The following is a 72,089-nucleotide window of genomic DNA, read 5'->3' on the forward strand; positions in this document are numbered from 1 at the left end:
TCAACAGCAGTGTAGGAGGCAAACTTGCTCCTGTCGGAGCAAACATGAGCAGTAGCGCCGGTGTCGATGTACCAGCCTCCCTTGTTATCAACAAGGTTAACCTCTTCAGTGACCACTGCAATGAGGTCGTTCTCATCCCAGTCCTTGAACTCCTTCTCAACGACGTGGGCTGCCGGCTTCTTCTTCTTGCTGCGGCAGTCTTTGGCAAAGTGGCCCGGTTTGCCACATTTGTAGCAGTCGCCTTCAAACTTCCTTGAAGGCTGCTTTCCCTTCCCTTTGTCATTTGGACGGTTTGGGCGAGGGCGTTTGTTGGAGGGACCGCCCCGCTCCAACAGGTTGGCTTTGGCTTCATTTGGGGTGAAGCCTTTAGCCTTCTGATCACTTTTGCGCACGTCGGCCTCAATGCGCAACTTCACGATCAAGTCTTCAAGGGTCATCTGCTTTCGCTTGTGCTTGAGATAACTCTTGAAGTCCTTCCAACTTGGAGGGAGCTTGTCAATGATCGTGCACCTTAGGAATTTATCGGGCAAGGTCATCCCTTCAGCCACTAATGAGTGGATGATCATTTGGAGCTCTTGGACTTGCTCCATGACGGGTCGAGAGTCGACCATTTTGTAGTCCATAAACTTGGATGCTACAACTTGTTCCGTCCCAGCAGCATTATCTATGCTATACTTCTTTTCTAGGTTTTCCCACATTTGTTTAGATGTGGTTACATTGGAGTATACATTGTACAAACTATCATCTAAAGCACTTAGAATGAAATTTTTACAAAGATAATCTCCTTTCCTCCAAGCTTCATAATCTGCCATGACTTCGAGCCTAGTCTCTTGGTCGCTTGGTGCGGGCGGCTCGTTCTCCGTGAGGAAGTTGGCGACGCCCAATGTTGTCAAGTAGAACAACATCTTCTGGTACCACCGCTTGAAGTCAGATCCTCCACACTTTGGTGGTTTCTCGGCAGGTGGCATCATTCTTGGTGCCAAAGGTGCCGCAGTTGGTCCTTGGAAGGAACCAATTCCGTTGCCCCCGAAGGAGCCAACAACTTGGTTGGGCATAGAGCCCCCACCATTCATGTTGGGCATAGAGCCCGCCATGGTCGTACCAGCCCCGAAGGGACTAGCACCCGCATGAGACCCGAAGGCCCCAGCATTCGTGTTGATCCCGAAAGATCCAACACTAGTATTGAGCCCGAAGGCACCAACACTCGATCCATTAAAGGATCCGAAGGAACCACTAAAAGTGGAACCAACCGAACCACCAAAGGTGGAACCAGTGGACGCCCCGAAGGGGTTGTCCCAAACCCAAGGGACGGTGGATGAAGCGGCTGGGAAGCCAGAAGTTGGCATCATCGAGGGAATCGATGAAGTGTTGACCGGTCCAGTGGTCGCCATGGTGGAGGGAATGGCGGCGGCGGTGGTGGCAGCGGCGGTGTTGGAGTCGGTAGACATCTCCAGCAAAGGTGTTTTAATATTTCGAAAGTTTTAGTTCAGTTTAGAAGTCCAAATTCCTTCAAAGGCAAGTTATCTCGTCTTGCGATTGTTGGTTTCTGGGATTACAAAGATAACTACCGGGCGTAATACAACCCAAAAGAAAGGAAAGGAAGAACTGAACTTAAAAATACAACGTATAATCGAAACTACTAAACCAGTGTGATTAGCCGAGTCGAGGAGGCCTCTTCCCGCAAGACGAGATACGCCCCGGTAGTGCTCTTCGGTTTGGCGTGTCGTCCCCAAAGGTAAAACGGCTACGTCTCTATTGATGCAGCACCGCAATCAACAGAGCTCCGGCGAACTGGATGGAGGAGAGGGCAGAGCTTCGACAGAAAAAACTATGCAGGGAGAGGGAGAGAGCTTATGATGCAGAATGCTTTTTGAATTGTGTAGTGATGCATGGAATGGCTGGCCTATTTATAGGCTCAGTCCACTGTCATCATGGCAATTCGTAACCGACGTCGGTTACAGACGTGTGGCAGGAGTGTGCCATCCGTGTGTGGAGCGTGTGGATTTCTCACGTGGCAACCGTGACTGTGCCTCGCTTGACGACGTGTCAAGCCACTTGGATTGCTGACTCGGCGGTGGTCCAAAAAGAATAGTTTGGGCCAAGCACCAAGCCCAAAGACCACCCAAAGACCAATTGCCAAGATCCAAGATCCAAGATCCAAGTCCAAGTCCAAGTCCAAGTCCAAGATCGAGATCGGGCTCGGGCTCGGGCTCGGGCTCGGGCTCGGGCTCGGGCTCGGGCTCGGGCGGGCGGGCGGCGGCGGCGCGCGCGTGTGCGCGCGTGTGGGCTCTTTCACCCATCTTGGTCCACTATAATTATTAAGTAACATAAAGTCACTTAATTTATACACATTAAAGATGTGTTAATCCTCCAATGTGGGATAATTAACACTAGTTAATTATTCCCTAAGCTCCATCTCCAAGCTTTAATTAAAAGCTAATTATGCCCAACTTTAATCCACTATTTCTCACTCACCGGAAATCGGATTTGAGAAAGTGAATATACTACTTTTACCTACGTAAAATGTAGATCGACGCTATGTCATTTAATTTCACAAAATTAAATGTCTCGTCACATTTATTATTTGGTCAAAATCCATTGACCGGGCATATTTAATCCATGATTTTTTACATTTAATTTTGGGGAAATGAACATATTATGATGAACAAATATCATGCATAAGTTTTTATTGTTTTTTTAACCTTGTGTAACCTGCAATACCTCCAATATGTGTGTACGTTTGTTGATGTTACACTAGAAACATGTTCGACTTTCGGTAAAATCTTTACTCCATTTGAAATCCAATTCATCATTAATGAACGAACAACATAAATATGGTCATACCAATCAAACAATTGCAGTGGAGATTTGGACATAATTTTGTAGTAGAACAAAAATCATTATGAATTTGTCCCGCAAGAGACATGACCCACATTAACAATTTTCAATGCAAATAATTTACTGAAATTTCACTAAATTCTCATTTCGTGCACTAATTAAAAAATGGGGGATATAAATTACGGTCGTGTGGCACTAATTGTATGCATAGAGGTATATATGTATAGAATTTGAAAAGTAAGAATTAAAAAAAAACTATGAAGATAGGAAATTCCCTTCAGAATTTGCCCTCACATCCAATAGGAAATTCCCTTCAGAATTTGAACAGAAGAACATAGAGGTATATATGTTCCGAGTTATCAAACTAATACTATCTCAGCAGACCTCTGAACTTCCACCAAACTAACAGTGTGCTACAGCATGAGTCTCATGACCAAACTCACCATAACTATAATTTATCTTTAAACGTCTTAATCTTATTTACAGAAGATATGGGATCTTCAAACCATGCAGATAGAGTTCTCCAAACCGAACCGAACCGAACCGGACGAACGGGCCCGGAACCGTCACCGGCGGTCCCGAACCGGAATCGGAACCGTCGGCGGCGGTTCGAACCGGGACCGGAACCGCCCGAACGCCCGACACCTCCCGACACCTTTTCAGGCCTACTTCCTAGCCTTTTCAGAAACCGCTCCCACGGCCGCCGGTTTGGTCAGAAACCGTTGACGGAAATCGCCGGTTTCGGCCGAAAAACCGCCGGTTCCGGCGGTAAACCGGCGGTTCCAACGGCTTTTTTTAAAAATTTGAATTTTGAATTTGACGAAAAACCGCCGGTTCCAACCGAAAACCGGCGGTTCCGGCGGTAAACCGGCGGTTCGGCCGTTTTTTTCAAATATTAATTTTTTTTAATCACAATTTTCCCCTATAAATACCCCATCCTCTTCATTTCTACTCACCCCATTCTTGTGTTAATAAGAATTTCTCTCTCAATCTCAATTTCTCTATTCTCCATCCTCATTCTCTCAAGTTGTTTACGTTATTTGCGCTCATACTTTACTCTCACGTTGTTCACGTTATCATCTTCACACAATCACACTACTCTATATTCTTCACTTTCAATTTCCATAAATATTTATATCATGTCTTCATCTCGTCGTGGTGGTGATCGGAGCAAGGGAATTGCCCAAGAGCAAAGTCAAAGTGATACTCGTCGTCGACGTGCCCCTTCTAGAGCACAAGTTGCGGAGGAGGTGGGAAGGCTAGCCGCTCTTCGAGCTCAAGTAAGTTATAATATGTTTTAATTTTTTGTTAATTCATTTTTATTAAATTCATAATTTCATTTTTCAACATCTATGTGTCTATGTGTTTTATTTTTGTGTTAGTATTTTTACTTAGTTGTATAATTTTGGTAGGAGGAAGAAGATCGAAATGCGGCCTTGTTACTTGCCCTCGCCGACGACGACCAACAAGGGGGGCATTCACATTCGGCTTCGCGTTTCGAGTACGATGTGAATCTATCGTCGGACGAAGGCGATGATGGATCGCATCAATTCCCCCCTTCTAGCACCGGCCAAGTTGGCGACAATGATGAGGAGGAGGCCGATCCTCCTCCTTCCGCAGGACGACAAAAGAAAAAGATGCCTCCCAAGTTGAAATCCGAGATTTTCACCAAACATTTTAAAAAGATGCCTCCCAAGTTGAAATCCGAGATTTTCACCAAACATTTTAAAAAGGTCCCGGTGGTAATTTCAAATCCTAATGATCCGACACTACCGTGGAGACAAGTGAGTTCAAAGCATATTGCAACTATTGCGATAAAGTCTATCCATTTGTTATCGGTGGGGGATATGGTACTCTCCATCGCCATTTGAAGTCAAAACACCCCGTGGAATATGGGCATACTAAGTCCCAAAGCCAAATAAACTTCCCCGCCGGCTCATCGTCTCAAACAGGTACGCCGCTATTTAAATATGATCCGAAAAATGTTACCGATGCTATGGTAAGATGGGCGGCAATGAAACATTTGCCGTTCAATTTTTTTATTGACAAAAAATATGAAGTTACTATGCAAACCGCTTTTAATGTTGCTACAAAGAGAATTCCCCCCTCTACTGCTCAAAGATCTAACAACCGTCAGTTTTTTGACAAAAAACGAGAGGTTGGAAAATTCCTCTCCACCTTGGGGCACAAAGTTAATATTTGCTCCGATGTGTGGACGGATTCTTTCCAACGAAATTCTTACATGGGAATTTCATGTCATTTTATAGACAATAACGTCTTTAAATAAACGTTTAATTGGTTTTAGACAATTTCCTTCCCCACACACCGCACAAGCAATTGCATCTTTAATTATTTAAGTTTTGAATGAGTATGAGTTATGCAACAAGATATTTTCGGTTGGTTTTGATAACGCAACCACTAACACCGCAAGTATAGCCGATTTAATTGCGGCTTGCTCCCCGGTGATAAGTGGTAAGTATTTTCACCAACGATGTATTTGTCATATTTTAAACTTATGTGTACAAGATGCTTTGTCTTTATGGCAAAGACATATTCAACCTATTACTACAGCTGTATCCTTGATCCACTGGAAGCGTCAAATTGGCAAGGCGTGGAAGAAGTATTGCCACTCGAAGAAAATAAGGTACACAACTTTTACTTTAGACGTGTCTACTAGATGGAACTCCACATATGATATGTTGCAATCTACATTGGAGCATATAGAATATTTAGTTGATTTTTATAGAACTTACCCTGTTGATGATTTATATCTAACATCTTCTTGTTGGGATCAAATCATGAGCTTGTTTAAGTTATTCAAAGGTTTTCGAAATGCCACTATTGAGTTATCGGGTGTGTATTATTGCACATCTGTTCGTGTTTTAGAACATTGCATGATCATATCACTTGGTTTTAAAACTGCAATGAAAAATTCCACAAACAATCTTGAGTTAATGTGTGTTTTATATTATATGGTTGAAAAATGGCTCAAGTATTTCAACGAGATCCCCACGGTTTTTTTGCTTGCCAAAGTTTTGGAACCAAAGTGGAAACTAGTTGGTACTTTCAAAATTTTAGAATTTTATTACAACAATTTGGCTTCTATTGATCTTGAACCACTCCGAGCTTTGCAAACTGACGAGAACGACGACAACTACATAAACCTAGCCCAAACATTCCAAATAAACATCCCCCACCTCCCAAGCCTCCAAAGAAGTTTTGAGTTCGACTTGCTGGCTCTCTTTCATGATTACGAAGCCAAGTACAACCGTACCCACCAAGTGAGACCTAGACCCCCCCGTCAAACACATAACTTTGGCTTCTTCCAAGTTGATGACCCCGACGCCCAATCCCAATTGGCGGACCTATACGGCTTCAGTAGCGGAGGAAGGACGGCAAATTCGACAAGTGAGTTAGACTTATATTTTGACTAACACTTTTCATTCAATGAGGAAGAAGGAGGTCCCGTTCCCCAACAAATCGACATCCTAGATTGGTGGGGATCACACGAGAAAGATTTTCCCATCCTTGCATCAATGGCAAAGGAGATCTTTTCGGTTCCGGCTTCCACTGTCACCGTCGAGTCCGCGTTTAGTGTTGGAGGCAACGTCTTGGACGACAGAAGAAGTAGACTCACCGGGCAAAACATGGAAGCCACCATGTTACTTGATGATTGGTGCTCCGCCGAAATTAGAGACCAAGAACCGGATTGGAACAATCAAGTAGTACAACCCGACCAAGACTACTTCCCCGACGAAGAAGAGTAGGCGCGCCGCCAATTCCTCCGATCAAGCCAAATAGGTAAGCAATGTAAGAGAACTACGTGGACTTTGATTCCAAAATGCAATTGAGCATTGAGGATACGTAGGCATCTCAACTTAAATTTTAAATTTAAGTTGAGCTCGAGTCCTTTTCCTTTATTTTTTTTTCTCCCCTTTGTTTCGAATATGTAATTTGTAAATTGTAATCAAGACTTTAGGTCTTTTGTAATTTATAATTTTTAAGTTGTAATTTGTAAATTTTAAGTTGTAATTTGTAATTTTAAAGTTGTAATTTGCAATTTTGAAATTGTAATGTGTATCAATAAAATTGCATTTGTACATCGTTTTATTCTAATTTTATTTATGCAAATATATTTACATTTTTTACTTAAATTTCAAATTTACAATTAAAAAAAAAATCAAACCGCCGAACCGGACGAACCGGCCCGGAACCGGATTTGCACGGCGGTTCCGGCGGTTCACGGTTCACGAACCGGAACCGCCGAACCTTGGCCGGGCCGGTTCAGGTTCATCCAAATCTTGAACCGGAACCGGCGGTTCCGAACCGTGAACCGCCGGTTCCCGAACCGTGGTGACGTCTACATGCAGAATGGCATATAAACAAGAAAAAAAAAGAGAGCTAACAATTCTAATCTCTAGCCACCACAAGTGTGATAGCTTAGAACATTCCCAGTAGCATCTACAGTCAATGAAATTCACTTTTAAAATAATACTATGGAAACCAACACTCTGATCACCAAACAAAGGCAGAAACGGCAGCAAAAAGAACGAAACTGGAATCTAACAAGAAAAGCAATTAAAAGTGCATAACTGCAACTGTCAAAATATCTTCTTCATCTAAGGAAAAATCATCTCAATCAATATGGAGTATATGATGTCTTTAACAATAAAAGCTTCAGAAGTAAAAAAATCGCAACCAGCAGTAGATGCGCCTTGATCAGAACCTATGTATCTGCATCAGGGCCCCAATCCACAAATATAAAAGCTTCAGAAGTAGAAAGGGTACAATTTTTTGCATGTCCTCCCAGTTCAGTGCTTACCATTGATTTTGAGGCGCCACTGGTCCTCATTCATAGAGATAACTTATTCTGTGACAACCTATAGGCTATAGGAAAAGAAATACAGTATGAAATGAGAATACAAGGCACCGGTTCAACACTCAACACTACATGATGCAATAACTATGGAACAAGGACATAAGAAAAGGAATATCAGTTATTCAACTTCTCCTCCTCCAAAACAATCAAACCAATAATCTTTCTAGGGTGACGGTGAGACAAGGTGCACCATCACCAAAGCTAGCAACAGTAGAGATTAGTTTCATATCAAACCCAGCATAAGTGAAAGTGAGACAACTTTCTTTATTTGCCTTGAGAAAATAAGCATGTATTTCAACCCTAATGACTACTTTTTGGGCCAATGAATTGCTTCAAAGTACCTGAATGCCTAATGTATATTCAAACTTAATTCATTTGATTGTAGTAATTAAAATTTATAACTTTAAGGTCCAACTACTTCTAAACTATTAGGGCAACTACCATCAGTTTTTAAAACAGAAAACTCAAGCAAAAAGAGGACTAACTTAGAAGCTCAAGCCAAATCCTACACAAATTATTACCATATTTCAGATTCCAGACAAATTACTGATCCTAAAATGATAAGTTTGTGAAAAATAAGAGACAATACAACAGTGCTTCAAAATTCAACACAAAATTATGCAGCAACTTAGAAATACATTATCAACGTGGTCTATCACAGTCACCAACAATTAATTGAATAAAGCACAGAAAAAAGAACTAACCAGAGAATAATCTCAGAAATTATGCAGAAGGATCAATAGTTGAGGAGGCTGATGATTTACGACCAAGGGCGGGCGCAGAGCTTGGTGATTTGCGTCTTTTTGCTTCCGCGCGTTGTACATTTCCTCAGTCTCCACCACAACCAACCTTTTCACCTGTATTCAAAATTATGTACAGTATATAAATAAATTATGCAGGCATCATCATCATTGCAAAAAAAGAGAGAGAAATAACTGAACCAACTAGCGTATGCCAAACAGAGAGGGAGAGTACCTGTTGGATCATTCCACGGACTGTGGGGGTATTCCAGCGCATAAGGGTGCGGTTGCATTTGGTGAGACGCAAGGCCTCTAAGGTGCGGCGATGGAGCTTCCTCGTGCCTGGAATTCCCCTCACCAGTGTTATGTACACATTACGACTCCACGCAACTGGAACATTTGCTTTAAATGCATTGTATGCGCTCATTTTTCTTCTATCTTATTGACCGATATGATGAATGAGAAGCAGCAGACCTGCAGACAAATGGGGGGAGACAACTTAGACGAGGGTTGCAGTAATGCTATGGATAATACAGGACTTTACACGAAAACAGGCTGAGCCGAATACAAGCAGGCTAGAGCTAAGCTCGTGAAAGTTACACTCGAGCGCCAATTCAATCATTAAATGAGCTTGCGCTCGAGCTCGAGTTGAAAATCATTCATTTAGCAGCTAAATTCCACGAATGGACGTTATAGGCTCCGCTATCCGCCATTTGTACCCGGGAAAAAAACATTTCCATTGATGGGAAAGACGCGTTAGCTTGTCGCGTGTTTTAACAAAACACGCATGACGCTCTCGCGTGTATAACAAAACACGCATGAAGCTCTCGCGTGTCTATTAAACACGCATGACGCTCTCGCGTCTTTGAATTAAACACGCGTGTTGCTCTCGCGTGTTTGCCTTCGATATTTTCCAGTCCAGCCGGCAGAAACTTCACTTCCACCTCGCTCAATCTCACTCTCAGCGACGCCCAACGTCTCTAACCGGCGGAAATCGAAGTGGATCCGATATTTTGAAGCTCTAATTCCTATTTTAAGTGGTGTTAGGTAATTTTTGACCATTAATTTCAATTATCATTGCTATATGTTAGTTAGGTATAGATTTAGGGTTCATGGGTTGACATTGTGTGACAAGAAAAACCATGAATTTAGGCCATTGATGTAGTTATATGCATGCATTTTAAACTAAATATATAATCGAAGCAATGAACTTGGTATTGAATTTTTGTATTTAATTTTGTGCAATATTTATTTAAGTATGTTGAATTTAGAGTATATGATGTTTTGTCATACTTATTTTGCAAGTTTGATGGTGTTTGTGAGTTTATATTGAGCGGGAAAAATTATTCAGCTCCCAGGTTTGGGTGTTGCTTATGATCCCCTCGTGCAAAATCATTTATTATATTGAATGAAAAGATATCTTATTATCAGCTACTTTCAATGATATGTGAAAAAATTGGAATTGATTTGGATGCACATACGCTTGATTTAACATGGAGGCATCATGTGGTTTTTAGTGGAGTGGTGAATTATATAGCTACACCAGTGGATGATAATTTGTGGGAGTATATGTTTGCTGAAAATCAACGTCAAATTGAACTTTTTATTGAATATACACCTGTTACTACTGCGTTGCAATTTGAACCACCTATCACTCATCATGATATTGGAACGTCTAGGAGAGATGATTATCATAGTTTTGATGTCGGGACATCTAGGAGGGATGATGAATATCATAGTATTGAATTCAACACATTTGGGAGGGAGGTTGATGAACAACTAGATGTACCAAATGTGACATGTGATGGTTCATATGGTTCTGATAATTGTGATGGTTCTGATTGTTCTGATAATTGTGATGGTTCAGATGGTCCAAATAATTGTGATGGTTCAGATGGTCCAAATAATTGTGATGGTTCAGATGGTTCTGATTGTGATGGTTCGGATGGTTCTCAACCAAGTGATCTTGATTATAGTGCAAAATCATGTGAAGATTCGACAGACGACGAGACACTTGATATGATGGTTGAGAATTATGTACAACCATCTGTTCGTGGGGAGCAACCTGTTCCCGAATATGTGCCTGAAGGGTTACCATTTTTTCGATCATTACCATGTGAAGGCAGCCGAGGTTACTTTTCAGAAGACCATGGAGTGGGTGGAGAAGATATGTGGTATTGGGATGAGGATAATCCGAGACATATAGATGGGGGAGCGCTGGGAGTGAGGAAGAGGGCAGTAGCCTCGTAATTTCATTCATTGAAACACGCATGAGCAAATCGCGTGTACAAATTGAAACACGCATGAGCAAATCGCGTGTATAAATGAAACAGGCATGAGGAAATCGCGTGTTTAATTGAAACACGCTTGAGCTTAACGCGTGTTTAATATGGATACACGCGAGAGCGTCAAGTGTCTTTCCTCTCTCTGGATCTTTTTTTTTTGCGGGAACAAACGGCGGATACTACCTCTTGGGAGGTAGTTTCTTGGAATTTAGCCTTCATTTAGCTCGAGCCCGGGCTCAATTCGCGTTTGGAAGGTAAAGAATCCTTAGCTTCGACGCAAAGAACTACAACAAATACAATGCAGAGAATTTTCCTTCACGTCCGGAAAGACTCTCATCAATACTGCAGAGAAGCTAATCAACAACTGAATAAAGCAATAAAGTAAATTGAGGCAAAAAAAAACGAGTTCTCCCTTGTTCAGTAATTTGAGCCCTGATATCAATTTCTAATTCAAGCCCCTAATTTATTTGATGCGAACAAGTGAAGAAGAAAGAACTAACGTGGAGACAATAAAGGGATGCGACGGCGGTGATGAAGGCTGGGTGGGCAGGGCTTCAGGCGACGGAGGTGGCGACCGGCGCGTCGGCGATTGCTGCTGTGCGCTTAGCCACTTATGGCTTAATAATTTTATTTTTTTCATTTATTTATATTTAAAATAATTTGATTAATACCCCGTTTTTGCAAATGCGCAAACCCGTTTTTACTCAATTTTCACAAATTATGACTTTATAACTCATGTTATACTTGGTAGTTGCTAATTTCGTATACTATACAAGGTACAAACCCGTATCATATTCCTCTCACAGTTAAATTAGTTACATAACCCCTAAAACTATTGGTTATATAATTAGATAGTGTCTTATTTTTTAATTACGATTATAGATTTATATATAACCATGCAACTTATACATGTAAAATTTACCGGGGTTCAGTATAATGTGCCAATTTTTATATTTACAATCCTTAAAATTTTCAACGCCAAGGTAGGAGTTCGAGTTTCAAATTTTAACATGAAATTGTTTATCATGATTACCCAATAAAACCTTATGTTAGTAAACGGAGTAAATAAGAAAACAATATCAAGAAGATTTGTACACTGGTTCTTGTGAGCTGTAATATATCTCAAGTATGGAGTATTATTTGTTGATCGAAAAGTATCTAATATTTAAACATATATGCCATCATAATATATGGAGTAGGTTGCCAGCCGCTCAAAATCACAGAAAACTAGATAAATCAAAATGAAAAAGAGAGCTCCATTTTCGGATGTCAATTATTATGATGACACAAGGGCCCTAAAAACGGCTTCACTGAGTGTGGCATTGTACAGCAAAAGATGGCCAGCATCAGGAACCTCATGATATTTAATCCATGGAAGTTGTTCTGATAAATACCGATTCAGCTTGTATGGAATGTACTTATCTTCATATCCTTGCCAAAGATGAACTGACCCATCCTTATTAGGGAAAGGATCACTGATATCCATTGGACCGAATTCCCAGTTTCCGAAACCCACCATTAAGTCACGGTGTAAACATTCATGAACACCTTGCTGCCGCACTTCTCCTGAAAATAGATACAAATCCTGATTAACTTCTCACACTAGTTGGATATCTTCATATGTGCAAGTGTTGTTCATAAAAGGTTATGATTACGATCCACTATGAAACAAAGTATGAGAACATCAACATAGTACACGTATGGCAATGTTGTGTGCGCTTAGCTTCAGAGTGGAAATTTTACCTGACCCTCCTTAGGAGTTTCAGAAAGCTGCTTGATAATTTCTAGGTCGGATCGGCTGAAAACATCAAGAATCCCTTGCATGATGCTTAAATTTGTGAACCATTTTTGGGTCATCCACCAGTTGAATAGCCAAGGGGCGTAATGTGCTACTCGAAATGTCCACTGGTCTGGAACAGACAGCGCCCCAAGGCTTCTTTTAATAGTTTAGCCGGAACACCCTTCCACCAGTAATGAACAAAGGGAACTACAAGTGCAACTCCTGATAACCTTCAATAGTAGTAAGATGTATAATGTGCATTTCTGATGCTAAAATCCAACATCACTATTATCCATTATTTATTTAACACAAAAAGTTATGCAATTTAGCTACACTAGATCAATGTTTGAACATGCAATGAGCTAGATAGGTTGTGGATAATCATGATTCATATTGCTGTATTATTTTACCTGTGGGCAGGCCCGGCCCTGGGGGGGGTCGAGCAGTGCCCCCGCCCCGGGCCCCCAAAACGTTGGGGCCTCCAAAATCCAAATACATACATGAGTATATACATGCTACTGGGCCAGGTCCAAGCAAGAAACAAGAGCCCACAGCAGAGAGCCGCAAAGGCAGGCAGCGCTAAAGCCTAAATGCTAGAAGAAACTTTTAAGGTAATAATATAAATTGTATGCTATAAATATTGTCTTGGATGTATTGAAGTGTTTTATTACTACTGTTGTTATTGTTACTATTAGTTTATAGTATTATTATGGGGCCCCTCTTTTAGTTCCGCCCCGGGCCAATAAAAACTCAGGACCGGGCCTGCCTGTGGGGGATTGACAAACACAGATTTTGCATGTTTTTAAAGACTATATTTGACTTGTTTTAAATGTCAATCATGCAAATTATGTTCTTAGATTGCATATGTTATACATTTGGTATTTTTGACGTGTTTGTTGATAAATGATAGAAAAAGATAGAAAAATGGAAAAAAAGGCCAAAGTGCAGCAGCCTCTGTTCGAGCCCATTCTGCCAGCGATTTTGAAGTCCAATCAGTGCTTACTATATGCCATTCTCTTCGTCTTCGAAAGAGCTTCGCGTGGATAGCTTGCATGTCTTAATTGGAGTTCTGTGGAGAAAGTTATGACAATTCTACGAACGTTGCGCAGTGCAGTCAAAATCTGGCGGGAATTTAGGCGGAAATTCACGGAAGAAAAAAAATTATTATATTGTGAAGCCAAATCTCTCCTATTTCTTGTAGGGCACGAAATTTATCAAAAATAAACCTTTTTCCAGCCTATAAATACCTCTGAACCTAATTCATAATCTTCATCTCAGAGCCTCCGGTCCTCCCCCTCTACACATTCTTCCATTCCATCTTCCACACATAATTCATCCATCTTCCATTGGAGCGGAGCTCTGCAGATCCAGGCAAGAAAAGACTGAAGATTGAAGATTCAACCTTGGGTTTTATCAATTTCTTTCATGTCTTATACTTTTATTTTTGATTTTACTACTTGTCTATGAGTAGTTAAACACCATTTGTAGTTTTTTGGGTGAAAACTATTATGAATATGTTTTGATTTATTGAATTGAACCTTTTTCTAGCTCTTGTGATTGTTTTGCTTGTTCTTGTGCTTTTATTGTTCTTTTGTCTGGCCAACTTTAGAACTATGTCCGTCTAACTAGATTAATCGAGAGATAGCTAGTTTTGCATGGTAAAAGGAACGAGTACAACACATAGGTTTATCTGTACTCGAGAGAGGGGACCCTTTGTGAGAACTTGAGTCTTAGGAACTTAAGGAGTTAGAATCTAATCAATTGGAAGGAGACTTTGATAGTTAGAGTCTAATCTACTGGATAAGTGCACTCGAGAGAGGGCTTATCTGAAAATCGCGACTTTCCTAATAATCCTGGAGACACATAAAGGTAAAGGTTCTGTGAGATTAATCATCACTAGGTCGTAGTAGTTGGATCCTAAAACTCTACTTTCTTTAGCCTGCTTTGTATTATTTTGTTTTTATATTTGTTTATATTTATTTTTATAGTTGGATCCCAAAGCTCCGTGTCTCTAGATAGTATATGACGCTTAGTATATGATAGCCAGTTGCAATCTTATTCCCTGTGTTCGATATCCCGGTACTGACCTTTAGCTATACTAGTTCTACCCTGTAAACTTGCAGGCATTTTTAGTGCTAATAAATAGTGCATCAAGTTTTTGGCGCCGTTGCCGGGGAATATTATTGCTTTAACCTGATATTGTAGAACGGTTGATAATACTAATTTGGAATGTAATATGTTGTATTGTTTTGTTTTAATTTTTTGATTTGTTTTACGAGGGCTGCAATCTAAGGAGAGCACTGAAGACGGCACAGAGCACAACAATGGATTATTCTATGCTCTAATAAGCTCCGTCGAGCTCGGATGAGGTACAAATATACATATGTTCTTTTTATTAGATTGTGAATCTGCTAGTTAGGCCTTTTTTCTTTCTTTCAGTACGATTTTTTTTATATACTTTTTTTTCTTTTAGTTATTAGTTTGTCTACGTAAATGTTTTTTTATGTATACTTTTCATTTTTTTTTCTTTTTAAACAGAATAAAAAAAAGAAATACTTGAACCTTCTCTCCTCCCTTTATATTTTATTTTTTTCCACCTAATTCACACACTCACACTTCACGTTCACATCACTTAATCAAATTCTTTGGATGCTACCAATTTTCTTGTGCTCAATCGTTAACCAATACAAGGTACGTTCTCTTTTAATTTCTGAGCTTTGAACTTGAATTCTTTCATGAATGACTTTGTTATTGATATGTATTGATAGTTTGGATTGGAGTTTGATGGGGAATGATGAAAATTTTTTGCAATTAATTGGGGGATAGAGAATATTACGGGGGATGAAAAATGATCATGTTAAGGTAGATAATTTGATTTGCATATTTTATGCCTTGATATGATTAAAGTTTAGGGGATTGCCATATGTTATGCATTGTACTCTACTGTAATTTTCTTCATTCTATGCTCACATTGCGAAATTGTAGGTACATAATGCATCCCAAAGAAAAATTCCGAGAATGGGGGATATTTTATGAGCCTCAAAGAATGTCAAGCTAAAGACGTTAACCAAGCGCTTGTTGGGAGGCAACCCAACATTGGTATCTTTTTTTTTATTTTGATTTGTTTTCTTAGTTTACTCACGTCCCTACCGACTTTACAAACTTATTCTTAACTTAGTTTTGAATAAGTTTGGGGGATGAAGTGGTGAACCGTGAGTTTAGTTATTTTTGTTTATTTTTATTTGTTTTTTTAATAATCCCTAGGTGAATCTTGTCATGAGCATAACATAGAAAATTTAGAAATACTCATGTTTAGGAACATCAGACCGAGTTGCCTATGATAAAAATTTCGTTTATGTGTTGATTGAGTTGACTTGATGCATTGATTTGAAGGTTTAGTGAAAATGTGCATAAATAATGAATTGCTTGTTTGCCTTGAATCTTGCTTATACCTTGTGAGACTTGAGCCATAAATTTCTTTCTTGTGTGATTTATCTGCATTCATGTATTTGTTTCTAGAACTTGCTCCTAGTCTGCTTAAGTCTGCAAAGTGTTTAAATGATAAAAGAGGACGTTAGGCCATCCTTCTTAGCTACTTTATATATCAAAATTATTGACCTTACTCAAAATATTTTTCCCTAGCAAGCCATTTTGAGCCTTTAAAGCCTTTTTCTTTGGAAGCTAAATAAATGGGGAATATTCATACACTCTTGGAGAAAGTTAGTTCATATTTTGTGAAAAGAGTTGGAGAGATAAGGTAGAAAGAAAAGTAGTGTGCTTACTTGTGAAAAGTGCATAGACATTTGTGGTTTGAATGACATATTTAGTTGTGCATAAAAGAAAAAAAAGGATGTACCAAAGAAAAAAATGAAAAGAAAAAAAAATCAATCAAAGGAATTTGGGAAGTGAGAAGAAATTTTGACAAAGTCTAGAATTTACTGAGATTCGAATTGTTGGTGCAGTGCTATGTTTGATGTAGTAGAAATTGATCACTTTTGCTATGTTTGGGATTAGTCACTTTTTAGCCATATTTCCTCACCTTACCAAAGAGCCTACATTATAACCGAAAATAAAGACCTTTCGGATTTTTGATTTTAATCACATAAAGTAGAGGAGGGATTAGACATCGAGCAAGCCTATGGTAAAATTTGCATGTTGCATGATCTGAGAGCATATATTCTTTACCTTATACACTTTGAGAGTGGGTGATAAACACACTTCTAAACACTTGTGAGTGCATGTACTTCAAGGTGATCAACGAGCTAGTAATGAAAATGCACTAATAAGCTTTGTTTGATTTGATTTGTATTCTTGTCAAACTCTTCATTTCTTGTTACAATTTTTGAGGCAACTATGAAGTCTAGTTCTTAGCATCCGTGTTTCTTTATTAGTTTTTCTCTTGTTTTGTTTGAGGACAAACAAATAATTAAGTTTGGGGAGTTGACAAACACAGATTTTGCATGTTTTTAAAGACTATATTTGACTTGTTTTAAATGTCAATCATGCAAATTATGTTCTTAAATTGCATATGTTATACATTTGGTATTTTTGACGTGTTTGTTGATAAATGATAGAAAAAGATAGAAAAATGGAAAAAAAGGCCAAAGTGCAGCAGCCTCTGTTCGAGCCCATTCTGCCAGCGATTTTGAAGTCCAATCAGTGCTTACTACATGCCATTCTCTTCGTCTTCGAAAGAGCTTCGCGTGGATAGTTTGCATGTCTCAATCGGAGTTCTGTGGAGAAAGTTATGACAATTCTACGAACGTTGCGCAGTGCAGTCAAAATCTGGCGGGAATTTAGGCGGAAATTCACGGAAGAAAAGAAATTATTATATTGTGAAGCCAAATCTCTCCTATTTCTTGTAGGGCACGAAATTTATCAAAAATAAACCTTTTTCCAGCCTATAAATACCTCTGAACCTAATTCATAATCTTCATCTCAGAGCCTCCGGTCCTCCCCCTCTACACATTCTTCCATTCCATCTTCCACACATAATTCATCCATCTTCCATTGGAGCGGAGCTCTGCAGATCCAGGCAAGAAAAGACTGAAGATTGAAGATTCAACCTTGGGTTTTATCAATTTCTTTCATGTCTTATACTTTTATTTTTGATTTTACTACTTGTCTATGAGTAGTTAAACACCATTTGTAGTTTTTTGGGTGAAAACTATTATGAATATGTTTTGATTTATTGAATTGAACCTTTTTCTAGCTCTTGTGATTGTTTTGCTTGTTCTTGTGCTTTTATTGTTCTTTTGTCTGGCCAACTTTAGAACTATGTCCGTCTAACTAGATTAATCGAGAGATAGCTAGTTTTGCATGGTAAAAGGAACGAGTACAACACATAGGTTTATCTGTACTCGAGAGAGGGGACCCTTTGTGAGAACTTGAGTCTTAGGAACTTAAGGAGTTAGAATCTAATCAATTGGAAGGAGACTTTGATAGTTAGAGTCTAATCTACTGGATAAGTGCACTCGAGAGAGGGCTTATCTGAAAATCGCGACTTTCCTAATAATCCTGGAGACACATAAAGGTAAAGGTTCTGTGAGATTAATCATCACTAGGCCGTAGTAGTTGGGTAAAGGTTCTGTGAGATTAATCATCACTAGGCCGTAGTAGTTGGATCCTAAAACTCTACTTTCTTTAGCCTGCTTTGTATTATTTTGTTTTTATATTTGTTTATATTTATTTTTATAGTTGGATCCCAAAGCTCCGTGTCTCTAGATAGTATATGACGCTTAGTATATGATAGCCAGTTGCAATCTTATTCCCTGTGTTCGATATCCCGGTACTGACCTTTAGCTATACTAGTTCTACCCTGTAAACTTGCAGGCATTTTTAGTGCTAATAAATAGTGCATCAGGGATGTACTTAAGGCAGCTGTAAGTCGGATAAGCTCCCATCGACACGCCAACAACATAAAACTTGGGTCGAAGACCTAACTTGTCAGCCAACTCTTGGATATCGAATGCTTCACTCTTCACTGACCTTGCATGGTTAGAAGTACTTTCACCATAACCAGCACGGTCGAATGACAGGATGTAAATACCTAACTCCTTCAATAATTCCTAGAAATCGGGAAATTGAAGGATGTTGGGGATTAAGAAATTGTATCAAAAAAAGAATACATGCGTGATACATAAATAATGGCACTTCAAAATTCCTTGTGTCATGCTCTTAATTTGAACAATCAAAGTGGTTATTCATCTTAAGCCTCGAGTGTTTTATCTCCAAGTTCTTAGTGAACTATGAAACATGAACGCTTGTAAAGATCAATAATCAGTTCATTGATCTTCAGCTAATCTTATGTAACATCATCTTCCCCTGCTAAAGCATAGGAATTAGGAATACTATGTGAATACACAGCATATGTCAGCATAATTTTAGAAACTGTAAAAGTTCAAGAATATTCTTGTTTGCCTCAAGTCGAAGACATGTAACAAAAGCAATATCAGAGCCTCTAATACTGTACTGTCATTTCATGATTATGATATATCCAAAAGTAGCTAAAGTTTCTACATAACACTTCCAGTAAAACCTGAATAACTCAAGAATTTGCTTACATCAGAAAGATTTATGTTGAAATCTTTAGAATCATCAAAGCCGTGGGAAATTATTATCCTGTGCTTGGCTTCTTCCTTGGCAACACCCCTCTCCTTGTATGCCAAATGCCTCCCATCGTCAAGTTTCACCCTTGGAGAAGTCACCGGAGGACCACCGGGGGTGCCACATATTTTAGGAGGTTGAGGCTGTATTGCAAAATAAGCATATCCTACACAACCCACCACTACTCCAACTGCTATCTGGGCAATCATATCTGTCAAAACATATCTAGAACCATGTTATTCAGACATAATCCACTCGATTACATATCAAAAGGTGACTCACTAGCTCCAACAAGAAAAGAGTAACTATGCCAATGCCTTTGAGATCATAATCTGTTGCTGCTCAAGTGTATGTATCTTTGAGCAACCAAATCATTTATCAACTGGTCAACTTATTAATGGCTGTGAAACAAGAACACTGATTTACCAGCTAAGTGATAACTCAATGATGTCTTGATCTTAGTAATTAATGACTAGATAACTTATATCGTGAGTTATTAAACCACTCTTTCCATGTTCATCTGATGTTAAATCCTAATTTAGGAAATCAAGGAAGCAAACATAATAATCTGTAAAATTATTAGAATACCATCACAGCAAGACGAGGCTCTACATGGATTCGAAAACTCAGAAAACCAATATCAATAACTTCGATGAAAAATCAACTCGAATTGAAACGAAACAGGAAATGAAAGCATCAATTATGAAATTCTATGGGTACGAATATGAGTTACCAGTTAAAATTTAATGAACAGAGCAGAAAATTAGGGCGATACCAACTTGAGGTAAATCTGGAGTAGTTTCTTCCAATACTGTTAGACTTTCTGGTGTGAGCCCTAGCCGACGCAGCAGATATTTTCGTGGTAGTCATGCCTTCAATTATGCAGCTTATATTAGTAATGATGTGCGCTTGGTTTTCAGCAAAACAGTCAAGAGAGAGAGCATATTGTCACTTGTCCACTCTGTTTTACTTCAAGATTAAAAACAAAACTTCTTCATGAAACAGATTTAAAACGTTTGGTCACATACATTCAATAAAAGATGCGTTTGGATTCAGTGGAAACATGGACTTCAATGAAAAGTTTGTTGATAGAATTTCTGCAAACCGAGCTTCCTTCAATGAATTTGTTGTTGAGTCTTTTTGTTTTTTTTTTTAAATCCAATACCTTTTTTTAGTAAACTCTAATTAAGGGGTACTATTGTTGTTGAAATTTCTCCTACGTCGGTGATTTACATTTATCAACTAACATTTGAGCTCAATAAGGAATTAGTAACAAAATAATTGTCATCATAAATATATATGGGTTGCATGTTAAGAAAAGAATTGAATAACGCACCCATAGAATTCTCATCGTGTTACGATATCTTATACCAAATATTTAAATTTGATATGATTTTAAGTCCAGTGACAATCATTGTTAGGCCCAACTAGGGATGTCAATGTAACCCGGAACCTGCGGGCCGGCCCGAATAACCCGATAAAAATACAGGGTTAGGATTGTAATTTCGCAGCCCGAATTTAAAATCGGGCCATTCGGGTTGTCGGGTTAGGCGGGCTGACCCGTTCGGGTTGCGGGTCGGCCCGTCGGGTTGAAGGCTTCTGCACATCAAACAGTTTTTGTAACTGTCATAACTTTCTCTACAAAGCTTCGATTGAGGCGTGCAATATATCCATGCGAAGCTCTTTCGAAGACGAAGAGAATGATATACATTAGAGGTTTATCAGACTTCAAAATCGCGAGAAACATTGACTCAAACAAGGCTGCTGCACATCCACATATTTCTAATCCATTTTCTAATCTATTTTCTATCATTTCTCAACAAACATGTAAACATACAAAAATATAGAAATATAATCAAAATCATCCAAGACAACCCTCTAAAACCACGTAAAATCCAAATATGTCAACTGACTATATAAGATCACGAAAAAAATCACTATGTGGTTCATGGATTCATAAATACTTGTATATAAAAGCTTTCTTTTAGTATATTTCCAATATAATAGTGCAAAGTGTTTTGACGCCGCTTCGTCATTGAATTATGCGTACTTTGATGATTCTTAAAACAAAGATAAATTATTATTTTACTTATTTGCAGCTGGAATAAATTAAATTTGACCAATCATAATTCAAGAAAACTTAGAGTTACTCCAATTAGCTAGCATCTTGATAATTCACTCTTTAACAATTCAAAATATTTTTGTTACATCTACGATGCACCTCTCACGTTATGAAAAATTTTATTCAATTTTCTACGAATTGATTTATGTTTGAATTTTGAAACAAAGTGTTGATTTATGTTTTAAATACATAAACATAAACATAATATTGATAGATATTTTGTAAATAATTATGTAATGAATAAGTTATTTAAATTTAAATAACTTAATCTTTTTTAAAAATATTAAAGAAAATTAAAAATACGTATTTCATTGTTGAATTATTAATTAAAAATATGTATATAATTCAAGAAAATTAAAAATACGTATTATTTTTTTGAAAATATTAAAAGAATTAAAAATACGCATTGACCAGAATAATCCGATGGGTTAGCCCGAAACCCGAAGGGTTAGGGTCGAACTTTTATAACCCGAAAAAATCATAACCCGAACGGATTGGCCCGAACCCGAACAGGTTGACCCGATTGACATCCCTAGGCCCAACTTATATCTAATTGCCCTATATATTTAGAGAACCCAGATCTGTCTGGTGGGTCAATGATTCTAGATTAGTATCAATTGTTTATTCCATCTTAACATATTGTTTTTCCTTTAATCAATCTCGTCATTAGCAAAAAAAAAAAAAACTACGATGCCCTGGTGTAGCTGAGCGCAACTATTAATTAATGAATAGTTTTTTTTTTAATAAAAAACGCCCTTTGTGGGCGGGAGGTTTAGGCAGACCTCCAACCCGTAAATAATATCAAGATAAAATGTTCTAACAACATGATCTTAGCCCAAAAGTGACTAGGATCTAAACAAGAACATGAAGAAGCCAAGTAGAGGCCCCACAAGTCGAGATCCTCCGTACTATCAAGTGGAAAAAAACTGACTATATATATATACGAGGGAGAAACGTGCGTGCCCTCTGTGCTCCAATAGCCGCATCATCGAGCTTTGAGGCAGAGCTGTTGGCTCTGATTCGGGGGTTCGAGATGGCTATGGAGCTTTCGACACACATCTGGATTGAGATGACTCAGTCGCACTGCTACCATGTGTTAAGGGATCATCTATTTTCTCATCATTGTTGTTTTCCGTTGATTTATTCATTTCCAAGTAATTCGTGGATCGACCTTTCCGATTGGTGTCTTCACATCTTGATCCGAATTACTTTTTGTGATATCATATTCGTTGAACATTTGAATTGCAAAACCTCTGAATCCTTGCCTGAATAATTACCTCTGAACCGTATCCTTATGTCTTGTCAGCTAATATTTCTCGTAGATTTGCACCAGAAAGTCATTCCTTGATGGATTTCTTCATACCTACGTTTGAACCATATTGTCTAAGGTCCTCACATTTGACTCTGTATTATTTCATCTGCTAGAGCTTCTATCAAATCAACGATAAATTAGTCTGTTCTTCCTGGATTTATCATTTTGAAAGTCTTCGTCCCATGTTTATCAACACTTATATGTCTTTGCTTGAAAGTCTTCATTGTATCTCTGACGGTTTTGAATTTCGTTAACTAATTTTTATCTGTGCTATCAAAATAACTTCACAATTATCTATTAATGTGTGATTCTGTAACTTCGTGCTAGATTAGTTCAGAATTTAAAACTCACATGATATTGTTTGTTAGAAATATTATATTTCGATTTGACTGGGTATAAGACTGCAATCTTCCTTTTATGTTGCAATCTTTGGCTGTCAAACTGGACATTTGAACAACTCTGGTAACTTCCCATAACAGTGGAATGCAATTTTTTTTCTACATTAGGCTTCATTCAGTTTCACATAACATCTTTTTTTTGTGTATCTGTGGATATAGCTAATTACACCTCCTACTTCAGTGGAGTATCGTCCAATGTGCTCATAAATTCATAATCTCTCCCTTGTTGGGTGCTTCCTGATTCAAGGGAGATCAGATTCTTGACTATTCAGAACACTAAAATAACAAATATGGAGATGGGGTGATAGATAGGCAGTCTTTGGCCTGATTGTGACTGTTAATATATGAGTATATTTTAAGCAGAAAAATGACTAATTAATCTGATAAGCTATGACTTCAAAATGATATTGTATAAAATTTAGAAAAAAAAAGAGATTATGATGATTGAGACAGAAGTGTCTCGAGAGGCGACTATGCGTATAAATTTTGAACAACACAACTCTAGATGTTTAAATATTTGTTGTTTGTGTTTACCTCAGTTCAATAACATGCAAATAATTAATGGGACATGATAGATTTTGCTACTGCTAGCATAACATTCTTTCAGGAAACTGGTATAGCATAGTTTCTTGTTGTATTAATTGTCTTATTACCATATTGGCCTTTCTTAATTTTCCACATTTTGCCTTTTATCTGCTTTTGCTTTATCTTTTAACCCACTTCCATTTCTTTTAATCAATGATATAGAATGATTAAGACTTCATATCTAATATGGTTGTATAACTGGATTACTGAAAAAAGGAGAATTATTCTGGGAACTAAATATGAGCAGCTTCGTACATTTTCTTAAAACTGGTATTACTGACGTTTTCATGTCCCGCTGCAGTCTATTTTGTTCCATAGTCATCTTGGCCTTGTTTAAAATCTTTAGATCTACATAGCAACTGAGTTGTTTGGACAGTTGTGCAATGATATCTAGTTTTTAGATTTCATGGTGTGATTCTTATGCCAGAATCGCAACACTTATTCATGACACATAGAATGCTGCATTGAAGGTGGGTAATTCAGTAATCCAATATGGTTATTATTATATTAGAACCTCCGGTAACTAATTACTTTAGACACTACAACCTCAGATTCGGTTATAATGTAGGACATAGAAAATGCGAATACTGAAGATTATCTTGGACTTGATTAGTTACACAGAAGTGCCTAACCCGACATATTGATTTAGATGAAATTTCGAGGACGAAATTTTTTTTTTGGAGGGAAGAGTTGTAATGACCCAAAATTCTGTAACTCGAAAATTAGTTAAAATTTGTTAGAAATATATATATTAATTTTTTTATACAACATTTAAGTTGTGAGGTGTAGGATTTTAGAAATTTAACTAATTTGAAAAGAAAGGAAATAAAGAAAAGAAAAAGCTTTTGGAAATGGAATTAAGATTTTTATACCTATGCTTCCTTTCTAGAACTTACGGGACTTGCTAGAGATACAGAATCCCATATATTGATTTCTCTCTCAATGATATATCCCCCCAAAAAAAAAATAAAATGGAAGAAGAACGCATCAACCTTTTCCCTCAATTTCTCAGACGAATTCACGCCGGAGCGTCTCCCTCCATCTACGACGAGTTCTCTTCCCCGTCGGGCTCTCTCTCCCTCGTCGAGCTCTCTCTCTCTTCGAGTTCTCTCTCTCCCCCGTCGAGCTCCCCGTCAGGTTCTCCACGCTGCGGAGCCGTCGGTTCGGGAAGACAAAAGGCATCGCCTTTCCTTTCGCGGCTGGCCGTTCCCGACGCTGCACGGGAAGGCTCCGGTTGCCGCCGCGCTTCGCTGTCGGACCTTGCGAGTGACGCCGCTGACCGCCAGCCTTGCGGCGTCGGTCGACCCCTTCTCCTGCAGCTAAGTCACCCTTTTCCCCTTTTAATTATTCCGTAAATCTGAGTTCTCGATTGGTTATTTGATTCGAAGTTTGGGTGCAGTTTAGTCACTGGAAAGGGCTTGTTATTTGTTTTACTATATTAGTTCTTGCTCCTATGGTTCTCATACTTGGGGTCTACTGATCTGGAAAGCACTCACTCATTAGCTATGCACTAGTACCATTTCTCGATGCTTGCTCTTTATACTTGCTAGTGTGTGAATGTAGGGAAAGCTTAGGATTATTCTTTTTAGTTTGTGAAATTTGTTATGCTACTTGGATTGATTTTAGAATTTATCTCATAAGTATGATTTACATTACACCAAATGAAGGGAAATGAGTATTCTTGGCATGATGAAGTTTGTGACAGCCTATAGCTAAGTGTGAAACTTGATGATGTTGGTATACTTTTGGTTAAAGATGTTCACGATAAGTGAGATATACATGTTCAGGAATATTAACTGTAAGCTTAAGTCAAAGCTGGTGAAATATGGTGAATCTTTATAGTATCTTATTTAAATTGGTCTTAGAACTCAAGTTCTAATGCTTTAGCAATAATTGGTCTCAAGATGTAGGTTTGAGATATTGAGCATGTATAATATTCTTGATAAGCTAAGTATATGTGGTTAAAAGTAACTAAGAGGAGAATATGATTCATGTTTGAAGTATTCAAGTAGAATAATTGTTGTGGTGAAAGAAACAGAGGATATAGCTTTTGTGACATGTTCTGACAGAGTTTATTTAACTTCAGTTAACCAAGTAAACGACCTCTTTTTATTACCAAATTTTAGCTGAACATAGTTTTGCTTGTCTTCTGCCCTGTCACCGAAATTCAGCTTCATCCGAGTTCAAATAGATTTATAGTGATTTTTCCAATACAATCTGCCCTGTTCAAGCTGGTTAGGGGAAAAACGATTATAAACTCTAAATGGCTAGGAATTTCCAGCTCATAATTCATCCCTACAAATTACACATGTATGAACTTATTTTTGCCTCTGATTTTGTTGAGTTTCGACTTCTGAGTCGGTCTGAATGATTTTTTTCATAGTCGGTGCATTTTCTGTAAAATATTGGGATATGATAAAATTTGAAATGCTTATGCTTCAACCTTATTTTGGACAAGTGTATGAAGTTATGATTCCTAATGTGAAATCTTGAAGGAGAAATAGTTGTTTTTGACTAATCTAATGTCTTATAGAATATATGCATAAATAAAAGACAAGAATTATGAAATTAAGTTAGAAAATAATGGTTAACAGTATGAATTTGATACTTTATATTCGAAAGTGAAATATATATTGAAGGGTAATCCTATCCCAGGAAATAACAAGGGCAAGAAGGAGGAGCATGAATAAAGTGATTCGTGTGTCAAGGGCGTTTTGGATTTCGAGGTAGTATATTCTACATTAGGTCTTAATTCCTGAATTAAGTTTACGTGATTGCATATAGAATATTGTGTGTTAATCGGTAATATATTATGTGATCTATAAATTTTGCTTATGACGTGAAATATGTGAATATTGGATATGTGATGATATTGATAGAATTGGAATTTATCTGTTTATTTGATATGATATGGTGTAAACATAAGTTGTTGATCTGATATATTAAAGATTATTGGAAATAGATATGATTATGTTTGTAAAGTTGGAGGTAAATATGGAAATGTGCAAAGGTAAATGTGGTGTCTGATATATGTTGATGAGATGTAAACAAATATGATTACTTGTGATAATGTGTGACCTATCTTTGATGATGTCTAATGTGTTGTGTTCTGTTGAGAATTGTCTGAAATAAAGTATATGTATGTGTGACTATACTTACGCCCCGTGCTTGAGTGTATTCCGTGGGTACAATTGGCATGCCATAGGACAGCAGCGCTGCATCATCTGTGATCTCTCGTCTTCTGGATAACCGAAGCGAGGATCGTCTGTTATCTGATCTGTCTGATCTGCACCCTATGGGTGGTCTGTTCCCGGGATTATCTATCTGCATCCGAAATGGATGGTCTGATTATCTGTCTGCATCCTAATTGGGTGGTCTGTGCGGAGTCCTCTCGAGGACAAAATCCGCGTCTGTATCTGATTCTGATTCTGATTCTGATTCTGATTCTGATTCTGATTCTGATTCTGATTCTGATTCTGATCTGGTCCGCGTACCCTAGTTTGTCACTAAGCACTTAAAGGGGCTATATGTGTTTGAATATGTGAAAATATTGGTGACTAGATAATATTGTTATATATTCTGTGTTTCACTCGATAATTGGTGTTATGTAAATTATTTGGTATTATCATATATGATTTCTGAGTTGAGGTGGTTATAAACCTTTCTGGTAAACTCCATTTGATCAGGAGATCGAAGACATAAACGTAAGATTTTAATGTTCATTTCTGATATTAAACCTATGTGCATGGATATGACGGTGCTGGTTCTAGAGTGTTTTCATGATTAATAATAGTGTAAATGAATAGGTTGCATAACGTTTACTTAACTCCGGAAATTTGGCTCTAATATTGAGTATACTACTTGGCTTGTTAAGCTCACTCCTTTCGTTCCCCCTGCAGATTAGGTGACCATATAAGCTCCTTTGCTTCACAGCTGCTCAAGTCGAGTCACTAGTCAACTCCTTTGCTTTTAAATAATTATTCTGACATAATAGTTGTGGCATGTATAAGAAGTGTAATGTAATTAGATCGTTTTAATTTTTCATATACTTTTGTGGAACAAGTACTTTTTTTTACAAATAGTTATCCAGGTTGTGTCATATATATATAGATGTTATATTGCAGATTCTCCGTTTGCCATGTAAATGAATTTATTAATCTATGGAAGAATCAAGAAAAGTATAAATGATTTATGCGACTTCGAGTTTTGTACCAAAATGTGACATCATTTATTCGATTATTAAATTAATCGGGTAAGGGGTGTTACAGAAAGCCTCCAACCTCCTCAACAATGCTAGCAGACTCCATGTGCTCAGTCGCCAAAAAGAATTAATGAATAGTTAATTAGTAATCAATTGGTGTTTTACAACTACGCTTTCGTTGAGTTTTATTCGGATTTATCATTTTCAAATTTTATATTAATTAAAGAATTATGACTAGGGTTATAATTATAATTTGATTAGAATATACGTACCCCTGCACCCGAACGCGCCATGGTGTGATAAAACATAAAATATTAAATACCCCTGCACCCGAACGCGCCATGGTGTGATAAAACATAAAATATTAAAAACCCATGCACCCGAACGCGCCATGGTGTGATAAAACATAAAATATTAAATCGAAATGAATATCTATTTTTGAGCTTAACATTTGAATAGAGACAAATTTCAATGCATAAGGATCCATCAGTGTGGGCGAAACGCTAAAATGGTTGGTATATGAAGTCAGTATTAATTTTATAAATAATTATTTTATGTAATTGGTTATTAATTATTAATTTATAGGAGTATAAAATGAATATTTAATTTTTATACTTTCATAAGTATAATTTACGAGTTTTTTTAATTGTTTATAAATGACAATTAAATTGTCACTTAACTGTTTTTATTTTGTTTAAATTTATTTAATTATTTGACCAGTGAGAAAAATGATTAAAGCTTTTCTTTTTTGTTTCATTCTATGCCAAAAGAAATGGTAAAATCTTGTCAAAGATTCTGCGCCACTCTTCAACCCCTACTTTGGTTTCACTTTCAATTGGTCAATTGCTTGATTTTGAAATTATATGGAATGATAAATTAGATTGGTAATCTTTTATTAGATCCCAAAAAAATTCATAGTGGGAAAGAAAAAAATGGGTAATTCATCTGACTCCAAGGCCCAAACATATGAAGCGGAACAAAATGTAAAAAGAGAACCCGAAAATTGGTTGGTTGGGGAATAGAAAATAGGGGGAGATTTATAATAAAATATTAGTAAAATAATAAATTAAATCCAAAATAATAGTATAGATTATAAATTTTGATAATCGTTCAAAACAAATTAAATAATTTAGTATCTATGAAATTAATCCTTCGGTCCATTGTGACTGGTTATTGAAATTTAATATTGCAATTTTTTTTACCATAAATCCAGATTAAATTAATCCCAGCATTTAATTATTGATTCCTGTTGTAAGTTTAACCCGAATAAATACGTCATAACATGCGTAACAATGACTTAATCAGAATTGTTAAAATTGAAGGGAAAACCACTAACGTAATTCTAACACTACGACTTTAAATATTCTACTTCTAGTATCTAAAATTACGGCAAGACGACGGCTTCTGTTGTGGACAACATCACTTTACGCTCTCATAAAAGAGCTTATTATGATTACAATATTTTTCACTTAGACTCTAGTAATTGTTACCTGATTAAGATTTAAGACTGCCCACATATTTAGTCTTTCTATTAGTTTTATTATATTTTTATTTTTCATTTTTAAATAATTTGAGTTTAAAATTGGGAATCGAATATTTGTATTGACAAGGATTACTTGAGCGTTAGATATCACTTTCTATTTTCTAAACTAATTAAAGTAGGCGTTAAAAAAAGATACTATCATAGTAATAAACTTGTGTTCGAAATTTAGGATGGGTCCTTCTCAGTATATAGTCATGCTGCAAACAAAAATCTTCTTGGAATTATTTAATTTTCACATCAATTAGAATAAACCACATGTTTAGATTTGGAAACCAAATCACAACCCATACACTGCTACCTATTTGTCAACATAAAAACTGCGACCATGTAAATAGAAAAACAAACTTTGGTCTAAAAAGTTATTAATCACTTATTCTGGTAAATCTCCACGATAGCGATACATATACCTACCCAGAGAATATCGGTATAATTTCGCATCAACAATTTTATTTTGAATAGTTTTATTTTTCTTATCAATTAGTACTGTATATACCTAGCTACCAAAATATGTAATAATGTTATTTTGATTTTGAATAATTTTATTTTTTATTCCGATTACAAATTTTCAGTTTTTAATTATGTGCTTTAAAGATTTAATTATGTAATTTATTTTACTTTCATGAAATTAGTATTTTAATAAAATTAATGTCATTTATATGAAATGAGAACAAAAAATTATAAAATAAGATATAGCATAAAGGGTTAATAGTCATTTAAATCATGAGTTTGGTCAAATTGTGATATGTCCCATGAACTTTGAAATTGGAATACTATTAAATCACGAAGTTTCAAATTTTCTCAACTGTCCCATCTGTGCCCAAAATGCCATCTTTAACGATATTCAAAACGATATGTTTCACTAAAATAAGCATTATTCCTTTATTTTATCATCTCTCTTCTTATTTTATTGCAATATTGTCTTTTTAACATCATAAAAAATGATTATTTGTGCATGGATGAGACAATTGAGAAAAATCAAAACTTCATGATTTAATATTCTAATTTCAAAGTTCACCGGACAAACTAGAATTTGATCAAAATTCGTGATTTAAATGACTATTTTCTCTAGTTTTAAAATATCAAGAAAATGACAAAATCAATCTCCTCTGTTGTAGGTATTAAAAATTTAAGAAAAAATAGATGCAGGGTTCATAAATAGTGTAAGAGAAATGAGGAGGTTCACTCTCAATTTGCTAAGATGGGAAATATAAATCATCGTATGATAAATAAAAACCATTGTTATCCTCTTAAAATGTAAATTGTGTATTGTTGCCACTTTTACCTCCTTAATTTCAACACTCATACATGGATGATTGCTTTTTTAAGTATATGATAGTACTTATAATTAAGATCATTTGCATCTTTTAATTATAATAACTCGATTAAAGTTCAATTTGGCCTCATATTTATTTGTATGCAGAAACTTTTTGATCGTACACTTAGCTGTTATAGCTTATGGTTCTAAGGAACATATTTTGGTTCATATTTAACGATTTCATAAAAAAATTTGATGATTTAGGATAATCTTTTGGTTTTGGAGTATTTTCGGTTCAGACCTATTGAGGTAAATTCTTTCTAAACTATTATAAATTTTACTCCCTCAATTCCAGCTAAGATGACACGTTCATTTTTTCACGTGTTTTGAAAAAATGATAGTGTCTTCTACAATATTCTCTAACTTACTTTATTTTTTCTCTATTTTAACTATTTATCATCATTTTTTCAAAATAAGTGCGAAAAAATGTGTCATCTTAGCTGGAACAGAGAGAGTATGATATAGTAATAACTTCAAACCTTCTAGCGTGAAAAATGATTTGTGGTTTTCTCAACTTAGACCTTGTTTTATGTGATTCCAATTGACCCAAGAAAGGGGCATATAACTCTTGGAAAAGGAATTATAAATGGTAAACTGAAAATAAAGATACTTGCAAATTAAATGTCATGCAACAACTTGAAGCAGATACATATATGATTAAATGTATAATGTGTCGATTTGAATAATAATGTAGTATGCGACGAATAGGTGATGATAACAAAAATAATTAAATCAAAATTGAATATGCATCATCAACTATTGTTGTCAATATGCTATCACTGTTCTTAAACTCAATTACTCTTTTTAATCACTAATCGTAAAAAATGATTTCATGTATACAGTTTTTACCATCATTATTCTCTTAAAGTTTGCAGTTTTCATCTTATTATTAATAATTAGCCTATGCTATTAGAATAATGATTGCAAATTTTATTACTACTACTTAATTCTATTTATGCTTTATTACGTACACAAACAACAATTATGGAGATTAAATACAAATAATTAGGGACAACTTCAATTAAAAGTTAACCACAAATATATTTAGTGGGATTGTAGTTTTGAGTCATAATTAGTTCCAAAAAGCTAGTTTTGGAACTATCATTAGGGTTCCATATTGCTTTGTTATTTTGCTTATCAGGTCTATGACTCTATATATAAATCGTAAATACATATCTATATAGTGATAATCACTATTAACGTAAATAATTGTTACTGTATAAAACTATCTACGACGTACTGTACTATTTTTACTGACATCTTGTTCTAAACATGTTACATATGATACGACATTATCAAGTTAATTAATTTGTGCTCCCTTTGCTAACGATCCATACATGTATCTCCAAAATTCAAGTATGAAACGCTGAAAAGGAAGAAAGGCCAAAAAAAGTTGGCGTGGAAACAATGGGAAAGGGAGGCCAAAGCAGAGAATCATGCACACTTCAAATAATACCCAACAAGAAAAGGTTGAAAAGCTCAGAGGAAAAAGAAAAAGAAAAAGAGTGACTGTTTTTAATATCCTGAAAATCCGGTTATATGATATCTTGTCGCTTAGTTTTATTATTGGAGCCGTAATAGACTTCACAGTAATTGCATCGATTAATTAGCCTCTGCCTTTGGCAATCATATTAGTTACGGCCTCACATAGGTGATTAGTGGAAGATTAAACCTTAATTAGTACTAATACACTATTTCCTAATCTAGGTAGCTATAATTATTTTTATACAGATCATTGCATGCAATTCTTATTATGTGGCTGAAACTAATAATAATAATAATAATAACAACAACCATCTCTTAGAATTCCGAAGCGAAAAGGAGATTCCTTAAAAAGATCGCAAGATATTCAATGAATAAAGCTATGCGGCCACATTATGGCCAGCCATAAATTAATTAAATAACAAAAAAAATTAATTTTTTTTCAAATTTTTTGGTTTAATACTACTTGATTTTACTTTTATATCATATTCATTATATGTTGCTCAACATGTTAGTGTTGCTCTTTCGTAATTTTTGCTCAACTTATTACTACTGTCATTTCTTGATTGATGCTCAACGTATACAGTAATTCGTGATATTAATGTGTTTTACGTAATGGAATTCAAAGATAAGTATCAAGTCACAAGTCAATTCACACACATATAAGTTTATATCGGTAATTCTAATTTTTTTTATACATGTAAATGGACTAAATTAACTCTTTATGGCCGGCCACATTATGGCCATTTAGCATCACCCATATTCAATTGTCTATTTATGTCTTGAGTTATCTCTAAAAAAAAATTCACTTTATAGATAGTCACATGTATATGATGATTTATGTTGTCAGAAATTGCGGACATTTATTGATAATTTTGACGCGGGGTCCAAGAGGTACAAGCCACCATTGATTGCATTGCGTCGCAAAAAATTTAAGATTATGAATTGCAGTTTAGTTAACTTCGATAAAATGCTTTTCTTCAATCCAATAGATTAGTGTTTTAGTTCAATGTAATAGATTAGAGTTTTAGAGAGTGAGGGGATGTTTAATGAGAGTGTAGAAATACATACAATTGCTATCTATGGGGGCGTAGTCAAATTCATGGAGTTCTGCTACAGTAAGTTAAATCTGGCTTCACAATTGGTGAGAGATGGTAGAGCATTATAACTGTCTTTGCTGGACTTGTGCAAAGCGTGATGTATTTGGACATGATGTCATTGTTCGTCCGAGGGATGAACTTGAACATCACTATGTGGACGACTGAAATTAGAAACACAGAATTGGACCTTTTAATTTGGTTGAGGGACGAATTTGAATGCCTCCTCTATATGCACGACTGAAATCATGACACATAGAATTAGACCTTTTAATGGTTCGTTTTCCCCGAAAAGATTAATTTAGGGTTAAACCAAGTCTAAGCTCCCAAGCCCAGCAACCACGCGTGTGACCTTTACATGTCCATTGCTTGTGCACCTAATTGTTACAAGTAATAGTTTAGCTTCTTAAATAGGAGTAGAAGATTACTAAAGGCTATCTTTCCAATGTGGGGTTAATTAACACACATGAGTTTCATAATCTTGTATTGTTGTGACAAACTTTGATCCATCATTTATCACTCATTAAAACTTGATTTAAATAATATGAATAAACTACGATAATATACTCGGAACGTAAATTGATCTTATATTATTTAATTTTACCAAATAAAAACATTTTTCACTCATACAACCTGGTCAAACTACGTTGACCGGGCTTAGATTCCAACATTTAATCTCTCAAAATTCAACAATTTGGTCTCAATTATCTCGAACCATTTTCTTTATGTATGATTGTAGCTTGTTTATCCTCTAAATACGATTGACTGTCTATAGAGGAACAAAAATGTCAAATGCAGTTTGTGTTGCAATAGTGGGTAAAATTCCACAATAGCAACCCCAATTAACAAATCCAACAACTCGTCTTTTTCGTAAATTATTTTCTTAAATATATGCATAATACATGTATCCAAAATTTAGGAACATATATTAGTCAATAATATCCGCATCTTCGATGAAGAGCGATTTAACTGGTTTTTGATGTTCCATCGATTATTTGAGAAATCAATTTGTAAATTTTGCTATTAGATCATTGATTACATATTTAGTCCGTGAATATCGTTAACGGACCTGAAAACCGGGAGTTAATAAAATAGTAAAGAAAAAGAAAAAATGTTTAAAGTTGGCATACGTTCCTATTCCTAATTAACCCCACCACTACTCTCTCTCTCTCTCGGTAAATTCTTGGGCATGGGAGTTGAAACTGCAGTTAGGATTCTTTAATTGTTTGTGTAAACATGTACAATCACAATTTTTAATTTTGTTACCAATAAAGTAATTATAAAAAAAGAAGAATGTTTCTTTGTTCAATTTTCTTGAGCTCTTTTTTCAATCTTCTTAATTATTTCTTTCTAATTAATTGCAACTCCAAACCCTCGGTGATTAAGATCGAAAAAATTATTTATGTGAGCTACACATGATAAGAACTTTTATGGAAGTGACTAGTTTTGCTATTGTTTAATTAGATCGTGCATATGATGCACATCAAATTAAATTATTGATAATATAAATATGTTGAATAAGATTAATTAATATATACTCCTACATAAAATGAAGAATTCAAACTTGTGTGTGGAGATAAAGAGTCAAGGAATGTAAAACACACGAAAAGGAAGGAAAATAAAGAGAAAAAAAAGGTTATCAAACAGACGATAGAAAGCAAGATTTATAAAATTCAATACTCGGTTCAAGCTTTCCCACACAAAGTCCAACTACAATAATCCCATCTTTGGAAAAGAATTGAAATAAAATTCTTTTATACTATGATGAGCACAAAATGTTGAAGAATATAAAGTTGTGCTTAGATACTCGAAATTCCATTGAATGGCTCAAGTCATTTCCCTCTCCATCTTCTTCAACGCAAAATCACTCCAAAAACGCCATGAATTTCTTCCAATTCCCTCTCTTCTACCAACAGCAGCAGCAAGCAGCTCACAATCACGATCAAGAGAGAGAAAATTACATGTATGAGACGATCCAGTGTTTGCCTCTTCTTAGCAGATTCACGGAGAAGAAGGAGGTGAAGGAAGAGGAAGATGAGGGCGTGGACCGAGAAAAGAGAGGGAGATTGAATGAGAATGTAACGGTGGCTCTTCACATAGGGTTGCCTGAAGTAGGAGGAATTGAAGGAGACAAAAGAAAGCGCTACGGTTTCAGAGAAGATGACGAAGAGTATTCGGTGAAGAAGAAGATGAGCAAGTCATCTAATGGAAGTTTGAATGGTGAGAGGAGATTTTGGATCCCAACTCCAGCACAGATTCTTGTTGGGCCCATGCAGTTTTCTTGCAACATCTGCAGCAAGACCTTCAATAGATATAATAACATGCAGGTTAGTCCATTAAATCTCGAGTAATTTACCAACAATATTATACTATGTTGCTTAACGAATCTTGATTCATGATAGCTAGGTTAAATAGTTATATTGAATCTTAGTATTTTGTTGGGTTCAAATGTAAGTATGCAAAGTTTCTTTAAACTACGAACATGATGTAACAAGTATCGTAGATTCTTGTGAAACATCAAAATTTATAGTATTTCATTTTTATTTCCAAAGATGTATAGTTATAAAATAATACTCTACTACGCATATGATCCTTTACCTGAATTTATACTATGTTAGTTTGCATTCTTAATAGTATAGTATAGTATAGTATATAGGTTGCATTTGAAGCACTTGGGTAATAATTTCTTACTAGATTACAAGAATTATTGGTATAATGAAGTTTGTTATTGGGGTATTCGAATCATTATTTTGTCCACCTGGACCATATGCATTCATATTTTAAACTACAGTCTATCATAACATCAATCGAGGCAATTAAGTTATAAAGTGATGCTTATGTACATTGATATTAGTGTACACATCATTTTAGCATTAATTGCCATTGTGCATAAACTCATTTCTGGGGATTATATTGTTGTGATAAACAAAACACTAGATGACAATTCGGATGCCTTACAAATAAAAAAACACACACACTCTTTGAATCTTTGTAAACAAGTTCCAAAATCTACATGAAATCTCACATCTGATAGTATTTCACTTTGCCAATGACAGATGCACATGTGGGGCCACGGTTCGGAGTTCCGAAAGGGGCCGGAGTCCCTGCGGGGCACACAGCCGGCGGCAATGCTGCGGCTGCCGTGCTACTGCTGCGCGGCGGGATGCAAGAACAACGTGAACCATCCGCGCGCGAAGCCGCTCAAGGACTTCCGCACGCTGCAGACGCACTATAAGCGGAAGCACGGCGCAAAGCCGTTCGCGTGCCGGAAGTCGTGCGGCAAGTCGTTCGCAGTGAAGGGCGACTGGCGCACGCACGAGAAGAACTGCGGCAAGCTCTGGTATTGCACCTGCGGCTCCGACTTCAAGCACAAGAGGTCGCTCAAGGACCACATCAGGTCATTCGGCAACGGCCACGCGCCCCACCCTACACTCGAAGGCTTCGCCTGCTCTGACGACGACACCGCCTAGACCTCGCCCCCTTTGTGTAATGTCGTGTCGTTATCGTGTTTTATTGTTTTAATTTGTTTTTTTTGGTATGGTGTTTGCTGGAGTGCTCGGCAGCAAAAATTTCTCTCGCCCGCATTTAGTTGCAGGAGGCGAAATGAAGGGAGCGGTTTGCTGCTGAGCACTCGTTGCGTTGTCCGGGTCGTGTTATCGAATAAGTTGGTCTTCTACAAGTTGTGAAGCTGATGAATTTTTTTCCTTGATAATTGTGGGAAGAAATTTGCCAGCTTCAAACAAACTATGCTGATGTTGTAATCTTGCCTTTTTTAGTTCATGTTTTGCACTTGTTATTGGTGCAGCAAACTTATTTGCGTGTACTAATTTGTATGATTGGATAATCTATGGCATCTATTGTTGCGTTGCTAGACATATGTAATCAATTAGTAAATGAGTTGATACAGGAATATTTATGAGTAATACTAATATAATGCGACAACACTAAAGTGAAATGTTCAATATATCAAAGTGTTATCTACATTACCATGTCCTATCATTTTTACATGTCTGAACTATTACAGAGAACAAACAGCTTTTGGCGTATAGTATCAAATCAAATACTTCAAATAATAAAACCTCTGGTGGAAAATTTTCAAATCAAAATTTAAGATTGCTTTTTCTTCATAATTATAGAGGTCTTAACTTACTGTATAGAGTTTGAATTAGATAAAGTAGTGTATTCTCTATTTTCTAGTTTATATATTGCTTAATAAATAGTACTAGTATTAAATTTTGAGGCTAAAATATAACCTAAAAAAACATAAACGAAAAGTCGAATATCCCTTCATCCATTGTGGTCTTAAGTAGTAGTGGTAGAAGTAATTATTATTTCTCTGCGTATTTCTCAGTTCAATGCAACTCGCAATAGTGCAGTGTATATATGAGTCAGCAATTTGACATTTTCAATTATATAATGTGACAGCCATAATTTAGATGAAATTAGTAAGAAGTTAAGCACCTAGAAAAGTTAATGATGGTTGAGTTGAAATCATGACCAACTTATCATGGCTGTTTTTTTCCCCTTTTCAATTTTGCGAGTAAATTAAGGTAAGTTGGAGTAGTTATGAAAAAGATAAAGAGTCCAAAATGGATGACTCCCTAAATCACAGGCGATCAGCTGCTTCTGCTTTATTTGAGAAATGAATTAACGACCTTCCAGTTTATTCCCTCAAAGACTCATTTCCCATTTTGTAACAAGATAGTTAAGACTTAAGTGTGAACTAAATCTACCACGACTTTGAAAAAAAAATTAAGTGAAAGTTATTTGGTGAAGCACTGTGAATGGGAAAAACATTGCAAACCTACTTCTCAGTATTATTTTAGTATTATAGCAACGGTTATAAAAAATAATAAACTAATAAAAAATCAAAATACAACGACTTAGAACAAAATTTACAACAACAATATAGAATACGGAATTGAACATACACAATAATCTAAATACGGTGTAAGAAATTAAATGAGAGAAATGTATTTAGTTTTGTGTATAACTATATATGATAATATACGTCTATATGGAGAGCATGAAAAAAATAGACTAGTATAGTAGTACTTACTACTCCCTCCGTCCCACAAGAATATGCAATTTTTCCTTTTTAGTCCGTCCCACAAGAATATGCACTTTCTAATTTTGAAACTCTTTTCTTTCTAAGAGCATTAGCAATGGGGCGCCCTAAGGGACGCCCTAAAGCCCGCCCTATGCACCGCCACATCAGCATTTTATCCTCCTACCCTTCCACCTGCAGTGGGGCGACCTATAAGCCGCACTAAAGGCCGCCCTAAGCATTTTCTTTATTTGAATATTTAAATAACTACAAAAATTAGAAAAAAAACCTTCATTTCATTTAAAATTAATATATTACAATACGAATTAAAAAAATATGCATTCTCAACGACGGCGGTTACGGGCTCAAACTTCTTCGACCATATCGTTCATGAGCTGAGCATGGTCTTGTTGGTTGCGAATTGAGGCCTGTCTAGACAGAACCTCATTGAAGCCCGTAGGTAATCCTCGAGCGTGGGGCGTGGTCGTCGTGCTGGAGCTAGATCCACCTTCATCATCGGCCCAATCGATGATGCTTCCACCTTCGTGTTCGACTATCATGTTGTGCAAGATTATGCACGCATACATGACATCGACGATGACTTCTTTGAACCAGAGACGCGCCGGCCCTTTCACTATTGCCCACCGTGATTAGAGCACACCAAATGCCCGCTCCACATCCTTCCGTGTCGCCTCCTGCTTTTGTGCAAATAAAACTCTCTTCTCACCCATTGGGCAGCTGATCGTCTTCAGAAAAACAGGCCACCTTGGGTATATGTCATCGGCCAAGTAGTACCCCATGTGATATTGGCGCCTGTTGGCAGTGAACCTGATGGCCGGGCCGTTGCCATTGCATTGCTCGGTGAAGAGGGTGGATGAGTTAAGGACGTTGATGTCGTTGTTCGACCCCGCTACACCGAAGTAAGCATGCCAGATCCAGAGCCGATAGTCAGCGACGGTGTCGAGGATCATCGTCGGGTGGCTGCCATTGTATCCACTAGTAAATTGGCCTCTCCACGCCCTCAGACAATTCTTCCACTCCCAGTGCATACAATCGATGCTCCCTAGTATCCCAGGAAAGTCGTGCGTTGTCTCATGCATCTTCATCAGGCCTTGGCAATCCATAGCAGTCGGCTTTCGCAAATGTGTGTCGTTGTAAGCCTCTACAACTCCCCTAAAAAATCTCTTCATGCACTCGCGGCCACTTGTCTCCCCGACGTGAAGGTACTTGTCGAACATGTCCGCAGTGGTGCCGTAGGCCAACTGCCGGAGTGCAACCGTGCACTTCTGCAACGGCGTAAGTCCGGGTCTACCGAGACCATCTTCCCGATACTGGAAGTATTCAACACGTGACTCCAACGTCTGGACAATGCTGAGAAAAAGATAACCATGCATTCTAAACCGGTGGTGAAAAACAGTCGGGCCCCACCGTGGTTGGTCGGCAAAATAGTCTGCAAATAGACGTTCGTGAGCTACGGCGTGTTCGTGGTGGACAAATGTCCGACGTCGAATAGGTCTGGGGATATGCTCCGCCGCCGCCGCCTCCTCCTCGCGCTGCATTTCGGCTAAGCAATCCGCCATTGCGTCATTGACGGTATCAAATAAGGCTCACGTCAAGGTCTGACTACGCCCTACGAGGTACTCCAGTCGGTGTCGTGGTTCATTTTTGTTAGTGAGATATTATCGAAATATTCTTAGTGAATGTGAGAGATGAGATAAATGTTCGTATGAAAAATAGAATGACAAATGAGGTTTAAATAGATAAAAATTCGAAAAAAACACGAAAACGCGTTGCATTATCCGCGTCATCGTCCGCGTCGCCCACAATGGGCGAACGATGCATCGGGCATCGTCCGCGCACCCACAGTGGGCGGACGATGGAGCGGCTGAGGCATCGGGCGGCCTATCGTCCGCCCCGTTGCAGATGCTCTAATAAGGTGAAACCTATTCTCCACTAACAATAGTACAATACTTTATTTACTTTTTATCTCTACTTCTCTCTTACTTTACCAATTTTGCATTAAAACTGCTGAACCAAAAATACATATTCTTTAGAGACGGAGGAAGTATTATTTATTATAAATTTTAATAGAATATGCATAAGAAATTTAAAACACTCATTTTCAGTTCACTAAAAATAGTCTCATTCTATCTTGGGGTATTCAAGAAAAATAGTCTCATTCCATAAATGAAAAGTTTCTCTCTCATATTTTATTCATATTTTTTCTCATCTCTCATTCTCTCTTACTTTATCAATTTCTCATTAAAATTCGTGTCGTCCATTCTTAAACCTATTTTCTGTGGACGGATTTATGCACTTTTTCTTCTTTCTCGTACTTGATCAACTTTTATCACTCTCTTACTTTATTAATCCATTCATAGGCCAATTTGTATGGACACATGAAGTATATTTTACCAACATAGTGATATTTGAGGAAATTACAATCGTCGCAAGCCCAATTTCTCTTTTGTATGGACAGATGAAGACCAATATAGTGATATTTGAGGAAATTACAATCGTCGCAAGCCCAATTTTTCTCTCCTCGGTTCTACTCTCTTTTCAATTTGGGCCGTACTTTGTATTGCTGGAATCTTTAATGGGCCTCACAATTTAGATGGGCAAAAAATTTATAATTGCAGTCGAGTAATATGCTATCACCAAGTTTGTAGCATTAATGAATTTTACTCTTATAGCACCATTTAATTAGAGCCCACGAAAGTAGTACATTTCAAAACTCATCTGTTTTAATTAACATAAAAAGAGATAAAAAGTATTTCATCATGTCCAAGTTTGTTGATACTACATTTCTTTTGAAAACATAATTTATGAAATTGATGTTTAAATATTAAATAAAAAGAGATTAAAATAGGAAAAAAATAAAGTAAGAAAAAATAAAAGATGAAAGATAATAAAATTTTTGCCCAAGAAAATGGAATAAGTAGCAAATAGCATGGGACTAAGGGAGTTAAATAACTATGCAAAAAAGAAATCCAATAAAAAATCTAAATAGAAGAATTTAAGGAATAAAACCAAAAAAATATTGGTTAGAAATTCAAATAGTTCATTTAATTCAGTCTTATCCAAGATCAAGCCCAACACATAAAATTTTAAGCCCAAGTCTAAAAATAGTTGCAAACTAAAGTATACTACTCCCTCCGCCCGTGATTAAATGTCCCATATTTGACCGGCACGGGTTTTAAGAAATTATTTGACTTTATGTTGTAAAGTGGGTAGAAAAGTTAGTGAAATGTAAAACCCACTTTTATATATTGGTTTTATAATAAAATGTGAGTTGAATGGGTTAATGGAATATATGGTCCACTTACCAAATATAGTAAAAGTGAAATGAGACATTTATTGGCGGACGGATGAAAAAAGAAAAAAATGAGACATTTAATGGCGGACGGATGAAGTAGTGAATAAAAGAAACTTTAACCAAACATAACCACAACGTCACATCTTCCTCATCACTCATATGTTCATTTCTTTTGCAATTTACTTCCGCTGCAGCTTACGCCTTAACCAAATTTTCTCCATATTCTCGATCAACTAATGATTCAACATCAAATTTCATTATCTTAGAAGACATGTTATTTTAATTTTATATCTATGATTGGAATGAAGGAAATGTTGGTAGTTCAATATCAATTATCGAAATAAACTACGAATCTCATACTTACATGAAATGTTTTAAATTTTATGCGTAATAATTGCATCCAACACCTCAATTCATGTAGTGTATTATATAATTCTGTAATTACATAAACAATGCTGAGTTAATAAATCTATCCAATCATATTTATAGAAGACAGTAGAATAAAGTTTAATTGAAGGATGAAACTAAAGAATAAATTTTATTGGAAATTCAATAGAAATAATATAGTGAGTGAGTGGATTTATAACTACCACATGCCATTAAACTCCAAGAAAGAGCCAGTCAGGATCTTATTCTTAAACCTTTCGCTTGTCCCAGTTATGATAAGTTCTAAAAATGATTAACTTTTCCAAATATAAATAAAACAATAAATGCTAAAATGGTAAAAATAAATTTCAAAAGCGATTTCGCCATAAATTTTGTTAGAAAGAGAGTCATAAAAGCATATCTACATCAAGACGATAAATATATATCCAAATAAAAAATAATTCAAAAATCTACTAAATATATGTATATAAAACTAATAATGTATGCCACTAAGCAGTACGTCTTTATATTGTTATAAACTTATAATTAAAAACGGCTTACTGAATAAACGGGTTTAAAGGTTAATTAATACGGGCTATAAAAGAAAGGTTAAAAAACGATCTTGCATCAATTCTCTTTTATTTTACTATGTTATGGCATTTCAGTTATTTTGTCACATTCCTTACTTGATTGCCTAAATCACTTCCTCAAAACTCATTTTTTAATTATTGATAGATTAATTTAACAAAATTATATACTCCTATTAAACAAAATTGAATTTAATTTGTTTCCGGAATTATATTTAGATCCAATGATAGAATAGTGATATGATAAGTTTAATATTTACTCCAAACCAAATCTATTTCCGGTAAGAAAAATATTTTGGAGACATAATGTCTAAGACATAATGAGGGTTAAATAGTAATATTACATTATATTCTACTTTTAATAAAATTTGTATTTCATAAAGTTACTTTTTTGCCCCTATATCTGGAAAATGGAAAATTTGAATAAGGGGTATTAATTACGTGTGATATAAATAAGATGGTTTCATTATAAGAAATATATATGGAAGATATGGATTAATATTCAAATACATTCCTATATAAGTTCGAAGATTATTTGTCTAAGGGAGTAATTTTTATACGTAGTTGATTTATTTTTTTAATTTGCTGGAAAATAAATTAATGAATGTATAAGTAAAAGTTTATCAATTTTTAACTATTTTTCCATTAATATGAAAAAATAATAAAACAAATAATTCTAAATATAAAAAAATCAAATGCTTTAATAATTTTACAAAAAATATAAATTTAATATTTGCTCTTTCCGACATATTAATTTTGGTCCGTCCACTGCAATTAGTATCCTTTTTATTTGCGGAAATTTGTTCACAGTTTTTTTCTCTTTCTCACTCCTACTTTATCTATTAATTTTTGGAACGTTGCGTCAAACGTAGATAAAAAAATAATCATATGTTTTTAACCCGTCTGCTTAATATTTTAAAGCTCTAAAGTTAATAGTGTTCTTAGTTCAATCAATATATTAAGAGCTAAATTCAAATTTAAAATATATACTATATTAATATTGATCAAGTTTATGATTCTGATTTGAATTCTTTACTTTCCAAAATTTTAATTTTTTTAAGTACTTAGTTTTAGATAGTTAAAGTCGACCCTAGATCAAAAAATAATCTCGTGTTCTTAACTCATCCATTTAGTAGTTTAAAGCTATGCAGTTAGTACTATTTTATCTTCTGTACCAAGATATTAGAGTTTTTAGGTCAATTCACTATATCATGAAACAAATTATAAATTGAACTCATCTATAGAAATAATCACATGTTCCAAACTCATCTATTTTATATTTTAAATTTATATATTAAATATTTTCTCATATGCTTTATAAAATATTAGAGTGCTTAGTTCAATTCATTATGATGAAATAAATTAAAGTTTGGTATAAGTATGATATATTGGTATAAATTAAGTTTGTGATTTTAATTTTAGGAATTTCATAAATTTTGTTGTAATTCTTTACAATCCCAAATTTAATTTCATTTAATTCTTCATTTTTGAAACGCTATAGTCATATCTTAATAAAAAAATATAATCATATGTTATTACCTCATTTATTATTTACTATTTTTTAAATTAAAAAATTGAGTCATTATCACCATAATGTTCAATTTCAAAGTCAAACATATTATAAATTAAAATAGTTACTTATTTTATAGCACAATTAAGAAAACATGTCATATTATGTAAAACTAACAATATTATAATCACAAAATAAACAATAAAATACAAAATATGGAGTATATCTTATATCTAAAAATGAATATACAATGACAAATTGAACTTTCAAATACATACCAACAGATTAAAACAATTAAATAATATAAAAATTAAAAAACAAACTAACTAATGGCATATAAAAAGTATAAAAAATAGAAAGAAAATCAAACTTATACAAAGCACATTACGAATATAATTAAGATATAAAAAATAATATATAATAAAATATACTAGCTTCCTAATACTACTAATAAAAAAATATAAAAATCTGCCTAATATTTGTAAAAATAAAGTCTAATCTAATGCATAAATGAAAACGGAATATTACAATTTAGCTAAAATCAATACGGATATATATCTAATTTGATTTGGTATGTATAATTCAATTAGGGTATATTAGTCCATATTTGAATTAATTTTATGTTAAAGAGACATAAGGGTATTATGGCATGGAGACATTATGTCTCTAAATCACTACTCTTCCGGTAAAATATCTGCTACAAATCTATGTTCGGCATAAATTTTGGCGTGTTTAGGACTTGATATTGAAAATTATACCTACCTAAACAGTGCTTGGCCTAATTACTAATTACATAGCGGATATACTTTCCTGAAATGGAATAAATATTTTCGTAAAATGTTTTACAACTCTTTTAACGTTGTTGGGCAGCTAGCATATTTATTGTGATTGAAATGTGTTAGTTATTTAATTTGAGACGTGTGATCCATCACAGGAGAAGATGATCGAGTTTCACCCATGTTTTTCGCAAGAAAATTCGTATCACGATGCGTATAAAATTGACTTAAATAACGCTTTTCATATGCTACATTGAACAGTGCTACATTAATTTCCTAACACTGATACACTAACTTAAATGCACCGACTCTTAAATTGAGTTGTCTGAATTCAGTAGGAAATACTTTATCATGCCCACATTCCTGAATAGGAAGAAGAGTTAGATAGAAAAAATTAAAAAGAAAAGGTAATGAATATTTTAATAAAGAGAGACTGAATTATCTTCTAATAAAGCAAGAGAGACATATTAATTGATATAAACTAATAAGGAAAAGTGGACCTTTTGAGTTGGACAGAGAGAATACCAAAATTAGTAGTGCCCTCTATCATTTTATATACCCAGTTTCCGACGTGATCCACATCTCATAATCAAAATGCATAGTCCATTTTATTAAAATTAATAAAATAATAATAATAATAATAATACTTGTTATTGACAAACTCATGGTTTAAGATGGATTTAGAGGTGATTGACCCATATTTTTGTTGAATTAAGGTGTTTATTATAGGTTTTCACTCATTTAGTCATCAATTAGATGAAGTAATGAGTTTGTTGGAGTTTTAAAGTAAAAACAGGTTCAAACGGGCAAAATAGAGCGACCGAGGTTGATTCCAGAGAGTTTGTCTGGCCGGGCGTTATTTTAGGCACAAAACGCCCGCCCCGGGCATTTCAGAGGAGAAACAGAAAGTTCACCCGGCTGGGCATTTTTCAACCGACAAAAAGCCTGGTCGGGTGATTGGAGCAGATCTCGCGGTGATGAGGACATGCCCGACCGGGCATTTTCACTCTTACAAATCGTGCGGCCGAGCGATGACGACGGATGCCCATTTTCTTCTAATTTTCACTCCGGATACAAAAGGGTTCTCACTCATTTGAGCCATATCTTCCACACAACCAAATTGAGCAAGAAATCAAGGGTTTGAAGAGGATTTGAAGGCAAGGAACTCCCCCTCTCAAGAGATTGAAAGAGAAGGCTCCCCCTCTCAAGAGATTGAAAGAGAAGGCTCCAATTCCACCTATAGGGAGTTCTAGTTCCATTTTCATCCATGTTTTGCTTTGTATTTCCTTTTCTTTTGTCTTTGATCATGAGTAGCTAGGTTTCTATAGGCATGTGGTAAAGTTGCATGGAATCCATAGATTGATCCTTGATTTTATGCTATCTATCTCTTTGTGTTGATTTTGTTGGTTATTGAGCTCTTATTATCAATTGCTTATTATATCAATTGCTTAACTACTAATTTTAAAAATTTCCTAATGCTAATAATTGTGTCTCTATTTTTGTATCCCAAAATAGTTTTTTTAGTGTATCTAACATTATATGTGTATGAGAAAAAGTTATCACCGTGCAAGTAACATGCTGCCACACGTCAGAGTAGATTTGAACTAAAACACACAGTTAAATAGGCCATCTGTATTGGTGGGGAGTTAAGAATTTCATAGTACTAATATTGTACACTAAAACCCGAAGGAAAAGAAAAGAAAAGTAATAATAAGTATGTATAACTGTCCATTTTGGTACTTGTCGTGATTGTAGTAGCCGAACTACATTGTATGTTTACCTTATTCTTAATTTCTTAAAATTTATTAGTATACAAGATTAGAGTTTGGCAGCATTTATTGGGTAGGTATACATATCAACTGTCGCAGCTACTATTAAACGAGGCAAAACTTACATGTACAGATTACCAAATCCTTAATCTTGGCATTAAAATATTCAACCACGACTCTCTATATAAAGGAGCATCAATTTTCCTTATTTGGCACCTCCAAATTTAATTCATTTCAAGCACTTAGTATTCTTTTTTTTCAATGGAAGAAAGTAAAATTATCCAACATTTTGAGGGCAAGACCATTTTAATCACTGGCTCCACTGGCTTTCTAGCAAAGAGTACTCTCTCGCTCCCTCTAGAGTTATTATTTTCAGTGCGACTTGATTCTAATGTGTCTTTTTTTTTTATTTGGCTTGGTGATTTGATTCAGTACTTCTAGAGAAGATTCTTCGGTTGCAACCTAATGTGAATAAATTATATCTTCTAATGAGAGCGAGCCCTAAAATATCTGTCCAGCAACGTTTGGAAGAAGAGGTACGAATCCTTTGTTCAGAAGAAATCTATGTTGCATTCATTTAATTACTTGCATGCAAACCCATAAAAAAGTATAAGAGGAGACACCAATTAAGTAGTTTTTCCAAAAATACAATTTTGTATTCATGCAGTGCGCGCATACGAGATCCTCTGTTTCACTTAAAAATGTATGTATCTCAAGTTTTTCATTGTTATTTCCTTGCGACCATGATGCATAAGTATATAAAAAATGACTGAACTGGTGATTATCAAACAAAACTCTAGTTTCTTGAAAACTTAAATAATCGAATTAATTAATTAAAAATTAGTACATTCAAAACAAAGACACCTGGTATTATAAGCGGCTAAAAAACCCTAGGGGCCTCTAGAGAAATAAACTGAAATTAGAAATTAGAAAAATAGTAAATTGTGTTTTTCGTCTTTTAAACGATGTGTTGCAAAATGTTTTTCAGCGTCAACTTCAAGAACTGCATCAGATCAGTATTCATGTATGCACCACCATAAGTTTAGTTGTTTAAGATTTTATTAGTTTAGTTGGAGTTGTAAGGTTGTTAAACTACTATATATAGGTTAGTCTGTTTAGTTGTTTTATTCATTAAGAAGAGAGATACGCTAACATGCACTCTGCACCCTCCAACAGATAATAGTTAATTAATCACCTTAATTAGAATTTATTCACTCTAATTAATGAAATTTAATGACACGCAGTCTTTATCTTAAGAAAATAGGGCCTTCGATATGCCCCATCAACAAGTTAATATTACCAATGAAAATATTTTCAGAACTACACTATCATTACATAAGTAGGCTTCGATAGTTTTTGGACACATCGTGTAATGTTTCAAACCATTTCTCAATTTTCTATTATCGGTTAATATAAATATAATTATTTAGTTAAGTTGTGTATAGGTTGTGGGAACGGAGCTCTTCCGAGTTCTAAGAAAAGAACGTGGGCAAGATTTCGACTCAATAATATCCTCAAAAGTTGTTGCAATATCAGGCGACGTTGGTTATGAAAATTTAGGTATCGTTGATGTGCAACTTCGACAGCAAATGTGGCGAGAAATTGATGTGATTGTCAACTCAGCCGCAACTACCAAATTTGACGAGAGGTGCGTGGGATATTTTTAGTAAATCGAATTTAATAACGTAATTTTTTAATTTAACTTTTTTCATAGTTGAGCTAACTTCTATGGACAATAAAGTAGGGATGTTGACTTTAAAGTTTTTATTTTGAATTATAGGTACGATATAGCATATGGAATTAATTCGTTGGGGGCCATGCATGTTCAAGACTTTGGCACTAAATGTTCGAAATTAGAGATGCTTCTTCACGTCTCCACGGGTTCGTTACCTTCCCAAAAATTCCCATTTTTGGCTATAATAATAAAAATGTAGGAGTACTAATTTAGTTTTGAATGTATGTAGCTTATGTGCATGGCACTAAGGTGGGACTGATGCAAGAAAAGCCTTTTCGAATGGGTGAAACACTTCCTGGCGCCAAAATTCCGTATTTAGATATAGAAGCTGAGAAGTCTGTAATTCAGGAAAGATTAAGGTTTCTCCAATCGCAGAAGCTGCCTGAAAAAGAAATCACTCGAGCTATGAAGGATTTTGGCATCCAAAGGTTTCTTTAATTTCATCCACTGGAAAAAAAAACTAGTACAATTTGACTTTTAAATTTCCAACCAATATTTGGACCCATGCATATATAAATATTGAAAAACTGAATTTTGAATTGTATGAGCAGAGCTATGTTGCACGGGTGGCCTAATACATACGTATTCACAAAGGCAATGGGTGAAATGCTGTTGGAGAGATCTAACAAGAACTGCAATGTCGTTATAATTCGTCCCACTATTATTACAACTACTTTCAAAGATCCATTTCATGGTTGGATCGAAGGTCTAAGGTACCATATATACTTTTTCTCTATTTATCTATCAAGTAATTACTCCCTCTGTCCCAAAAAAATATAATTCTTTATATTTTCATCCTCTCCATAAAGATAGCCATACTTGTATTTTTGGTAACTTATTTCTTTCTGATATCCACTAACAGTACTATAATTACTTTTTCTCTACCTTTTTTCTTACTTTTTCAATTGAGCATTAAAACTCGCATCATTCCAAAAGTTTCTATTTTTATGGGACGGATGGAATATTATTTTAATCCAAGACGTATAATGGAGATATGAGGAAGTTTTTATTTTATTATTTTGATACGCTTGAAAGTTGAAATTGCATGTAATTTTATACTAGTATTATTAATTTTGTTCTCCTAATTAACTCTGACTAAAGTTGGTGACCAATATGTGACAACAGAACTTTGGACAGCATCTTTGTTGCATATGGTAAAGGGAAGATCAAATTCTTCGTAGGTGATCCAGAGTCGGTAATTGATTTGGTAAGATGTACTAGTACTTCATAAAAATGTTGTTTCTACTAGTACTAACTTATCTATTTGTAGGGGATAATTTCCATAATAATAATAATATCAGATCATATCATCTGAGTTTTACCTCTGCACCTAATATCAATAATTAACTTACAACTTGTTAGTTTCGTTTCTCATTTTTCTACTTCCAAAAAAAGAAAAAAAATGATTTGGGATTGCTATATTAATTGTTTTTGTTGGAAAAAATAAATTACAGGTACCAGGTGACATGGTGGTAAACTGCATGATTGCAGCAATTGCATCACATTCAAATCCAATTGATGAAAAGGAGGGTACAAGAGTATACCAAATAGGTTCTTCGAGGCGTAATCCAGTGAAATACGATGAGCTTAGGTGGTTAATGCATCGTTATTTAATTAATAATCCACTGAGTGATAGCTGCGGGAAACCTATCAAAATTGGTCCCCCAATTATTATGAATACAATGGCCAGCTTTCACAACTATATTTCTTTCCACTATTTGCCATTTGTACAGGTTTGTTATTTTATCTATCTATCTATCTATTTATTTATTATTTTGACTCATAACTTATTAACTAATTATATATGTGTGGTTTTTCAGATGCTTGGACTGGCAAACATGATATGTTGCAACCTTTTTGAAAGTTCATACACCAATGCAAAACGAAGAATCAGTCATGCCATGCGACTAGCTGATCTATACAAGCCTTATTTGTTTTCACAATCAATGTATGTATTTTTCATAAATCCAATTCTTTATTTTTTTGTACTTAGTATTTTAATTACATGTTTATGTTTTATTGGCAGCTTTGATGACAGTAACACTGAGACTTTACGAATTAGAATGAGAGGAAGCAAAATCGACACAGAGTTGTTCAACTTTGATCCCAAATGCATTATGTGGGATGACTACATTTTGAACACTCATTTTCTAGGAATAGCTAAATATGTCTTGAACTGCTAGTTGTGTGATTATATATGCATTACACTCTCAACTTGAAGAATTTGTATCATTATTTTCATGTAAGGATAAGTGAATGATATTTTTATTATTTTGGGCAAATATATTTTTTGCATGAAAAAGATCCACACCCCTCACTGTTGGTATTATATGTACCTCAAACCATCAATTTTATCCTTTTATTTAAGAACCGTTATTTTTTTGTTTTGAATGGAACTATTGGCGAGGTTGAAGGATTGGATACTGAAACAAAGCTTGCAAAAGCATGCTACTGACTTGGTTGCAGTGGCAAATCCAAGAATTTCAGATATGTGCAATAGATCTATTTTCTGAATAAAAATTCATTAAATAACTTTATTGTAGATTAAAAATGAATTAGTATTTTCTAGTGTTACTACTTAAAAAAGTCACTTTATAAAATGGAGGTTCTTATATAAAATGAAGAATTATATTTACTTAAGCTAACCCAAAGTTTGAATTATTTCAAGAAACAGAAAAAAAACAAACAAAGTGTGTATGATTTCAAGTATGATCACAAAATAAGAGCCATAAATAATAAAGATATGGTGTGCCTCAAGTGCAATCAGATCAAAGCTGCACATTAAGCCGATTGCTCGTGCGTTGGATCATTTGTTTGTAAGGAAGAGTCCGCTGAATTATGCAGTAAAAATGCAGATATTCCAGAATGTGGCAGTGGATCCTCCAAGAATGTGTATCTTGGATTTTACAAGTCAAATGGCTGTGATCATCTAAACATTCCTATATAAGCTTTGGAAGATATTTGAAGAGAATTAATCAGATACTCTGCTTGGAAGCTCAGGTTTGATACAGATGAATACAACTTGTGTTTAAAAATGTCATTTAGCATTGTAGCGTTGCCTGATAGAATAGGATAATATTGTTTCGATTTTATTTGTGTATACTCCAACATTAAACCATATTGTACATCTTTCTTGATCTCCACACCCCATGTTCCATTCTTCTGTGTATGTTAATTACAGATTTTTATCGATGTTATTTGGTAGATTGTGTACGATTGTATGACAGATTCTCAGTTAAACTAAAGTATATGTGTTACGAACCCAACACTCTATAATAAATAAGGAGTGTGGATTTGAAGGTAGCATTCATATATCAATATCATGTGAAAATAGAAGGATGTAATTTTCAGAACTGAAGGCGATCATATCTCTTTCTGTGAAACATTTTACACAAATTTTCAAGTTTGAGAAAAAGTGAGTGATCTAAATAAAAGAGCTTGATTTATTTAAAATAAATACAGTTCTTTATCAAAGTATCTTTTTCAGCCTACAATGGATTTTTATTTTAATACTATTTCAGAAACATATACTCCTACTAAGAAAGATTGAAGTTGAATCATTAATATCTTCTTTCCACCAGCTCATAAAAATAAAAATAAAGATTGAAGTATCATTCGCAAAATGACAAGTTTTAGAATTACTATTAAAAAATAGCAATATAGTAGTATGTCCTTTATAAATTTACAATCCAGAACTGAAGCATCCTTTCCAAAATGACAAGGCTTTATAACTACTAAGAAAACTATAATCCCAAACCATCGGCCCAAAACGAAAGCCCATCAAACTGAACCCTAAACATCAAATAACTATCCTCGTCTATATAAGACAATTCTGACGTCGGAACTCAAAACCCTAGCTAGATCTACCTCTGAATCTCTGATCCACGCCTCCAGCGTCCCGCCCTCAAAATCTCCAGGTAATTCTCATAATTAATCTTCTCCAGTTTAGTTTCGCTCCTTTTCTTGTTTCAGTTTATCTGTATTTCGAGGAATAATTTTCATCTTGTTTGTGATTCCGATAGATATGAAGGTTGTAGCGGCTTACTTGTTGGCTGTGTTGGGTGGCAAAGCCTCCCCCTCTGCCAATGATATTTCTGACATCCTCAGCTCAGGTTGATTTCTACTCTCTCCGTATACATATTTCTCTTTTTCCTTGCAACTCTACTTTCTGCTTCTACCACCGAGTCATCTGAAATCTTCTCGTATTTTCCCCACAAAATTATGTATTTTGTTCCTGCACTTAATTTATGGGTTTTATGGATTTGCTCCTGGAGTCTGTTATAGATATGGAGCTTGTATTGGCCATCTCCAATCATTTACACGAAACTCGAACCCATTTTTGAGTATATGTTGTACCAAAAAAGTAGTTTTACTCCAATAATTTACACAAAATTGAAAATTTACACCATTTTTGTGTTTTTGTTTCACAAAATTTTTGCAGTAAATGGTGCTGTTCCATATAAAAACCCAAAAATGGGAATGGGTAGTGTATTGGTTTATGGCTGGAGATGTTCTTAGCTGTATAGATTTTTGTGACAGACTAGATTGATGATTACTCCTCTTAAAGTCGTAATAGGGCTGTTGTTAAGTTGGAATAATTTGGTTTGTTCTGTTTGCCTTCATTATGGTTTACTGTAACTGTATACATTTAAATATAGACTTCCTCTGCAATTTTGCCATACTAATTGTTGAACGTGTGGTCTCTAAGTAAAGATCAAACCTGTTATTGTTCTGACTCATAATTGTTGCTTGCTTTTTTTCTCACTGTTTTATGAGTATATTGCTATCCATGTGTATGTCAAGTTGTTCATTTTGGGTGAGGGCTGTGGTTATGAAGCCTTCAATGTTTCAGATATTCTTTTTATGAATGCTGGAGATTTGCACTTGCCAATTAGCATTTATATACAAACGCAGTATCTATGCTGGTAAAATTGCCATTGGATGGTGTCATTTTTAATTGACAGTAACACGAGATCTCTTTCATAATGTGATGGTTTAGTTTCAAAGAACATATTTAGGGACTGTGTTAGATGCTGTGTTCCATTTATTGGGATGATGTACTTATCTATTGTTTTTGTTTCAGTTGGAGCTGAGTGTGATCAGGAAAGAGTTGAATTGCTTCTGTCCCAAGTTGCAGGCAAAGATATAACTGAGCTGATTGCAGCTGGAAGGGAGAAATTGGCCTCCGTACCTTCAGGAGGTGGTGCAGTTGCTGTGTCAGCATCATCTGGCGGAGGTGGTGGTGCAGCACCTGCTGCAGCTGCCGAGTCCAAGAAGGAAGAGAAAGTAGAAGAGAAGGAGGAGTCTGATGATGTAAGCTGCAAAAACTTGTTAACTTTTTCCAACTGCAGGGATGCATATAGATTCCTTGTTTGCAACTTACTGGAATTTACATTCTCGACTAATTTTTACTGTTTCTTTTGCAGGACATGGGTTTTGGTCTCTTCGATTAAGAAATTTGCTAACACTTGCTATGCGAATTGTCTGTCTTTTAACCAAGTTGTAGTAGGATATTATTGTTTATGATTTCGTTTCTTGGAGAAGATTTTGTTTACTTGAAAGAACCAGTTGCACAATGAAGATATATACTCTATTTTGAATATCAACCGCTTTTGGATTAATGTACTGCTACTTTGATTCGCTTTTGTTCACTTTTGAAAAGTGAATCTAAAACAGATTTATGATTCGTTTTATGTTACATTGTTGTCAATTTTCTTTACTAGGATTTTTTTCAATAGTTTTAATATTAGCATCTTTTAGTCTCTGCACTAGATGTTTCTTTGATCACTGTTGTAGTACTTATTTGGCTTGACGCTCCTTAAGATGCATTTTCGAAACAGGTGGTTTCTAAACTGAAATTTGATAATATCGGAAGTTATGATTTTACTATATTTAACTGAATTATAAACCAACAACATTGCACGATATAAACCGCGACATTGCAAGGTATAAACAAAAAATATGGTATTTAAAAATATAAACCATGACAAAGTTGGAAATAAATTACTCTCTCTGTCTCGTAGTAGATGTCACACTTGGGAGATGACACGAGATTTTATGATATGTTATTTTGTGTGTTAAGTGGTGAGAGAAAATATAATTTTATAATTGATGTTGGAAAGAACTTTTTCTAAAAGAGGAAATGTGACATCTTTTATGAGACAAATTTAAAAGGAAATTGTGACATCTATTATGGGACGGAGGGAGTACGGCATTTCAAATATAGATGAAACAAACAACATTTAATACAAAGTTAAAACAAATAATCGAAACTGAATTATTATCATTTTTTTTAAAAAAAAACTGAAGTTGTAGGAGATATATACACATACAAAATTTTATCCAATGGATCATATTTTATCTTGATTTTGCACTATAGAGGTGGATTGCAGAAATCACCAGCCTGTCTTATAAGTATGTTTTGGAACAGCAATGACCCAGTTTGTATTGTAGTATGAACTTTTTCTATATACTAGTAGTCTAGTAGTATTATTCAATGATCAGTGGTGTATAATAAGTAATGTGCTTCTTCGTAATTTCAAGTACAGTCACCACTAATTAAAATTATCAAATTCATTATTCAAAGATTATTCATTTTAGAATATATATACTAGTACAGTTCAAGATATAAAAGGCCATTTCTTAATATGGATAAAACAAACATATATTTATAACTTAAAATACATAGAATAAGGCAACTCATCATATACATTATAGAATATGGACCAGAGTTTTCATTAAATCTTGACTTTTTCAAAATATCAAAATCATCATTTAAAGTTACGATACAAGAAAGATGCATTTTCAAACTAAAAACTAGAGGATTTAAGGAGATTAACCAAGACATTTCCAAACATGATATAATTGGACTTGATTTGTGGCAATTAACATTTTGGAAGAATACAAAACAAAATTGCGTTTGCCGGGAGACGAACCTGGGTCTATGCTTGGAAGGCAATTATCATAACCGTTGGACTAAAACTACTGTATACTAATTTGATAACAGTTATAATTTATACAAATATAAATTTCTAAAAGTTCTACTACAATTCATTCATTGATAGGGGCGGACGCAGAAAAAATTGGTAGTAAAGGCGGCAAGTAGGAATTTGTTTTGCAGTAGTAGTGGCCTAACATGATTTTTTTAAAAATTGTAAAAATTTAGAAATTAAAAATAATTAAAACAAGAATTTGTAATCACTGGTAATCAGTTCATGCAATACTCGAAATGATAATTAAGAAGCTTTTCAATGTGAAAAAAAGGTAAAGAACATAATGTCTCCTCATCCGAAGGTACATTGTCATCCTCAAAATTGGTCTGAAACCTGGCGTTGTCATTCAGTTAATGGAGGTGGATCCTCTCCTGTGCATAAAAATAAAACACAATTTAATATACAGTCAAATAAGAATAAATTTAGATATCACTAGTTTGTATTCCTACTGTTCCAACTATGTTAATACAATTTTTTTTGGCACGAAAAATAAAAAAATGTGTTAAACATAATAATTGAGGATAAAATGAAATATGAGAGAATAAAGTATGAGAGATAAGAAAGAGTAAAATAAGAGAATTGATAAAGTAGAAGTGATTAAATATATATTCTTTTTGATAAAATAATTTTTTTTGTTAGTGCGGAAGGAGTATGGGTTTAATAGTCTATTATTAGCTGGGTAAAGCTCTAAAATAGTCTTAGATATACACTACTTTTGAGTTAATAATTTTATTTTCATATAAATGCAATTTTTAAAATAAAATAATTATACTTTATTATTAGATATTGCAAGTTAATAAAATTGCATATTAAATACTTATGTCTTATGGTAAATAAAATTGTATTACCTTGCAAGTTTGGGTGGATAAAATATTTAAGTAGATCACATAATATTTGTTATATCTGAAAAAACATAAAAAAAATGAGTGAACTACAAAAATGGTCTCTGGACTATGGGTTTATCTCGCCCATAGTCCCTGGACTGTAAAAATATCGTCAAACATTCCTGGACTAAGGGTTTATCTTGAAATTGGTCATTTTGCTATTTTTTGATACGAAAAATACCCTTTTGAGGGTTTGGGAAATTTGGTCTTTTTATACTTTTAACATTTTAAATCTGATATTATTTCAATGATGTACTAAATCTGATATTATTTCAAAATTATCATTCTTCTTCCCTTTTGTCATCCCTCACTTTGTTTCTTTATTTCAATATAAGATTTAATTTTGTAAAATTAAATTTTAAATTTAGATTTTTAAATATCAATAAATTTTTATTAATTATAAAATTATTAAATAACAAAAATTAATATTTAATCAATATTTGATAGTGTCTAATATTTAATCAATAAGGTATGCTGACGGCAGCTTAGTTTTAATCAATATTTAATAGTTTTAATCATAAAAAGATTATATAACACAATTATTCTGAAATAAATATGCATCTAATGTAAGACTAATATAATTTTAATAATTTATTTGAAAACAATCAAAATTAAGTAGAAAATTTAAACAAAATACTACTATAAAATTTTTAGAAGTATCAAATTTTTAGTCAACTTCATAATATATAATCACAAGCAATTATAACAACCGAACGAAGGCTAAGTAGAATAGCTCTTATTTTTTCATCTTGATTAATAGTATTATTTTTCTTTACTTCTTCGATTCAACTGAATATTATATTAAATAACAAAAATTAATAGTTTTAATCAATATTTATAGTGTCCATGAATTAATAATTTTAATTAATAAGAATTTATTGATATTTAAAAATCTAAATTTAAAATTTAATTTTATAAAATTAAATCTAATATTGAAATAAAGAAACAAAGTGAAGGATGAAAAAAGAGAAGAAGAATGATAATTTTGAAATAATATTAGATTTAATACATCATCGAAATAATATCAGATTTAAAATATTAAAAGTGTAAAAAGACCAAATTGCCCAAATCCTCAAAAGGGTATTTTCGTATAAAAAAATGGCAAAATGACCAATTTCGAGATAAACCCTTAGTCTAGGGATGTCTGATGATATTTTTAAAGTCCAGAGACTATAGGCAAAATAAACCTATAATTCAGGGACCATTTTTGTAGTTCACTCATAAAAATTTTGTGGGGTTACATTTTATATTATGGAATCATTATAGTACACTATAATGTTTGTAGTAATTATGTGTCATTCGATGAATATTCTACTTAAATAAATTCAAATATAATAGCTAAAAGACTTAAATGTGGACCATTGAGGGTGAAATAAATCGATGTCATTTGCTAGTTATAGTAAAATAAATATCATTGCGTCCATTATATCTCTTCTGCCAATTCCTTTTGATTAGTTTTAGACAATTAAATTACTTTTTAAAAATCTTTTCACTTCCACTTTCACTTATTATGGAAAAATAAATAAATAAATTTCGCTCTCCAATTTCGTAAAAAAATCCATTATGACACTTATTAATATTAACAGCTATTTATGAAAAAAACCCTACTCTATCATAGTAATAAATATGCATCCAAGCTATTGCATGAATTACGGATGTGTATCACGTGCTTATAATAAAGTTTCGTGATACATTCAATATTTTATTAAAACAAATTAATACTACTCATTCCGTCCCTTGAAACTATGAACTATTTCCTTATAATCCGTCCCAAAATTATGAATTTTATAATTTAAGAAACTTCTTTCTCTCAAATAAGATGAGATTCATTCTCCCCATTAACCATACTTCAATTATTTTTCTTTATATTCCATTTCTTTTTTATTTTATTAATTGTGAAATAGAATTCACATAGGAGCTGTTTGGTTTGCAAGATTGTATCTCGGGATTAAATATGTAGTATGTTTGGTTCATGAAATTGAACCCCACAACTCAATCCTAAATGGATAATCATGTGATAATTAATAATAGCCAACTCCCTTCAACTAAAATAATCTCACAACTCCATTTAATCATAAATTATATTTTAATACTATTTTATCAAACAAATCTAACAACACCATCCATGTGTATTTACTATTCGCCATTGCATCATGACTTCGTAAACACAAAAATAACATATGCTAATCAATAGTTAGGTGTATTGGCGTAACTTTGAACAAATCAAAGTACTAAAGTTAAAATCTTTTACGACTAATTAATTGATGTAGCTAGTTTAGGCATGACTTCTTTTATATACAATTACTACATGCTATAAATATGCATACTATTATTAATTAAGACACTATATCATATGCAGACCAGGCCATTATATTAGGAGTACTATACAAAGTAAAAAAAAAATACTCCCTTCGTTTCACTTTAGGAGTCCCGGTCATCTCTCTCATAATTATTTTAATAAAACAATGGTGCAAAAGTGACTGCAACTCTTAAAGTGGGACGGAGGAGTATTATTCACACCCCAACAAGATCATTACTGCCACATAAGATGGAAAAAATACCCACACATAAGTAAAATCAAACCAAATCCCTTTCACTAACAAAATTTTTTTGGTTCCTCATTTTTGTTGTTTGAGCTAGGCTTGATTAGCAGGGTCTGATATGACTTTGGACTATGTTTATTGGTTGGGGTGGTCGACCGCCACCTCACCATATATTTGAAAAATAAAATAAAATTGAACATGTGGCCTCTCTCTCTCGACCTCTTCCAAGCCAAACACCAACTAGGCGGTCTCCATTTTATCATCCAATGAGATTGTGCCATAACCATATATTTAAAAAATAAAATAAAATTGAACATGAGGCCTCTCTCTCTCGGCCTCTTCCAAGCCAAACACCAACTAGGCGGTCTCCATTTTATCATCCAATGAGATTGTGCCAAATGGCACAATCTCATTGGTTGATATATATATTTTTAAATTAATATATCTTTAATATAAAATATTATAAAATTATATCAAAATTCATAATTTTTCTTCCTCTATAAATAGAGACTACATTTGCTATAGTTTTGCATAAAAAAATATCATCTTTTCTCCTTCTATAATCTTTCTTGTTTGATAAAATTTCATATTTTTTAGTTTACTTTGTTGCTAACTATGAAGGATGATGAGAATAATATATTCTCCGATTCCCCAAATTTCTATCCTTCCCAAAACTACAACCCTTCCCAAAATTTTAATCTTTCTCAAGATTATTTCCCTAGCTTTGATGATTTTCCGAATTCTGATCAATTCCAAAGTTCATTTCAAAACCAACATTCAAGCCAAGACATATCACCAACCAACTTGAGTGCTTCAAACACTCCACATGGTTGGAGTGAGCAAGAAGTCATGGCATTAATGTCTGCTTGGGGTTTCATAAGCAGGGATGCAGTTGTTGGCACCAACCAAACTAATGCCCTTCTATGGCAAAATGTTCTTGATCAATATGAGCAAACAAGAAAAGAAATTCCAGAAATGGGCCAACAAAGAAGTTCAGAGTCATTGAGACAACACTACAAATGACTCAACACAAATGTCACAAAGTGGGTTGGTGCATAGAAAAAAGCTCATGATCGAGCTACGAGTGTCCAGTCTAAAGAGGACATTGAGAAAACCGCTCAACAACTGTATGGTAAGAGCATGTTTACCCACTATAAGGCGTTTCAGGAGGTGATGAGATATAATCCCAAGTGGGAATTGAAATTGAATAGCACCGGTTCAACGCGTTTCCAGCCAGATGAAGATAGTCTTGAAGAAAGTCATGGGAGCTCATTAAGGTCGAGGACTAGTAAGGAAGGATGACCTCAAATCGACTCCACTCCTGAGAGTCGTTCTTCAACGTTGCAATGTCCTACCGGAAGAGATCAAGCTAAGGGTAAGGCTAAAAGAAAAGGCAAAGAAGTCGCAACGCCATCATATACAATCCCTAATGATTTCACTGCAGCACTGCGTGAAATGAGAGTCACACGTGAAAGAGAATGTGATATTCAGGAACGGAAGATCAAGGCAGCTAGTGATATTTAGGAACGGAACATCAAGGCAACTATCCTTATTCTGTTGATGGCTAGGAGGGACTTAACTCCAGAAGAAGAAGATCTGAAACACAATCTAATAGCAGAATTGTTTAGGAAGTGATCGTAGTTTATCTGTTTTCAATGTATGTTTCTTAGTTCCCTCCATTCCATAGTAATGGAGGCATTTCTTTTCGGCACGGAGGTTAAGTAAAGAGAGAATAAAGTGGAAAATGAAAAAGGTAGAGAGATGAAGAGAGAAAAAAATTAAGAGAGAGTAAAGTAGGTGTGGGAAAATGTGTTGACTTTTACTAAAAAGAGAAATGACTCTATTACTATGGAACGTACCAAAATGGCAAAATGACTTTATTACTATGCAACGAAGGGAGTAACTTTCAAATTCTGTTGCTTAATATGTAATCTTCAATTTCTGTTGCTTAGTATGTAATCTTTAATTTTTGTTGCTTATGTAACTTCCAGTTTATGTGATAAGCCCTTCAATCAAAGCATGAATAGATGAATTGTGCTCACAAGTGGAGGAAGAATCCAATGACATCCCATGTGATCAAGAAAATCAAAGTATGACTACATGACAAGTCATTTCTATCACAAGTGGTGGTGGAATACAATGACAACCCATGTGATCACGAAAATCAAAGTATGACTACATGACAAGTCATTTCTATCACAAGTGGTGGTGGAATCCAATGACAACCCATGTGACTACGAAAATCAAAGTATGACTACATGACAAGTCATTTCTATCACAAGTGGTGGTGGAATACAATGACAACCAATGTGATCACAAAAATCAAAGTATGACTACATGACAAGTCATTTCTATCACAAGTGATGGTGGAATACAATGACAACCCATGTGATCACGAAAATCAAAGTATGACTACATGACAAGTCATTTTCTATCACAAGTGACGGTGGAATCCAAGAATATCCCATGTGATCATAAATGATAGTAATGGAATCCTATGCTCAACAAATTGCTTCTATATATTTACCTATATGCTTCAAGAAAATTACACACAAATCCTCTCACAATTATTGAGCCAACTCTCCCTAAAAAATGTCATCAAGTTCTAATTTTGAAGCTTTCAATATTCTTGAAGACAATGAATGGGAAGAAAAAATTGTTGAACAAAATCAGCAACTCGATCGACTAATCGAGGATATAGCTATTTGGCCAACAACCTTACCTTCACAACCTACAACCCAGACGACTAGAGCTAAAAGGAGATACATTGAAAGGAAACACGAAGAGGGTCATGATACTATTTTCGAGCAGTACTTTGCTAAGATCCAATCTATCCTCCAGATTTTTTTCGAACAAGGTATCGCATGCGAAAACCTTTGTTTGAAAAAATAATGAACAAGCTCGTCGACACCGATAACTTTTTGTGCAAAAGTGTGATGCTAGCGGTCGACTTGGTATGTCTGCAATTCAGAAATGTACAACAGCGATGAGGATGTTGGCCTACGGGGCGGCGGTCAACTTGCACGATGAATATTTGAGAATGAGCGCACAACTCATTCGCAAATCTCTCATCAAGTTCGTTGAAGGTGTAATTTCTAACTTCGACGATAAGTACTTGCGAAAACCCAACGAAGAAGACTTGACAAGGCTTCTGCATATTGGAGAACAATGTGGGTTTCCAGGAATGTTGGGTAGCATTGACTGCATGCATTGGGAATGGAAGAATTGTCCCACTTCATGGGCTGGACAATATGCCGGAAGAAGCGGGAGTCCGACAATCATCTTGGAAGCAGTAGCATCTCAAGTTCTGTGGATATGGCATGCTTTTTTTGGAACTCCAGGTTCGAGAAATGATATTAATGTACTTAATCAATCTCCTATTTTTGATGATATTTTGGGAGGTCGAGCACCGAAGGTCAATTACATAGTAAATGGCCACGAAAAAATATGGGATATTATCTCACTGATGGCAAATTTCCTCAATGAGCGGCATTTGTCAAATCTATACCAGGTCCACAAACGATGAAACACAAGTTGTTTGCTTGACATCAAGAGTCTGGGCAAAAAGATGTTGAGCGAGCTTTTGGTGTTTTGCAAGCTCGTTTTGCTTTTATCAAATGTCCATGTCTTATTTAGAATCGTGATATTATGGGGAAAATAATGATTGCTTGCATAATCTTGCACAATATGATAGTGGAAGACGAAAGAAGCGCATATTCGAACTATTGTGATCCAGCAGAATTTATTCAAGATCGACTTGGACAAAGTAGTCGTGAGAAAGAAGATGGAGATGCGAATAATGATTTCATATATTCTACGAATAGGATTGCGAGTCTAGCTTCTTACATGAAAAATAAAGCCCAAATTCAAAACAGAGAAGCTCACAAAGATCTGCTAAACGATTTGGTTGAGCATATATGGACAAAATTCGGCAATTGGAATTAAATGTCTAGTTTTCACCTTATATATGAGCACCAATTATGTATTTTCAATTTCATATTTCAATTATTGTAATTTATGTTTTTTTTTTGTTTGTTTTTATAATTTTTAGTTTGTCATTTATTACATTTTTCTATAAATTTACAATAATAAGTATTTCATGTAATAATAATGGTGGAAGGGGAGATTTCGCGTGTGGATCAAGTTATATGGGAAGATAACTGAACCGGGTGGATCAGTTTGCAATAGTCGTTGCTACTTGATCAAGACGCTCTCTCTTTCACGAAAACATTTATAACTCCCAAACTGCACGACTTTAATAGTAAAGCGGCAAGTACGGGGTCGATCCCACAGGGAAGCTGGTGCGTTGAGTGTGTGTTTAGTGAACAGGGTTCGGCTGCTGGCACGCTTTAAATTGGAAGTTTTAAACTACTGGATTACGCTAGGCAGAAAATAGACTAACTACTTGATCAAGGGACTCGTCATGCTGGAAAACAAATAACGGACCAAGTAAACGACAGGTTGAAATAAAGATTTAACTACCTAATCATGCTACGAAACTACAAACCACTTTGTCATTCAACATAATGAAGATTCAAACACTCGATCAGGGATTTTAGAACTAAACTAACCTGGAACAGTGAATAAGAATTCCGAAAGTAAACAACTTTGATTTTTATTCTCAGAACTCTAAACAGTGCTGTGAACTTGCGAAATACAAAACAAGAACTATTCTTTAACCACGTAACATAACGAAATTTAACTAGCTAACAGAATCAGAAAACAAGAAAGTGAATAAAGCCGAGAAATCCTCGGTTGGAACTTGAGACGGCGCCGAACATATATTGATTTTTCTGTCGCGCTCCCTTTAGTCTTTCTCCTTCTAACTGACCATTTCTACTTAACTAGGCTATTTTGGAACTGGGAAAGAACTTGGAACTAGGGATAGGCGGAAAACTAAACTAAAGGCGAGGAAAAAGGAAGAAGATCTGTACTATGGCGCTGCATCCTCTATTTATAGGCGTTTCACACAACCTCCAGCTACGATAACAACTTTGGCGTCGAATATTCGTCCTTGCTGGGATCGAGCGTCTCATCTGCTGATACGTGCCCTTCTTCTAGAATGTAGTGGTTCTTCAATAACCGAATGAGGATTCGCCTTCGTCCTTGCGCAGCTTACGCACCGATACGTGTCCCCTTCTAGAATGTAGTCCTTGATAACTGATTGAGGATCGTTTTCCAGTGCATCAGCCTCACGTGTCTTCCTTCTAGAATGCAGTGGTCCCCCAGCTAACTGCTTGATCACCACCTTGATCAACCCACTCAGTTTTGGGCTTTTTCCGCCTTCTGTGCCAGCTTGATCAGTTTGGCCTTGTTGCCTTTGGTCAAGCGGCATTCCTGCACAATTAACACTCGCTTTGCGCGATAAACTGATCAAGTAGCCTATATTTTACCCCTAAACCGATGCATGAAATAAGACTTATCAAACTGCTCACACTTAAAACATACTTGTCCTCAAGTATAAAGAAAAAGAAAAGGAAAAAGATAAGGCAAATTTCAGTCATGGTTTACTCGTTTCAAGAAAGTGAAAGAAGAGACTCAAAACAAAAACACTTATTCACATAGATGCATAAAACTGAATAAACTTCCAATAATCATACCCGAAGTCGAGGTCAATCCATTTGCCAGCAGCTTATGTTTCTTCCCTTTCGCGTTCACTTGATCAAGGTGTCAATTTTGTCAAGATAGCTCAATTTAAACCAACTGTTGGATTCACTCAGTCGCTCATTTCTCACCTGAGATGTTAGAACTGTTCACTTAGTAATTGCTACACATTTAATACCTCGAATCGGACTGCACAAGATAGTTCTTTAAGGTCTTTGTTTCGGTTGTAATGGGGCTTAGGGGAGTGACGTGTTGGGGTAGGGGTCCTAGGGGTTCTAAGTTAAAAATTCAAAAATATAAACTAGAAAAAGAAAAGCACATGAGTCAAGGGACCAAGATCTGAACCACTCTTCTGGATCAAGCTGGTTATTATTTTGCCACTTGATGTTTCACTAGGTCAGGTTGCGACCTTTAGCCCTTTAACTTTTGGCTTATTCCCTAACTCTCGACTTACTGGGTCAGGTTACAAACTTTTTCCCGCATTCTCTTTTTCAACTCTTCTCAACTTTTTTTCAAAAAATATATATTAATTTTTTTTCGAACCGAACTAATCAACCTATTGACCAACTTGCTCAACCCGACTACCCTTTTATTTTGGCTTTTCTATTGCCATTCCTTTTTCTTTTGAAACAATTCATCTCTCGACCCATTTTCCTCATGTGTTACAAAATATAAAAATTTGGTTTTAAGGCTTCAAAAGACGAGTGAAAGTGTATATGGCTCAACGTTGCTTTCTAGGGGGTGCCTTGTTTGATGAGGCGAGTTTGTGAAACGAAGGAAGAAATGGCTCAATTGGTTAAGTCCTAATGCCTTTAGTCCTTACTACTGGTGCAATTTTCATCTAAATATCAAAAAGTAGCCTCTCGTATTTTTTCCTTTGTAAAAATAGTAGAAAGTGTTCTACTTTGGCTTATAACTCGCATTTTAGAGAGGCTTCACAGAAAGTTTTAGAATTGAGCATTTCCATCATACTTACGTCATTCAAACTGATCAAGTTAGGAAATCAAGTTTCACATGTAAACATACTGTATCCTTTTTCTTGCTCTTCCCCAGGCATTCATATCTTTCATTTATCCAATTCCATGCATATTGCCCTAATTATTTCTATCTGATTGTTTGCATTTTTTATAATTGGACATGTATGATTTCTATTAGGCTAACCCACCCCCCTCCCACTGCATATTAGCTCGCCCTCGAGTGGCTTGATGCAGTGGAAAAAGGGTTAGGCAACGACATAGAGATAACAAATCAGGGAAAACTTCTCACACTTAGACCAGACACTGGGGTAAGTGGGAGATAGTGCCAATAATCAAAGCATGCCGAAAAAATAGAAAAACAAAGAACAAAACACGTAGGCAGTTAAAAGAGCAGAGAATCCATAAACTTCTCACACTTAGACCAGTCACAGGTCTAAGTGTGAAACAGATCAAAGTATATGTACAGACCAAAAACAAAAAAAAGAGAGAAATTGTTTGAATTCGAACGAGCTGGATAAGGGTGATATACCAGTTCTTCTTGGATTGCTGAGCAGGAGGAGCAGAGGATGACCTGGTCGGAGTGGAGGTACGCCTTCCTTGGGGAAAACTTGCAGAGGGAGATGGTGGGCGCCTGGTGCTTGGGTTTCTCGCCAGGGCACTGGCTGGATCGCGAACGGCTTCTAGCAACCTCTCCATCGCCGTCCCAACCCTTGTCATCAGGACCAGGTTGGCGTGGGAGTTCTCCACGAGCTGCGTCATCATTTGCTCCATTCAGAGCTTCCATTCATTGTCGCCTTGAGCAGCCTTCTCTTGCTCTGTCCTCTGGGTGGGCACCAATGCCAGCCTGGGTCTATGCAACTTGCCAGGGCTGGCTGGGCGTTCCTTCCCTCCTTCCAACTGACATTTCGACTGCTCCATCTGGCCGATGGTGTAGAAGTGAAACTTCCCTCCCCGCGTCTTCTCCAGTACCTGTATTCTAAAAAAGAAATCCAGGTCAAACAGTTCATGTCTAGGGCAACGGAGGGGGCGCTCCACATTCTCCTGGATCTCCAGAATCCAATTTCTCCTCAAGTAAGCTCCTAGGAGATGGCACACATTTAAATGTCGAGCTGGTCGTGTAGCAATCTGGTTAATGGAGTAGGCCAGCCAAAAGCCCAGGTGGACTTTCCTCTGTTCTCTCATGCTCCACATGAAGTAGAGCTCAGCCAGGGTGATGATGGACATTGTGTTGGCTTGACCCAGAAGGTTGCAGCCAAGGTAGACATGGGCGAGGCGAAGGGCTGGGTCAGCGATATGATTTCCCCTGGACTCAGAGGCTTTGAAGGCTGGAGCCACTTGAACCCAATGCCGGTAATGTACTCGGCGAACCTCTCCTCGACTTGTATTTTCTCCAGGGACGGTTGGTGGAGCTTCTTCCCTGCCTTCAGTCGCTTCTGCGTGGTCACCCGCTGGTTGACCTCCTCCTGCCATTTAGGATTGTCAAATTCGAGCATCTGCTGGAGGAGGTCTGCGGTCAAGACCATAGATTGTTGAGAGTAATTGGCGGTAGGGGCTAGTGCAGGCCTCCCCTGTTGTCTCCTGGACGCCCGGGTCCAGCGCAGCTCACGCCCCTCAGTCCCACTGTCTTCTCCCTCTTCTCACGGCAGTGGGGAGGCTGGCTGGTCGGCGTCCCTGATCACTATTCCCTGGCTGGCAGGGCGGATTTTCTTAAGAGGATGGTGAGCAAGCTCCTTCCCCTTCCTCTTCCTTTCTGTCTCTGCATGGCTGTCCTCGGCAGCCTCTTCTTCATCCACTAGGCGCCGCACGACGAGGGGCCTATGGTCTATCGGCTCCTCCTCCCATTCTGGCTGGCTTCCATGGCCTCTGCTTCATCCATGCGCCGCCTCACACGGCGCGACCACCGACGTAGCGGCCCATCCCCCCCCTGGTGCTGGTTCATCCTCCACATTCTGTAAGAAGTTCCATTCAGCTTCCCGTTGCTGTCGTAAAATATCATTGGGGAGAGGCGGAAAGTCCTCCAAATCGTCATCATCAATCTCCACCACCTCTATCTCTGGTGGCCCTTGGAAAGGGGCGGAGTTAGAACCCCCGCCACTCACTGGTGACGGGATGTGTAGGGCAGGGTTGCCCTCTTCTGGCTCAGGGCTAGCCCTACCAGGATCTCCGATGAGCGGCTCTAACTCTGCTCCCCCCGCTGTGGGGTAGACACACCCTCATTGTGTCCGGCGATCGGCTGCGCTAAAGCCTCCTCCCCCTCATCATCATCTGAGTCGTCCCCACTATACTGTACCAGCGGGATGATGGGGGTAAGTTTAGGAGAGTGAGGCAGAGATTGTGTTCTGGGAGGAGAAGGTGGGGAAATTTGGGATGCAGGAGTCGGAGATTGTGTTCTGGGAGCAGAAGGTGGGGGAATTTGGGACTCGGGAGTCGGAGTGGGGTTCTTGGATTTTGGTATTCCCAGTTACGCTTTGAGGGCTGCGTAGACCGCCGTAGCGTCCGTGCCGGCGGGTACGCTGCCAAGAAAGTTCGCTAACTGCCTCATGAACGCTGGGACCACTGTAGGGGGTGGAGCGGCGGCGCTGGGTTGTGACTGTGGAACCGCCGCGGCTGGTGTGGAGGGTCCACGGCTGCTAATGCCGGTACCGGGAACGTCCTCCCTGGATGATGTGGTTTCCTCGGTGATTTCGGTGATTTCATCTTGTGATATATGTGGGGTTTTCTCTGTGAAGATGCTGGCGATTTGGCTAGGGTTCTGCAAATATGAGAGAGTAACGAGAGTGCAAAACAAAGAAGTACTGTTGGCGGTTGGGAGAAAAAGTGGAGTACTGTTAAGAATTCTCCCTTTTAATCTGAAACTCAGCCTGTTAGTGTCCGTGCGACGCTTCAAGTACCGGTGCGCTTTTTCAGAATGACAGCTGGCTTGGCTTCCTTGATACGCTTCGTCCTCCAGTACGACTTCTCAATGCAACAGTTGGCTTTCTCCGACGTTCCGTCTTTCAGCGCTTTTTCAATGAGTGAGGACGTCTTTTCATCACCCTGCCTTGACCAAATTTCTCAAATAAACTAATTTTGGTTGTACAAAATTTGGACATATAGATTTATTGAATGGTATATTTCATAATTATTTATTAGTTATTGGGATGGCAGAGCAACTAGGTGTAGGATGCTGTGGTTCAAACCTAGAGCTCCAAGAATAGCACGACGTCATAATTTACAAGGCCGGCGGTAATATGGAAGTATTTAATTTGAAGTATGTAAATATGCTACTCTAATTTTGTATTTTTGTATCAAAATTGTTCCTTTGACCTACAATCATACGGCCGGCATTAATTGTCGTCATTTGGAAAGCGAGAAGCAGCATAATAAGTTATGTAATAAATACAACACCGAATTGATTGGGGGATTCTTATTCTTATTCTGAGTAAAGGAATGATGTTCATTATTTTGTGCCGTTTTAAACTCAAATGTGACAACCACGTCTTGCAAGGCAATTTTAGCCAACCTGTATTCCTGCCCGCACGGGCTTAACTCAGTTGGTTCCTGGGTGGTAGATTGTCCCTAAGCAGACAGGATCGAATGCTGGCAGCCGCAGTGTGGGAGTTTCACCACTGTGGTGGCTCCTTGTGTGCTGGTTACCAGTGTAAGTTCCTCCCACCTAATGGGCCGCTGAGGTACCGTGTTTGAACCCCTCCATAGCGATGTCGGGCCGGGTTATGGGGGCGCCTGGGGTGAGCGAATCACCTTTTGTCCCTAAGCCAACCTGTATTCCTTCTAGAAGGTCTTATTAAATGAGACTGCATATTTATATCTTACCGTAAATATACCCCTTAGGCTCAACAGAATCTTCCAAATTATTAATTATATACTATATTTATATACACATGATTAAGCCTAGCTAGGTGTAAAGTGATTGCATCGATAAAAACAATTGAAAAAAAGGATATAATTAAGTTTCGTGGTATGAATGCTTCCTCAATCTAGCTGTGTAAATCGTGATGTTGTCCAAATAAAAATTCTAATCAACATATAAAAAACGCCAACGATATTCTTGTGGTGATTCTGGAGTTCTGTATATATGTGCAGATTGAAGTCAATTATTAAAACACTTGGAGATATTACTCCAAAAAAATAAAACACTACCATACTCTTTCAAATGTCATTTTTAAAGGTGTTAACTATTAATTAATTAAGTAATGTACTACTCCAGTGCATACTATATATTGCACAAGGATTAGGGTTTATTTTATCCAGTGCATACTGAAGGCAGCTGTAGATTCTCACAACATAATTACATAAATACTACTCCCTCCGTCCCAAGTTACTTGAGTCGTATTCCATTTTGGGTTTTCCCAAGTTACTTGAATCATTTTCCTTTTTGGCTAAAAATAAAATATATAATCACAATTACTTTATTCTTTATTTTACTTTACCTTCTCTTATCTCTCTTACTTTACTCTCTTTTCTACTTTATTTAACTCTTAAATCCCGTGCCGAAAAGAAACGCCTCAAATAACATGGGAGGGAGGGAGTATATATGATAAAAGACCATATCAAGTTGCAAAACGAAAATAAAAAATGACAGTGGTTTGAATAGATTTATAAATAAGATATAACCAAATATATTATTAAATGAATATGATTCGATTCGACAGCGACAATGTATTGGCTTAACCTTAACAACCTCCAGACAATTAATATTATCACTCCGGCACTCCCTACAATTACCGTTATTTCAAATTTGAAGGTGAGTATTATAATATTAACGCAACTAATTATTTGTACAATAAACTACCGCGGGATCCATTTTCCAATACCTAATAATATTAAATCCTTTACAAAACTCAGCCCATGTGACTACCTCAAAATCTGGAATATGATCCCTTAATTATATATATTTATAGTTTTATGATATATATTATTACTTTTTCAGAATATTACTAGTTACAAGTTAATCATTTGACCATATACACGCTTTAAGCATACTCTTACATTACTTCGAACGTTTCTATGTTATTTAAAATATAGTACTAACAGATTAAGTAGTTCGTTCCAGGAAAGAGGTGATTTGGCACTCTTTTTAATAAAATATTACTAATGAGGTGTAAAGATATTATCTTTAATTCTTTAAAGCACAAACACGTTTTAAGCGGAATATCAATTAATTAGTTGTAGATATTTACCCACTATTTGACAATTTGTGAATTTGGACGAATTATAAAAGGTTCCCCTCACATGTGTAAATGCGTACTCATTAACTACTTATTCTGTCTACATAGAACGCAGTTGATGACTTCTATCATCGTTATTAAGATTTAAGAAGATCAATAATTCACAAAGTTGTTTGAACAATAATATGTTGATCCAATCATAATTTATAGTATTTGTTTGATTCCAATTGATCAAATATGGACAAGGATGAAGAATACTAACAGTGAATGTCACGATTTATTTACACGTTCATTTTATTTTAAGAAATTAGATCGGATTCGTTTGTCATGAACAGATTAAAATGAGGTCATAGGGGTCAGTCAAAAGCATGTAGAAAAGCCAATGAAAAAAAGGTGCTACTAAACTTATATAATTAATCCTATTTTTTGTAGACAAATCAAATTAAGTTGACGAAATCGACATTTGAAATACAATGCCTAGAGCCTAGTGTTTAAGATTTTAAAAATAATATATTTGAAATAATTACCAAAAAAGATGACGAAGCGCTTAAAAACAAAAAAGCGAACGTGGGAATCTTGAGGTTGCGTTTAAAATAATAGGACAACATAAAATAAGAGCACCCATAACCGTACTCTTACCAACGAGCACGGTTGTGAGCCCGACCCCACTTTTTCTGACTGCTCTTAGGCAAGAGCACAACACGCACAGCTGTGCTCTTCTGCAAGGACGAGCATAAGGGTCCCACCATTCTATTATTCAATTTAAATAAAAACATTTCCATAATATTAAAATTCATTAAAAAACCGAAATAATATTACAAATTACAAATAAAATAAAAATATAATTAAAATCCTATAAAATAAAAATTACATAATTAAAATCCTAAAAATTAAAAATTACATAATTAAAATACAAAAAATTAAAAATTACATAATTAAAGCTAAAAATATCCTCGTGGAAGACTATTCATCCGACGGCACTACCCCCAATTATTTTTGGAGGCCCAATATCATGGCCTCGTCCTCGTGCGATCAAAGTTGCGCGGGGTCATAGTTGACCTATCGACCATATTGAGTTGGGCCAAAATCCCCCACAACAAGTTGGTGGGGGGTGGAGGTGGCGCTTAGGGCACGGGAGCGGGTTCGGGAGCATCGCCGGATGGAGTCGCGGCGCGACGGCGGTTGGCTGCCGCCTTCTTCCTTCATTGTGGTCGGCGTTGGGAACCGCTCGGGCTGGCGTCGGGGCTACCCAAGTTAGCTCCGGCGAGTTGCCTAGCCACGTCTTCGGAGCCGGCGTCGGATAGGGATACCGATCTTGACCGTTTGGAAGAGCCGCTAGAGGAGGATGTTACGCCTCCCCTATACTTCGGATGCGACCGCATCTCCTGCCAAATGTTGAGGTACTTGAATGGCTTGTAGTTCATGGATTGGTAGGTGTTCATCGCGGCAGTGATGACGTCGACCTTGCTCCGGCCGCTCCCCGCCGACCGCTCTTCCTGGAGGTAATACCCCTGGAACTTTTGGATTTCTTCGTTGGCTCGGTAGATGGCGTTGTGCACCATACTCTCGTTGCGCTCGATTGTTCCCACCGGCCGGTTTTCCTTGTACCGGCGACAGATGCGCCACCAATAG

At 35.9% G+C, this 72,089-nt stretch overlaps 5 protein-coding genes and 2 long non-coding RNA genes across 12 annotated transcripts; 4 read left to right on the forward strand and 3 right to left on the reverse strand.

Annotated features, from left to right (window-relative positions):
• Window positions 1–7,416: 7,416 nt before the first annotated feature.
• Window positions 7,417–7,726, reverse strand: LOC121770747. Its single transcript, XR_006043847.1, has 2 exons — window positions 7,661–7,726; window positions 7,417–7,572 (listed from the first exon to the last, which is right to left on the reverse strand). It is a non-coding gene; the product is annotated as an uncharacterized LOC121770747 (long non-coding RNA).
• A 707-nt stretch (window positions 7,727–8,433) lies between these two features.
• Window positions 8,434–8,884, reverse strand: LOC121772770 (50S ribosomal protein L30-like). Its single transcript, XM_042169990.1, has 2 exons — window positions 8,693–8,884; window positions 8,434–8,574 (listed from the first exon to the last, which is right to left on the reverse strand). The coding sequence occupies exons 1-2, from the start codon at window positions 8,882–8,884 to the stop codon at window positions 8,434–8,436; spliced, it is 333 nt and encodes a 110-aa protein (XP_042025924.1).
• Window positions 8,885–11,901: 3,017 nt separating this feature from the next.
• LOC121762160 lies at window positions 11,902–20,276 on the reverse strand. 6 transcript variants are annotated; one of them, XM_042157960.1, is made up of 7 exons: window positions 20,157–20,276; window positions 19,908–20,000; window positions 19,086–19,339; window positions 18,386–18,590; window positions 12,933–12,939; window positions 12,486–12,752; window positions 11,902–12,308 (listed from the first exon to the last, which is right to left on the reverse strand). In XM_042157960.1, exons 1-6 carry the CDS (start codon window positions 20,191–20,193, stop codon window positions 12,632–12,634), a joined length of 717 nt encoding a protein of 238 aa, XP_042013894.1. In that variant the 5' UTR covers window positions 20,194–20,276; the 3' UTR covers window positions 11,902–12,308; window positions 12,486–12,631. The 6 variants fall into 6 exon arrangements, with proteins under 6 accessions (XP_042013894.1, XP_042013909.1, XP_042013921.1 ...); XM_042157975.1 differs by having other exon boundaries at window positions 19,862–20,252; XM_042157987.1 differs by having other exon boundaries at window positions 19,086–19,353; window positions 19,908–20,251.
• Window positions 20,277–24,436: 4,160 nt separating this feature from the next.
• LOC121787217 lies at window positions 24,437–27,668 on the forward strand. The gene is made up of 2 exons (XR_006047299.1): window positions 24,437–26,271; window positions 27,445–27,668. It is a non-coding gene; the product is annotated as an uncharacterized LOC121787217 (long non-coding RNA).
• A 7,188-nt stretch (window positions 27,669–34,856) lies between these two features.
• LOC121764608 (zinc finger protein WIP3-like) lies at window positions 34,857–36,996 on the forward strand. The gene is made up of 2 exons (XM_042160624.1): window positions 34,857–35,510; window positions 36,240–36,996. The coding sequence occupies exons 1-2, from the start codon at window positions 34,959–34,961 to the stop codon at window positions 36,651–36,653; spliced, it is 966 nt and encodes a 321-aa protein (XP_042016558.1). The 5' UTR covers window positions 34,857–34,958; the 3' UTR covers window positions 36,654–36,996.
• A 9,780-nt stretch (window positions 36,997–46,776) lies between these two features.
• LOC121767998 (fatty acyl-CoA reductase 3-like) lies at window positions 46,777–50,591 on the forward strand. The gene is made up of 10 exons (XM_042164335.1): window positions 46,777–46,894; window positions 46,987–47,090; window positions 48,000–48,202; window positions 48,335–48,435; window positions 48,519–48,717; window positions 48,841–49,002; window positions 49,415–49,496; window positions 49,744–50,022; window positions 50,110–50,237; window positions 50,316–50,591. Exons 1-10 carry the CDS (start codon window positions 46,816–46,818, stop codon window positions 50,470–50,472), a joined length of 1,494 nt encoding a protein of 497 aa, XP_042020269.1. The 5' UTR covers window positions 46,777–46,815; the 3' UTR covers window positions 50,473–50,591.
• A 1,457-nt stretch (window positions 50,592–52,048) lies between these two features.
• LOC121760676 (60S acidic ribosomal protein P2A-like) lies at window positions 52,049–53,987 on the forward strand. The gene is made up of 4 exons (XM_042156314.1): window positions 52,049–52,206; window positions 52,312–52,401; window positions 53,373–53,602; window positions 53,716–53,987. The coding sequence occupies exons 2-4, from the start codon at window positions 52,314–52,316 to the stop codon at window positions 53,740–53,742; spliced, it is 345 nt and encodes a 114-aa protein (XP_042012248.1). The 5' UTR covers window positions 52,049–52,206; window positions 52,312–52,313; the 3' UTR covers window positions 53,743–53,987.
• The last annotated feature ends 18,102 nt before the right edge of the window (window positions 53,988–72,089 follow it).

The sequence above is a fragment of the Salvia splendens genome, chromosome 2, assembly GCF_004379255.2.
Source record: "Salvia splendens isolate huo1 chromosome 2, SspV2, whole genome shotgun sequence".
Lineage (NCBI taxonomy): Eukaryota > Viridiplantae > Streptophyta > Magnoliopsida > Lamiales > Lamiaceae > Salvia > Salvia splendens.

Excerpts from the sequence above, each read along its gene's own strand:
- LOC121772770 (XM_042169990.1), bottom strand. The coding sequence starts at position 8,884 with ATGAGCGCATACAATGCATTTAAAGCAAATGTTCCAGTTGCGTGGAGT. Across the intron at positions 8,575-8,692 it reads TCCGTGGAATGATCCAACAG|GTGAAAAGGTTGGTTGTGGT; the intron begins GTACTCTCCCTC and ends TTTTGAATACAG.
- LOC121762160 (XM_042157960.1), bottom strand. The coding sequence starts at position 20,193 with ATGTTTCCACTGAATCCAAACGCATCTTTTATTGAAT. Across the intron at positions 19,340-19,907 it reads CTACTCCAGATTTACCTCAA|ATATGATTGCCCAGATAGCA; the intron begins GTTGGTATCGCC and ends ATGTTTTGACAG. Across the intron at positions 18,591-19,085 it reads TCAACATAAATCTTTCTGAT|GAATTATTGAAGGAGTTAGG; the intron begins GTAAGCAAATTC and ends CCCGATTTCTAG.
- LOC121764608 (XM_042160624.1), top strand. The coding sequence starts at position 34,959 with ATGTTGAAGAATATAAAGTTGTGCTTAGATACTCGAAATTCCATTGAA. Across the intron at positions 35,511-36,239 it reads ATAGATATAATAACATGCAG|ATGCACATGTGGGGCCACGG; the intron begins GTTAGTCCATTA and ends TGCCAATGACAG.
- LOC121767998 (XM_042164335.1), top strand. The coding sequence starts at position 46,816 with ATGGAAGAAAGTAAAATTATCCAACATTTTGAGGGCAAGACCATTTTA. Across the intron at positions 48,436-48,518 it reads GCTTCTTCACGTCTCCACGG|CTTATGTGCATGGCACTAAG; the intron begins GTTCGTTACCTT and ends GAATGTATGTAG. Across the intron at positions 49,003-49,414 it reads GGTTGGATCGAAGGTCTAAG|AACTTTGGACAGCATCTTTG; the intron begins GTACCATATATA and ends ATGTGACAACAG.
- LOC121760676 (XM_042156314.1), top strand. The coding sequence starts at position 52,314 with ATGAAGGTTGTAGCGGCTTACTTGTTGGCTGTGTTGGGTGGCAAAGCC. Across the intron at positions 52,402-53,372 it reads TTCTGACATCCTCAGCTCAG|TTGGAGCTGAGTGTGATCAG; the intron begins GTTGATTTCTAC and ends TTTTTGTTTCAG. Across the intron at positions 53,603-53,715 it reads AGAAGGAGGAGTCTGATGAT|GACATGGGTTTTGGTCTCTT; the intron begins GTAAGCTGCAAA and ends TTTCTTTTGCAG.